Consider the following 60,948-nt stretch of genomic DNA (forward strand, 5'->3'; position numbering starts at 1 on the left):
TTTTTGGCACTAGGCTGCATCTAGTGCCCTTTATCCCTGCCTTTGACATTACTTTAGTCAGCATAAAAGATAACCGATACACTAACACCATTTGAATGACACTCAGACTATGAGCCCCCTACAAGCACCGAGCATTTTATAGCAGTGCTGTGCATAACAATACCCTTTGAAGGGTAATGATTCTTTTCCCTTTTAGAGAAAACAGTGCTGTGTAAGAGGCTCAGAGCCTGATCAGGAAAGGAGGCATCTAGCTCTTTAAAAGGCTAGCGTGGACTCTGTTTTCTAAGATACATTCATGTCCAAACTACAGCTGTTAGTTCAGACCCCCAACAGCCAAACCAAGAATATTTCAGAGCCTGCAAAATGGCGCAGTGAGCAAAGGGGCTAATGCTGGCGCCTTGAGTTCAAGTCATAGGATCCGCGTGGCAGGAGGAGGGAACTGACTCTTGCAAGATATCTCTGACTTCTGCACATATGCTGTAGTCTGTGTCTGGTTAGATGTGTGCACGTTTGTGCACAATAACACACACACATGCACTCACGCACGCACACACACATGCACACACTGAATGAAGGTGATTTAATTTAAAAAACGAAAAGAAATATTTCAGACACCTAGTTTTTCCCATCGCTTCTCTTATTTCATGCCTCCAGCTCTGCACTCCACCGTTATCAGCTCTTGGCTTTTTCTGTCCTGATGTTTGGTGGAATCACACGGCTTGAGCGCCTTCTCGTGTATTCCTATTGCTCCTGTGTTTGATACTGACGTCCAAAATAAGCCCTTCCCCTCACCCCCCATGTCCCCCACCTCACCCCCACTGGAGCAAGACAGTGAACAGAAGACATTAGAGACACCGGAAGTGCTGCTGTGGGATTGTGTCCACTTAAAGCCATGCAACATTCCCAGTTGCTAATCCGTTATTTGTGTGTGGCTTAGCATCCCAAACAATGGTGTCATGTTTAGAAAAAAATTAAGCAGCTAATGAGACCATAATTTTTGTCAAACTTTCAGTAGACAGCGCTTTTTAGTCAATCTTTTTCAAGACAGGGTTTCTCTGTGTAGCCCTGGCTATCCTGGAACTCTCTTTGTAGACCAGTCACAGCGATCCACCTGCCCCTGCCTCCCAAGTGCTTGGATTGAAGGCGTGTGCCACCATGCCCGGCTGGTTCATCTTAAATCAGAAACACTGTGATCCCGAAGTTTGATTGGTTAGGACTTCACTTGGAGAAAAATGTCCTGCAGGTTACTGATAATTTGTGGTTTGTACTGCTGACAGCAACTCTACCATTGCTCAAGCCTTGGAAAGGGTAGGCCACCTGCTGAGCCTTCCACTGTAAGACAGCAGCTTCCCCATCTCCTTTCTAGAGCGACGACTAATGACCAAACATTCCACCAACAAATTCATAGATATTTAAAGGTGTGTGTGTGTGTGTGTGTGTGTACACATGTGTGTCTATGTTCGAGTGCATGTTCTCCTGTGTGTACCTGTGTATGTTTCTGTGTAAGTGTGTGTGTGTGTGTGTGTGTGTGTGTGTGTGTGTGTGTGTATAAGTGTATTTGTGTCCCTGTGTGTTTATACTACAGTGTGCAAGTGGGAATCAACTTTTCAGGGTTGGTTCTCTCTTTCCTTGTTCTGAGGTAGGATTTCTTTGTTTCTGACATTGTGTTGCATATAGGAACTTCCAGCGGATTCTTTCTCTGCCTTTTTTTTTTTTTTTTTTTTTAATGCTAGGAGCACTGGGATTCAGGCACACACCACTACATCTCACTTTTCTTTTCCTAACATGGGTCAGGGCTCAAATCTATGTCATCAGGATTGTACAGCAAGCACTTTTTCTGCTGGGCATCTTCCCAGGCTCAAATTCATAGACATTTAAAAGCATCCACTATACCAGTGTGTAGAGGAATTTTAATCCAGCAACATGGTTGCTCTGATCACATCCAAAGACCGGCTAGGCTTGTGTGATCTGGCTGGAATACAGACACGCTCTTAATACACACCTTTAATCCCAATGACGTCTGATTGAGGGACAGATGAAGTGATGAATCAGAGAAAGATTTGGCAGAGTAGGATGCATCCAACTCTCAGGAGAAGAGCACAGGAAACAGAGGCTATTTAAGACAGCAGACGGGGGAGGCAGAGTTCAGGGGTTGAGTTGAGTTGAGTCCAGGTCAATGAGTTGGCAGTCAGCAGGGAGTCAGCTGAGAGGCAGTGCATCCAAAACCAGCAGCTCCCCTGATGGTAGGAAGCAAACACACACTGGACTCTGCAATGTGCTTATGAAACAGGTATAGGCTTGTGTACACTCAGGGAAAACATGAAAAAGTTCCAGTTCCTGATTTAGTGGAGCTTGAGCAAGGCCTGGGAAATTTAACTTTAAATAAACACTTCAGGCACATCCGGTGCTAATTTCTGGCCACATTTTTGAGCAATACTAATCTTTGGACACAGGGACACGTTGTGCCTAGTTGGTCTGAGGTTAAATTGAGATACTGAGATTCAAATATCCATTTATGATTCCTTACTATCTCCAATTAAAACACTCTTAGAACTAAGAAATAACTCCCTATTCTTCATAATTTACTGTCTCATATATGCATCATCACTAGCCCAAAGCAACTGGACCAACTAAGCATGTACTGAAGCCTCAGAAACAGTGAGCCGAAATCAACTTTTCCTCTTTATAAGCTGATTGACTCAGGTATTTTGTCACGGTGTCAAAAAGATAACACCTCCATCTTTTGAGACCAAGTGAATGTTTAACCTCCTTTGTGTAGGCTCTTCTATTTCCATGTGGTTTGCATTTATACACCTTTTTTAAAGGCAGGGAAACACTGCTAGCTGAATCATTTTCTGAATATATAACTTCAGGAAGGGTGCCCTTAGAGAAATAAGGAGATGTCACTCCAGCCAGCCAGATCAACAAGACCAAGTCAGCTGCTCCATATGGACCTGATATTGCAGCCAGACTCCTCCCACCCCTGGTTGCAAGAAAAATTATTTGTATCTTAGCATCATCCTAGTGTTTCACCCGTTAGCAGCCAGTCGTGTCTCCTGAATTGAAGTTTAGTGGATTTTTTTCTCCGTAGTCACAACTTCAAAAAAAATCTAATAATACATTTTTATATATTAGTGACGATAGGAAAAGTCATTTAGTCAAAAGATTAGGTGTGTGTAGGAGTGTACATGTATATGCAAGTACATGCACAATTATACATATATGTGGTGCCAGAGGTCACTGTTGGGTGTCTTTCTCAACACCTTAGTTTTTAAGACAGTAGCTCTCACCGAACCTGGAGCTAGCCTGGCTAGGCAGCAAGCCTCAGGAGCGCTGCTGTCTCTGTCTCCCACTGCCAGGATGCTGCAGTGCCTGGCTTAGCATGTGGGGCCTGGGGGTCTAAACTGCAGCTCCCGTGCTTGCTGGCAAACTCAGTTTAGCAACTGATCTATCTCCTCATTCCCAAAAGATGGATATGGGTGGAGCTGGAGAGACGGCTCAGCAGCGAAGAGCATTGGCTGTTCTTCCAGAGGACCCAGGTTCAATTCCCAGCACCCACATGGCAACTCACAACTGTAACTCCGGTTCACTGCGTGAACATGGTGAACAATCATATATACAGACAAAACCCACAAATAAATTAAAATAAATATTTTTTAAATGTAGGTGATCAAATTCACAAAAATTTAAAGCCTCTTATTATTTAGGATAAGAGTTCCTTTGTTCCTTCCAAACACATTGCGAGTCTGCTAACACGTAGCAGGAAAAAGATATGGCTGTCGCTTTCTCTTTTATACATAAACCCAACTCCTTCTGCAAGTGTTGTTGAACAGGTCAGCTCTCTTTTCGTCATATTCCACCAGACCCAGCCTCACCTTATCCCCCAACACACACCCTCATCAGCAAGTCAGGAAGATGGGAAAGGAGTGAGTGGAACGACACACAGTGTCAACATTACAGTACATTGATTTTTAAGGCTGTGGATTAGATGAATACAATACCTCAGGCATAGCTGTGTATGGTGGTGCAAGCCTGTGTCCCAGCGCACAGGAGGACAGCAAGCTTGAGGCCAGCAAATCCCTCTCTCTCTCTCCCTCTCCCTCTCCCCCTCTCCCTCTCCCTCTCTCTCTCCCTCTCTCTCTCTCTCTCCCTCTCCCTCTCTCTCTCTCTCTCCCTCTCTCTCTCTCTCTCCCTCTCTCTCTCTGTCTGTCTGTCTCTCTCTCTCTCTCTCTCTCTCTCTCTCTCTCTCTCTCTCTCTCTCTCTCACAGACACACACACACACAGCAAAACTAAATTGATAAACAAATAAATAAGGCCAGGGGGTACCTCGGTGGTGGAGTACTTTACTTGGCTATCATATGGAAGCGCCTGGATTCCATCCTCATCACCAAACAACTAAAGGCGCCGCTCGCTTCCTGTCTCACTTTATCCTTGTATCAGCTACGGAGGAAGGTGTTGTCCTCTTTTGCATTGTCACAAACCGGAAACTGGAAGCATATGGATCTGGAGAAGTATGTGTCCATTCCCTACTTGAAACCACTGTCTTGTGAAGTACTTTTGAGAACCGGTTGACAAGTGCTTCCAAAACAGCAACAATACTACCCCAAACAAGCATGGGAAAGGTAGGGGTGGAAGTCAGTTGGAGGAGACTATAAACAGTCCAAGCCCACCCCTAGTGACATACCTCCTTCAGTAAAGCTCCCCCCACCCCCTGCCAAAGGAACCCCAAACACAGTGCCAACTGGGAACCAAGTGTTCAGATATCCGAACCTCCAGAAAACATTCTCATGCCAACCTCCACAAGGTCCGGCCTGAATTTGTTTACTTCAGATGTGGATTATGCATTTCTATTCGTGAGTACTACGTTATATTGGGTTGCTGAGAGAGCACCATAGTCAGAGGCGCATGACGGTGGCTGTTCCCACAGCTGCGGTGGTACTCTTAATCACGTGAGTATGAGCCTGTTCCTTGCGTTTCTGTTTTTGTTTTCTGTAATTAATGTGTGGCATGAGGTGGGTTATGTTGAAAGACTGTGTGCTGCACCTCACCTCATGTCTGCCTTCTTTTCAGCATCTTTTCTGTGGTTCTGGTCTAATTGATTGTTTTGTTCGCTTAGTCACATTTAATAAAAGGCATTGCTTTTAAAGGGCATATTTCAGGGGCTGGAGAGATGGCTTAGAGGGTAAGAGCACTGGCTGCTCTTCGAGAAGACCTGAGTTTGGCTTCCAGCACCCATATTGGTCAGCTCACAACTGCCTAAACTCCAAATCTAGGAGATCTAACATCTTCTGGAATCTTCGAATACCCATATCCAGTGAGTAAAAACATATATACATAAATCAAAGACAAAATGAGCCAGGAGTGGTGGTACATGTCTTTAGGCCCAGCACTCGGGGAGGAAGAGGTAGGTGGGTCACTGTGAGTTCGAGGCCAGCCTGTTCTACAAAACTAGTCCAGGACAGCCAGGACTACAAAGAAAAACCCTATCTCGAGAAAGAAAAGCAAGATACATCTCTAAAGCACACAGTTTGGTGGTTTTAAATATTCTCACGAGGTTATGCACCCACCACCACTATTTAATCCAGTTAAAAATATTTTAGATTTAGTTCATGTGTATGAGTGCTTTGCTGGCATGTGTGTCTATGCACCAACCTGCCATGTGGGTGCTGGGAATGGACCACAATTCCTCCACAAGAACAAGTAGGCTGGGTGTGGTGGCGCACGCCTTTAATCTCAGCATTCAGGAGGCAGAGGCAGGTGGATCGCTGTGAGTTTGAGGCCAGCCTGGTCTACAAAGCGAGTCCAGGACAACCAAGTCTAACACAGAGAAACCCTGTCTCGAAAGAAAAAAAAAAAAAAAAAAGAACAAGTGCTGAGCCATAGCTCCATCCCCCAAATCTCATTTAAAATTTACATTTATTTGTCTGGGTATGTGTCAGTTCTCTCCTTTCATCTTATGGGTCAAGGAGATCAAAACTCAGATAGTCAAGTTTGGTAGGAAGTGTCTGTACTCACTAAGCCATCTTGCTGGCCCCTAATTTCACTTTCTCATCACCCACAAAAAGAAAGAATGTACTTGTTAACTGTCATCTTCCACATTTACCTTGTTCCCGGCTTCCAGCAACCACTAATCCATTCTGTTTCAGCTGATCAATGGTAAGCTGCCCAGTGTGGGTGCTGGGAACCAAACTTGGGTCCTCTGGAAGAGCAGCAAGTGCTGTAAGCGCTGGGCCATCTCTCTGGCTCCTGGCTCCATGGATTTGCTTATATGAGACATGTCATACGAAAGTTGCCATCTAGTATGTGACTCCTTGTGTTTTTATTTCATTAAGATGTTTTCAGGATTTAACTACTGTCATGTAGTTTGTTTGTTTGTTTTTGAGACAGGGTTTCTCTGTGTTATCTTGGCTGTCCTGAACTCGCTTTGTAGACCAGGCTGGCCTCGAACTCACACCAATCCGCCTGCCTCTGCCTCCTGAGTGCTGGGATTAAAGGCGTTCGACACCATGCCCAGCCTCTGCCTTGCAGTTTTTAAATAGCAATATTTTATTCCTTTTTATATGCTGAAATTATTACTATTTGTCTTGGTAACTGCTGAGCTAAATACAATTTTCCATCTAAACTTATAAAGGTAAAGTGGCTTTCATCATCGTTTGTCGAGTTGCTTTTCAAGAAAACTGTTCCAGTGTCATTCATTTTAACAAGAAAGGCTCCGTTACTCTTCTACTCTTCGGTAGTTTCCAATCAGACAAAAGGGACTATGAAGACCGCCTTTCTTGGGGTAGTTTCCGACTTTTTTTTTTAAAAAAGATTTTATTTATTTATTATTTATACAGTATTGTGTCTGCACGTGTGCTGGTACGCCAGAAGGAGGCACCAGATCCCAGAATAGTTGGTTTCCGATTTTAAAGAGCTACAAACGACCACTTTTCTGGAGACCCTCCTTTCCACTGAACACAGAGCAAGCTAGTTTCGATCATCCCACGAGCTCCTCCCTCTCCTTAGGCTCCCCCGCCCCGAGGAGGCAGGAGGAGGAAGTGACGCGCGGGAAGTGTCCTGGTCCCCTTACAGTGGAGGAAGGAATCAAACTCCCAAGATGGCGGCGGCGTCTGAGGAACGGATGGCTGAGGAAGGAGGCGGCGGCCACGGCGACGGCGGCTCCGGTTCGGCCGCCGGCTCCGCTCAGCGACAGGCCCCGCAGCCCCCGTCGCAGGCCCCGCAGCCGGGGTCCCAGGCCCCCGCCGCGCCCGCGCTGGCTCCGGACCACCTGCCTCAAAACAACACACTGGTGGCGCTGCCCATCGTAGCCATCGAGAACATACTCAGCTTTATGTCCTACGACGAAATTAGCCAGCTCCGCCTGGTGAGGCCCCCGCGGGACCCCGCCTCTGTGTCCTCCGGGCCGAGGTCTGGGGAGGGCCGGCGAGGGCGGCGCGGTCCTGGGGGAGGGAGCCCCCCGCGCGCCCCGGGCCACCGGGAAGTTGTCCCTGGCGACGGCCGGCGGGGGATGCTGCTGCACTGGCACCCCGACTCCCCGGGCGGGCGACGCTCCGCGCCTTGAGGGGGTGTCTCCTGGGGGACCCCCCAGCCTGGGACGCGCCCGCCAGCGAGAAGTGAAGGAGTTGGGCTTGGTGCCCGACGCCTGGCTGAGCCTAGATCCCTGAGGGTGCTGGAGGCTGCTTGCCTCGACTTACCTCCCTAGCCCCTCGCCCGGCTTTTGAGTCCCCCCTCAAACCGGCAGCTGATCCCAGCTAGGCTTGGGTTGTGTTCAAGAACGGTGCATTCATTGTTCCTCCAACCACCCCTCCACCCAGCTTCCTGGTTGAAAAGGATGAAGTAGGTTTGGTCTTGCTCGCCACCCCCCCCCCTTCCCCCTTGAGCCCCAGTTGAGGTTCCAACATTGCAATTGTGTTTTGGAGGCTTTAACCCGCAGAGCCTTAGTTGACCACTAAAGCAGAGCCCTGGGGAAATGATCTGTCCGGCTTTGCCTCCCTGACACTTCCTGACCATAGCAACTTGCCTCTTGACAAGCTGTTAACTCCCTCTTCCCCAGATCTTGCTATGATTTTTTAAAACTAGTGCTTCAAGCCCACCCTCCTGCAGTCGGAGTGGTTTAGTTACACCCTAAAAACAACATGGTCTATCGGAGATGTAAAAAGAGAGAAAAAAAAAATGCGTTTGGAATCTTACTGCATCCCAGAGGTTTGACTGAAGATTTGATGAATTCCTTGGTTCAGGAAGATATCTCACTTCCTTCCAGGGAATTTATCCTTAAGTGGTCAGGAAATTGGAGATGGTGGACATTTTGAGGTGATTGTGAGCTGGTTCTGTGTAGTCACTAACTGTGCTGGGGATTGTTTATAAAAGGACAAAGACATCTTTCTGAATGTGCTGCGTGTAGCATTTTCTTGTGAATCGATATTTTAGACCTATACCTTCAGCTCAAAATTGACCATAATTGCATTTCAAAGGAAATCATCCTTAAAAACAGCCTGCAATCATTCATTCAGACGCTGGGCAGGTTGTGTGTGTGTGTGTGTGTGTGTGTGTGTGTGTGTGTGTGTGTGTGTGTGTGTGTGTTGTTTCCCTTGGTCTGTAGCATGGAAAATTTCTTCAGTTGGAAGTAGGTATTTGGAAGTAAATGTTTCGGAATACAGTGCCCTCGATTTTCAAAACACCATCCTGGATTTCATGTAGAATCGTAAATATGTCTATATTTTATAAAGAATGGTGTTTGACCAAAATTTATGCTGTATTTACTTGGTGCTTGGTGATTGGGCATAACATTTGATTGAACTGAGCCAGTCGGCCAGACAGTGGCTTTGGAAAGCTTGGAATGTTCACAATCGTTTTGTTACATGTTGAGAAAAAAAATGGGTTTTATTTACTTGTTAGTCATTTTCCTTATTCTTTCTTCTTTCATTCATTTTTGGTTGTTTGTTTGTTGTGTTACTGCGTTTTCACTGTTCTGGAGTTCACACTCAGCCTTGCACCTGCTAGACAAATGCTCTATCGGCTCTAGCTCTCATTTCTTTCTCTCTCTCTCTCTCTCTCTCTCTCTCTCTCTCTCTCTCTCAAAACATGTTTAATACAGAGAAAATAGACTATGCTTGAAGACCTGAGATTAAAATGGATCCCACAATTTATTAATAACTGGCATCTCTTTCATGTGAAATGTAGTTTTTTTTTTTCTCCTGGCCTTTAGTGTTACAAATATGTAATTTAAAACATTTTTCTTAAGGACTCATTTTGGCACTCCCTTTCCCACTTCCAGCCAGTTTTATGCCTGCACCTGCACGTACGGCTTTAGGAACAGAGAGGCCTTGGTCCCCTCTTTGCCTAATGCTGCTGGGTCTTTATGGAAATTAGGATGCATCTTTCTTGATTTTAGATTCATTGGTTTCAGAAAATGCCACTTAAGTGGCATAATGTTCTTCCTTGTGACTAGGGGTCAGCATGAATTTATTTATGATCTTTTTGTAAGATTGCTGAAACAGACATTGCCTGGTCAGGCTCTCTGTACATATCTTTTCAATTTAAGTGGTTATTTTTATCCAAATTGTTTGCCAAGAAATAAAGAAACTTAAGTGCACATACTGACGTCTGCTGTGTACATTACCTAGGTTTATTGTGCTCTCTTGAATAAGAAGTAAGGCTAGCCAAGCTCGAAAGGGACCGATATTAAGAGCATAATTGACTTCCATTTAGCACAGTTGTGACCCATGGTCTAGTTTATACATATTGAAATAGATATCTTGCTTTTTTTTTTTCTTCCTTCTTTTTTTTCTTCCTTCACAATTTTCTTTTTTCTTTTTTTTTTTTAACTTTTTAAAATAATTTATTTAATTGTTTGTACATTGGTGTGAGGGTCTCAGATCCCTTGGAACAGGAATTACAGACAGTTGTGAGCTGCCATGTGGGTGCTGGGAATTGAACCCTGGTCCTTTGGAAGAGCAGACAGTGCTTTTAGCCAGTGAGCAATCTTTCCAGCCTCCCTTCCCAGTTTTTTAAAAATTTTATTTAAATAATTTATTCCAATTATATCTCAATTGTTATCCCCTCACTTGTATCTTCCCATTCCCCCCTCCCTTCCTCTTTCACCCTGTTCCCCTCCCCTAGACCTGTGACAGAAGGGGACCTCCTCCCCCACCATATGACCACAGCCTATCAGGTCTCATCCGGATAGCCTGTTTACCCTTCCTTTGCGTGCCACCAGGCCTCCCCTTGTAGGAGGCACCAGAGTTTATGTCAGGATCAGTCTCTGCTCTCCACACAACTGTGGAAAATGTACTATCCATTAACTAGATCTGAATAAGGGATCTAGGTTTACTGCATACATTGTTGGTTGGAACAGTAGTTTGAGCAGACCCCCACCCCTGGGTCCAGATCTGCCAGCCTTGATGGTCTTCTTGTAGGGTTCCTGGACTTCCCAGCTTTCTTTCTTTCCTCATCCTATAAAACGTCAGTGTTCCCTATTCCTAGCACCTAACTTAAAGGGCAGTTAGATAATTCAAGTACTTACTATTCTGTGTTTTTTGTAAAAGATCCCTAACCTGCAGTTGTTATAGTAACATTTCAGTTATTTGTCCAGGTTAGTCAGTAATAGCCTTGGCCTCCTGTAACCATCAATAATTGAAATCTGATTTTCCAGTCTGCTGATTTCTAAGGGTTGGTCTCAATACCTTATTAAATTGGCTATTTTTCTACCACTAAATTTTGTTCCCCATATGTGCAGCCTTGAAATCCTGGTTCCGCAGACAGTTTTAAATACTTCATTCCTACAATGTATTAAAATGTATTTAGCTGAATACAACTTTTCAAATGCCAAGATGTATACTTTGAGTTGATTGCTCTCCCTGTAAGATAGACAAATTAATACTTGGTGTGTCACACAGACTCCTTAATAAGTACCTGAGAGACTTTGAAATAAGTAGCCAAGGGTAAGAATTAAAATTCTACCCTTAGGGAACAGATCAAAGTTAACTTTGAACATGTTAGTTTGGTTCATGAGCCCAGTGTTCTGTATGGGAGGGTTTTCAAGATTGCAGAGACACTGTCATGGGTTTCCCCAGGAATTCAAGTGGTGCGCATGCAGATGGAGTGGAACTATTAGTGTTTCAGAACATAAATATGACTGCATCAAGAATTCTGGTTTATTATCTGGGATAGAAATTTGCAGTCAGTAACCAACACATAAAGCCATGCTCTGCCCTGAGATATTGTCTAGATCACTCTAGAGAGTTGAACCTGCGGCTTACAGTTCCCTTTGTGGTTTTTCCTAGAACATTAGAAAGCTGTAGTTAGAGATTGGGTTGTCAGTAGGATATGAAAGAAATGAAGAGGCCTTTGGCTTTGAGTTGGGCGTCTTGTCTGCCTTATTTCTCACTGCATGCCAGACGTTCTTGACCTTTTTGTCTCCGTGTACCTTTCTACTCTTTAGAAGTCATTGATGATCCGAGCTTATCTTAGAAAATTCTCTAAAACACAAGAATACAAAGCACATATCTATTAGTCGTCAGAATAACCGTGCATCACAGGATTACTGTATTGCTCTAGAAACCTCAACTGGATGCCTGTGAGTGAGTGAAAGAGTCACCTCTTTCCCATTCTGAGAATAGTTGGCCATGTCCAGGAGTCCCGCTGCAGACCTTGAGAGCTACCACCCTGTTTTACAGAGAATGTACTGTGTTGTGGATTTTGGTTTTCTTCCTTTTTTTCTTCAGACCGTTTATCTTTTGAGAACAGTTTCTCCCTTCTGCTACTTCTTCCTGATAACTCACAAATTCAATCAGCAAGCCTGTCACAGTGTCACTATAGAGACGTAATGGACATATCTTTCCCAGCACATGTACAAAGCACCAGAATCATAAAGGCACAAAGCATAAATGAGAGTGTTGAGTAAGAAACACTTCTTCAGGACCGTGGCTTTCTACCAGGTAGTACAAGTGGAACACTCCCCCCAGGAAAATCCTAAATAAAGCACTGAAGAAGCGGGGTGCTTGATGAAAGGGATTGGGATGAGCTTGGATCTGGAAGTAAAGTTTTAAATGTCTACGGGGTAGTTTCCGTCTGTACTTGAACTTTATTGCACAGAATAGTGAAGTATAAGAAAGTGATGCTCTCCAGGATTGACGTCTTTGATGAAGAGAAATGTTTAAAAACATTAGCAGAACAGGGGTTGGAGATGGGGTTCAGCAATCAGAAGAATTGGTTGATCCCCAAAACCCAGATATATGTCAAGTGGGTGTGACAGCCTACTCTTAAGTCTAGTGTGTAAAGTTAGAGATCCCTGAAACAAGCTAGCTATCAGGCCTAACTGGGGTTGGCAAGCTCTGGGTTTAAGAGACAGTGCTTCAGGCCGGGTGTGGTGGCGCACGCCTTTAATCGCAGCACTCGGGAGGCAGAGGCTGGTGGATCGCTGTGAGTTCAAGGCCAGCCTGGTCTACAAAGTGAGTCCAGGACAGCCAAGGCTACACAGAGAGACCCTGTCTTGAAAAAAAAAGAAAAAGAAAAAAGAGACAGTGCTTCAAAAGAATAAAGTGGCTGGGCACTGTGGTGCATACCCTTAATCCCAGCACTCAGGAGGCGGATGCACGTGAATCTCCAAGTTCGAAGCCAGCCTGGTCTAGAGAGCAAGTTCTAGAACAGCCAAGGCTACACAGAGAAACCATGTCTCAAAAAAACCAACAACAGCAAGAAGAAAGAATAAAATGCAAGAGGAATTGTAGAAATTTACCAACAATAACCTTATTTCTCAGCTGGACATAAGCCTGGACAGGTTAACACATATGCACACAAAACATGAAAAGAAGGGAGAGAACATTTTTAATTGTTTCATAGATGAAGTCAGATATATTTGTATCCCTTGTACCATCATTTGGGTCTGGAATGTCTCCTAAAGGTGCATAGTCTCCAGTTGGCACTGTTAGGAGCTGCCTAAAACTAAGAAGTGAGACCTTCTGTGGCGTCTCAGATCAGTGGAGCTGTACCCTGAAATGGGTACAGCAACCCTCTGGACGGATGCCCTTCTTCCCAGCAAACCCTTTGCCAAGTCTGATTTGTTTTTTATGACCCACGGAGTTTCGTTTGAGTTGCTTGCATAAGCATGGGCTTTTAAAGTGGGCGCTGGCCATCCTAGCTCAGCCTCTTGTGCTTGTGCACCAGGCCAGCTCCCCAGCTCGCCAAGGTCATTTTTTAAAAGTGAGAGATTCAGCAGAGTTTGTTTGTTGTTTTGGGGTGGGTGTTTTTATTTTTAAGTAGAGTCTCATGTAGCTCAGGCTAGCTTCAAACTTTCTTGAGCCTGGGGTCCTCTGCACCCCTCTACCCTCATGGAGCTTGAACTTATTGGAAAACAGGCCCTTTTAAAAGTAATTCTAATACAGTAAGTATAGTCAGTCAGAATACTGAAGTCCAAAGGAGAATCACAGAAGGCCTTGGTGAGGCGCCATCCCCTCACACATTGAAGACATGTTTTCTACAAGGGAAAAACAGGAGGAAATTGCCTGGTGAAGAGAATGGCTTGTTTTGTATCTTAGGATTGTAGTTCTTTTTTTTTTTTTTTTTTTTTTTTTTTTTTTTTGGTTTTCGAGACAGGGTTTCTCTGTGTAGCCTTGACTGTCCTGGACTTACTTTGTAGTCCAGGCTGGCCTCGAACTCACAGCGATCCGCCTGCCTCTGCCTCCCGAGTGCTGGGATTAAAGGTGTGCCCCACCACACCTGGCTGTTCATTTGTTGTTGTTGTTTTTGTTTTTGTTTTTGTTTTTTGAGACAGGGTTTCTTGGCTGTCCTGGACTCACTTTGTAGACCAGGCTGGCCTCGAACTTACAGTAATCCGCCTGCCTCTGCCTCCCGAGTGCTGGGATTAAAGGCATGCGCCACCACCACCACCATCTGGGTTGTAGTTCTTACTATGCAAAAAACCACTGGGGCTAGTACAGCAGTGTTCACCTTTAGTGGGCGAGGAGAAAAGCAGCTGGCCTTCCATAGCCCCCTTATAGCTTACAGCTCCAGCGATCTACCACACCTGCGTGGGCCCTCCTCTTCAAGGTCTGGGCAGTTCCTAACAGTGCCATGCTGGAAACCAAGTCTTTAACACTGGGGCCTTTAGGAGACATTGCCAGTCAAATGACAGCACAAGGTGTGTAGGTGCTTCTGAGTTCTTCTGCAAAGTGATTTCTTTTCCATGTTTCGTGTGCGTGTAGTTTACCTGTGTGGGAGCACATGCCTCGTGTGTGTTTACCTGTGTGGGAGCACATGCCTCGTGTATGTTTACCTGTGTGGGAGCACATGCCTCGTGTGTGTTTACCTGTGTGGGAGCACATGCCTCGTGTATGTTTACCTGTGTGGGAGCACATGCCTCGTGTATGTTTACCTGTGTGGGAGCACATGCCTCGTGTATGTTTACCTGTGTGGGAGCACATGCCTCGTGTATGTTTACCTGTGTGGGAGCACATGCCTCGTGTGTGTTTACCTGTGTGGGAGCACATGCCTCGTGTGTGTTTACCTGTGTGGGAGCACATGCCTCGTGTGTGTTTACCTGTGTGGGAGCACATGCCTCGTGTGTGTTTACCTGTGTGGGAGCACATGCCTCGTGTATGTTTACCTGTGTGGGAGCACATGCCTCGTGTATGTTTACCTGTGTGGGAGCACATGCCTCGTGTATGTTTACCTGTGTGGGAGCACATGCCTCGTGTGTGTTTACCTGTGTGGGAGCACATGCCTCGTGTATGTTTACCTGTGTGGGAGCACATGCCTCGTGTGTGTTTACCTGTGTGGGAGCACATGCCTCGTGTGTGTTTACCTGTGTGGGAGCACATGCCTCGTGTGTGTTTACCTGTGTGGGAGCACATGCCTCGTGTGTGTTTACCTGTGTGGGAGCACATGCCTCGTGTGTGTTTACCTGTGTGGGAGCACATGCCTCGTGTGTGTTTACCTGTGTGGGAGCACATGCCTCGTGTATGTTTACCTGTGTGGGAGCACATGCCTCGTGTATGTTTACCTGTGTGGGAGCACATGCCTCGTGTGTGTTTACCTGTGTGGGAGCACATGCCTCGTGTATGTTTACCTGTGTGGGAGCACATGCCTGCAGAGGTCAGCGTTGGTAACCCTCCCCATCCCTGCTTCGCCTTGTTCACTTTGAACGTCTGAGCCTTAGAGTCTGACACAGGGTACGCTTTCAGGGTTTTGAACAATGTAGTTCTTAAAACATTTCACCGTTGCGAGCAAACAGTAGAAAGTCACGTCATTGTGAAATAAAGGGGTTTTCTGAGTAACTTGCACCAGCTACTAAAAAAGTAGTGCTTTTTGCCTGAAACAGATAAGCTTTCTTTTTTAATTTAAGGTTTTTGATTTGCCCCAGCATGAAGTTAATATTTTACAAGACTTTAAATTTTTTTGTGAGCATGTGTGTGGGTGTGATGCTTGTATATGCCAGTGTATTCATGTGTGTGCATTTGAGTGTGAAGGCCAGAGGTTGACAGGTCTTGTGTAGCTCAGATTGGTTTCAAACTAGCGAAGGGTAACCTTGGACTCGGAGTCCTCTTGCCAGTACCTCCAAGTGCTGCGGTTACAGGCATGTACCACTACTCTTAGATCAAGGAAAAACATTTTAAGATTTATTTTGTGTGCGTGCGTTAACATACCCCTAAATTTACAGCTATACTTTAGCTGAGGCAGCTTGGCAATTGTGCTGTGCTGTGCCGCGCTGTGCTGAAGTTCCCTCTGCGCTCTGCCACTGTGCTTGTCCTCCTCCTTAGTGAGGTAATTAGAGTTGAAGTTAGCATACACTGGCAGCAGTGATCATTAAAATGTTTGCCATGGGGAAATTCAGTATAGTCCAGTTTTCCTAAGATGATTTGCCTCTTTTTGAATCCTAAACAAAAGATATGTGTGTCCTGCTGTATCTTTTTGTCTGTGCTGTCAGTGTTTATTGAACATTCATGAAAGGAGAAGGAGCAATAAAACACTGTGTGTCAGACGCTGTTGCCTAATGCTTCGCGTGGTTTTGATGTTGGCTTCTGTGGTGCTCTTCTCATTTGTCTTTGTGACGTGATTGTTTTTCTTTCTGTTTTGTTCTTTCTGCTAGCTTCCATCTACAGATGTCAGTGGAGACTTCATTTATAAGCAGTCGTTTTTGTTTTGTTTTTTAATCTTTCACTATTTTTCTGGGGTTTGTCCATATTGATTTTAGCTGTCTCCAGTGAGTTTCCAGAAGTACATATTTAACCCTAATATTACAGTATTTCTAGAAATAACCAGTCAACTGCCCCAGTATCTTTGAAAAGTTTGCAGACCCTCTTTTTAGAGTGACTTCTCATTATCTGATTTCCAAGCTCAAGACTCAGGAAATCTTCATACCCTCACCCCCACCCCTTTCCGTATGTACTGATCTGTCTTCAGAAATATTTGCTTGGTACTTTGCTCATTCCAAATCTTGTCCCTTTGCAAACACCATCACTTGTAGTGTTATATGCAGTCTTGTCATTTCTTCCTCAGAGCCTAATTCAATCTTTAGTCCTGTTCCTTTTCCCTTGGCTGACTTTTGTGTTTACTCAGGTTCTCATTGGTGACTCAATCTACTCAAATTAGTAAAACACTCTTATTGAACGTCTGCATGATTAAGGAAAGACCATGGAACCCTTAGAACCAGCTAGAGCCAGTGGAACAAAACTCATAGCAAATAATTTCAAGAACACCTTAAAATTGTTACAATAATAATCGATTACCTTGGGGATTTTGTAAACCTGTGGTTGTTCAAAAATTATTTAATCTTAGAATTTAGCAGTGTTGCAGTCTACAGAGACAAGTTACACCACTTTGAAATCTCTGACTACTCTATTTCACACATTCTCCTAATTTTCTACCATGAAAGATGAGAATTTGGCCCTCTGTTTCCATTTCACACATAAATATATTATCTTTCTCTTCCTCACATAACACACACACACTCACACCAGTACTCAGGTTTATTCCATCTTAGGTGGGCTAATGCCTAAAGTGTGTTCTGGAGAGCCCACCGAGATTCCCAAAATGGGCTCTGTAAGATGACAGATCCCTCATCCTGTGGGTTTGTCTCTGCTCTTTTATGTGTATGGGTGTTTTGTCTGCATGCGTATCTGTGTACCACATGTGCACTTGGTGCTCAGAGAGGCCAGAAGAGGATGTTAGACGCCCGGAACTGAGTTAGCGGGTTGTGAGCCACCATGTGGGTGCGGAGCCCTGCAGGTCCTTCTGTTACAGTGCTATGGTACTGTGCTGCTCACTCCTTCCTTCATAGCTGTGCCTCACAGGTTTCCAGTACTCATGTGGTCTGTGACCTTGTATATATGTTCCTAACTACTGAAATAGCTACTTGTATGTTCTTGTGGAATTCATTTTCTTTTATCTAAGAACTTTTTAAAATGTAAAATAATGCCTCTCACCAAACATAAGGTTTTAAAGGAAATTATTTTTCATTTGAAACATATTAAGGGCCAAGTGAGGTGTCACATGCCTTTAATTCCAGTGCTTGGGAAGTAGGAAGGTCTCTGGGTTTGGGGCTAGGCGAGGCTATGCAGTGAGTTCCAGGGCAGCCAGGGCCACATAGTGAGATCCTGTCTGACTGTGAGCAGGCATGCCCATATGTTGACAGTCAAGTGAGATGTACGTGCCTGAACTTCCAGCACTTGAGAGGTTGAAGCAGGAGGATCAGGAGGAGGTCAAAGCCATCTTCAGATACATAAGTTCAAGCACAGCCTGGGTTGTGTGAGACTTGTCTCTGTCTGTTTCTCTGCATGTGTGTAACACTGAACCATCCCTCCACCTACTTTCACCATTTATTTAAGGTATAAATGGTTTACTGGGCTTTTATTCAGAAGATGCTTTTGCATCTCACTGGAAAGTAAATCCCAATTACTCTTTTCCTTTGGATGAACAGACTCTTCACTGGGTTTAAAAAGCAGTGGTTTGGATTTTGGGGATAGGTTCTTGCTCCGTAGCCCTGGCAGGCCTGGAACTCCCCTGAAATAACCTTCCTGCCTCTTGTGTCTTGAGTGCTGGAATTACTAGTGCATGTCACTACACTCAGCTTATTTTTTACTTTTATTATACAGTTGAAAATAACTTTTCCTTAATATGTTTCATGTGTCATGCTGTGATTTAATGTTAAAACATGAAAGTCTTCATGAAGTTGAGCTTAGTGTGTAGGAATTTTTGTCTTCCTGTGTTCCCAGGAGAAATAAATTTAGGGATTTCATCAGCATTTCATCTTAACAAATGCATAGCAAGTACTTATGCACAGATGCTCTAATGGGATAGAACAGATAAAAACCACGAGACAGCCTCTGCTAATTGGCATGGCCTTGGGAGGCATCTAGCCCTATACAGTGAGAAGTAACCTTTAGGTTGATGACCAAAGCATTGCAACATTTTCAAGGTTGGGGGGACGACTAGGTTTCATGTGCTGGATTTAAAATACTTAAAGATAAGACAGATACTAGGATTGATTACTCAGAAATATAAAAATTAAATCTACAGAACAGAGGCTTCAAGTTCACTTTAGGAACATTAGCGTGTGTGACCTCATCTCGCTCTGTGTTTATCTCAGTTGGCCCTGGGTTATACACCGTCCACTCTGTACAGCTCAGACTTCCTGGCTTTCAAATGGCACACTGCTTCTTATGACAGGCCCCTGGCTGCAGCACCCCAGTGTACACTAAGATGCTTTGGAGAGTGTAACTGCAGTAGTCTGAAAGCCTTGGACATCATGAGACAAATCACTAGAAGAAATAAAAACTCTCATGTTGCTTATATTGTTGAGATTAGACTACGAGTTGGATTTGCCTTTTTTTTTTTTTTTTATAAAAAGGAACTTTTCAAGCTGTTAAAATATCCACTTGCGTCGTTTTACTGATCTTCCATACTAAAGACAGAGTACTCACATCCCATCTGAGTAAGTGGGAACTACTTGTCACAAACACTAATTTCCTGGTGAGACGCCGTAGTCATTCTACGGCACTTACGGCACTGGCAGTGCTCAGGTTAGATGTCGCTCTGGGAACAGAGGCCTTGCCATTTCCATCACCCCTCCAGAGCTCATCATTAATGACTTGCTTACTGGCTTGCTTTATTTATTTATTTATTTATTTATTTATTTATTTAATTAATTCTGTCTCCTTTCTGCTTATAGGTTTGTAAAAGAATGGACTTGGTCTGTCAGAGAATGTTGAATCAGGGGTTTCTGAAAGTGGAGAGGTACCATAATCTGTGTCAGAAGCAAGTTAAAGCACAACTCCCGAGGTACGTTCTAGCTAGCTTGGCCTGGTTTTACACTGGGGACAGGGTGGGCTTGCTTGTTGTTTTTTCCCACAGATTTCTCATATATAAGTTTCAACTCTTTATAGCAAAGGACATCCCATCACAATAAATGCTGTCACTTGTCATCTGTTCTTATTGCCAGTTTTGTTCAGCATTTTATTGGTTGTTCTAGCCAGGGCAGGAAGCAGAAATGAAGAGGACTATGTGTCCCTCAATGTAAAGATGACATGTTCTTAAATACAAGGAGTGTACTAATAGTGTGTTGTTAGAGGTAATAGATTCATCAAGGACGTTAGGTTATAGCACACAGAGAACAGCTTTATTTCTATGCACTAGAAATGAATAGTCTTGCTTGGGTGTGGTGGCCCACACACTCGGGAGGCAGAGCTGAGTGAATCTCTGAAACCAACCTTGTCTACAGAGTGAGTTCCAGAACAGCCAGGGCTACACAGAGAAACCCTGTCTCAAATTGTTAAAAAAAAAAAAAAAAAAAAAAAAAGAGAGAGAGAGAGAGAGCTGCAGAGGTGGCTCAGACATATTACAATAAAACAGTTTGCCCCAAGTGTGTATTTAAGAGATATTAAAAATGTGTGGTCCTATAAAAACTTGAGAGCAAGAGCTAGTTATAGCTCAGCGGATCTCTTGCCTAGCATGTACACTTGACATCCCTAGCACAGCAAAAACACATACTTGCACACAGATGTGCTTGGGATCTTTATTCATAATCAATATAGAAACAGCCAGGTATGCGATGTCATGACGTCTGACAGGTCAGTGCCAGCGCATCAGTGACCTCTGAAGCACAGCGACCATGAAAAGCCAGGGGCAACGAGCTACCCATCTTGATCCCATTTGTTCCAGTGTTCAGAGTAAAGAAAGCGTAGAAACAGAAAGTGGATGAGGAGTTGGCAGATGTGTACAGCTGAGGAGGGGTACAGGCTTCCCTCCTGTGGCGATGAAGGTGTGCCGACTTTAGGTAATGGTGATGGTTGTGCCCCTCTGTTTAGTACACAGAACCTACTCTGAATAAACTACATACTAAATAGGGTATGGCGTTGGGACAGTATGTATACAGTTGCCTTCTAAAGAAAGAAATATTGAACTTTACATGAGCTACTTCTGAATAAAGCTGATAGAAAAGATTGACGGAGGTAAATTGTATGGGGAAAACAGTCTTGTCTGTGTGTCCATGTTTAATTCCTTCACTTAACTGTTTCCTCTGATTTTAGTCACCATTGGGCTTGGTGTAACCAACAAAAGAAATGTAATGTTTGTGTGTAGGTGTATGGTGGGGAGGTCAGACAGAGCCTGGTGGATACGGGGCAAGGAATCTACCACTGAGCTACACTGCCAGCTGTCACCATGTCTTCAAACAAAGTGATTTTTAAAAAAACAGTTGTCTTGTTAGCAGTGGTTCTTGTTAAAGGTATCTGAGCATTATAGTTACAACCCAGTTGTAGATGTCTAAATTAGCATGTTAAAGTTCATCAGTTTGAGTAAAATGTTCTGATTGGTTGACATTTTATTCTATACTGCTGCTTTAATGGTTGCCCTGACTTGTATTGTTTAGGAGAGAGTCGGAGAGGAGAAACCATTCTCTAGCTCGTCATGCAGACATACTTGCTGCTGTGGAAACCAGGCTGTCACTGTTGAATATGACCTTCATGAAGTATGTGGATTCCAATCTCTGCTGCTTCATCCCAGGAAAGGTAACCAGTGCCACGTACCCAGGACACTGGGCTGCCCGTGTAGGCTGAGTCTTAACAAGCGTTGAAGCAGTTTTTGTGATGTCAGAATTATTACTACTCTGAATGAGTTTCTGTTAGTGGCTATATTTAGCATTTCTGTACAGTTATAAATATGTATCATTCATGTGATCCCAACATTTAAAATTCTAATTAAAAGATGCACAGAAGAGATGACAAGCTTGGTAAGGGTCCATAGTTAAGAAAACATTTTGACCTTTACAGTCAAAATTGTTGCACTGAACAAGCCGCCTTCAAAGTTGTTGCAGTCTGGGGGAGGTAGGACAGAGCGCGCTGGGTTTAGTTTGGTTTGAGAAGTGTTTTGTAATGAGGAACTTACAAGTTTTCAAATTCGGCCACAAGTATCTGTCGTGTAGCAAACACCAGAGCCAAGGAGTAGTCCTCTTTGCCATACTAGGTATGACACTTGGTTACTAACCCAGTCCCCTCCTCCACCACCCTGCATGACCAGAAGCTTCTGGGAGCATCCTCATCATTGATTATGTAGATTCACGTGAGATACAGAAGCGATGGAAATGGATTTAAAGATCACACTGGCAGAAGGGTCCGTTTAGTGGTGGGAATTTTTTAATACCTCCTGAGATGATTTCCATGAGCTGTTCCCATGGCGATTTCATATGTAGATACTATTCCCATTCTCAGTTGGTAATAACATCTGTTTTGATGGTTTAACAGTCTTATTTCAAGCCAGGTATGGGAGCACACGCCTTTAATCCCAGCACTTGGGAAGCAGAGGCAGGTGGATTGCTGTGAGTTCGAGGCCAGCCTGATCTACAAAACAAGTCTAGGACAGCCAAGCCTACACAGAGAAACCTTGTCTCAAAACAAACAAACAAAAAAAAAACCCACAACAACAACATACACACAAAAAAAAGATGGAAATTTTATTTCAAATCTTCCCTGTATCTTACTTCCCCATGTGACCTACAAATGCTTTTGTAAGATACTCTAAGAGCATGTCTACCTAGAAACTTGGAGTTCAGGTATTTGTACCAGATCTTATCCATTTATAGGCCTTAACTCTCTGTGTACTACTGAAAGGTCCTTTGGACTTGTATGTTTTGTCCTCTCCAGGAGATGGTTTCACTGCACATCTTGTTTTTAATAATAGGAGCAGCCAAGGCACAGCTTCCAGTTTTAACAGAAGGCTGTGGCTAGATTGAGCCCCCCACAAAGATGAGTGTTGTGCCGGGCATGGTGGCGCACGCCTGTAATCCCAGCACTCAGGAGGCAGAGGCAGGTGGCTCGCTGTGAGTTCGAGGCCAGCCTGGTCTACAAAAATGAGTCCAGGACAGCCAGGACTGTTACACAGAGAAACCCTGTCTCAAAAACCAAACCAAAACACAAGCAAAGATGAGTGTTGTGTCTGGCCTGTACAGTGGTGTTGCTAGTCTTTGTGTGGGTTCACACACCGAAACATAGATCTCTACCACCTGAGCAGCTGCAGCCATGCCCAGTCTCCTCTTCTTGGAAGCCACTTGTTGGCTTCTCACTTTCAATTCTATTACCAAACCAGTAGGCAGCAAAGGACATACCTTCAGGTTTCCAGATGCTGTGGGTCCTGGTGTTGCTAGGCAACTCCTTGACTCGACCTTCATTTGTCCACAGTAGAGCTCACCAGAGAGGAAATTTGTATGACCTTCACCTCAGTATACGGATTTCCTCCTGTCTGTCTGTCCGTCCTTCCTTCCTTCCTTCCTTCCTTCCTTCCTTTCTTTCTTTTATTTAAATAATTTATTCAGATTACATCTCAATTGTTATCCCCTCACTTGTATCTTCCCGTCCCCCACTTCACTTTATCCCCCTCCCCCAGGCCTTGACAGAAGGGGACCTCCCCCTCCATATGACCATAGCCTATCAGGTCTCATCCGGATAGCCTGCTCCCTTCCTCTGAGTGCCACTCTCTTGTCCCCTCTCTTGTCGTCACTGCACTGTGCATCTGTGAAGCACATCCTCATTGTCAGAGCACTTTCATTACACTTCCTTACTTGCATTTCCACAGCCATGAATGGAAGGTGGTACAAACTACTATCCTGACTCATGGGCAAGAAAACTGAGGCCTAGGGCTGGAGCAGAGCTGACTCCAGCATGTGGTTTCTCACACACCTACTGCTTCCTGCCAGCCTTCGTCACTGCGTGCCCACTGCCTTACGAGGATTTTTTTTTCTTCAGCAAACAAGTGCTTCACTGGAGACAACCAAAGAAAGTATAATTTTTATTTTTATTCAGATACATATTTTATCATGCTAGGGTTTTTGTTTTTCTTAAAATTACCTTCTTTAGTAGCTTATGTTTTGCCTAAAACGACAGCATGCATATACTCAATAATTGTCATTTTAAAAAATATTTTGCTGTTAATATTTGTATCTCTTAATTAAAATAGCTAATTAAAGCCAGGCATGGTGGTGCACATTTTTAACCCCAGCACTGGAGATGCAAAGGCAGGCAGATCCCTTGAGTTCTAGGACAGCCATGACTACTTAGAGAAGCCCTATCTCGAAAAATCAAAACAAAACTAAGTTTAACAAGACTAATAGTATTTAGATGGCTTCATAACCATTCTCTTTTTTAAAGATTTCTTACCCTTAAACTTAACCAGATACTATCTTCAAAATAACAGGATGTAGCATCTAATTTCCAGATGATGGACTAAGAACTTTGTGTTCGCTGTTATTGTTGTACCCTGTCCCTGAGATAAATGAACTTACAGAGAAGGGCTCATTGGAACTCACACATTTCAGTTTTCTGTGCATGCTGCCTGGCTGTGCTGTGCAGTACATCATGGGAGCACGGCAGTGGGCCGCAGTGTGCGGGGAGCACGGCAGTGGGGCCGCAGTGTGCAGGGAGCACGGCAGTGGGGCCGCAGTGTGCAGGGAAGAGGAGGAATGGCCTTTGAAGAGGAATGCAGTAGCCCCTCCGAGGATATGCCCCAATGACGTTGCTCGGCCTCTTGCAGGCTTTACTGTTTGTAAGCAGCACCTAACTGAGGGCCGAGCCTTTCATATGTGGCCTCTGGAAGTCACTCCACCAGATCGAAACATTAATAAACATTCTAACATTATCTCTTAATGTGTAGTTGGGTTAGTATATTGTTTATTGTACTTAAGATTACATGCCGTTAGACTGTTATAATATAAACAGTGAAGTGTATAATCAGCACTTTATTAAGTGAGAAAAAGAACAGTGCAGTTTAATTTGGGTTGCCAGATCCCACAATATTGAGACCTCTCCACTGTTTCCAAAATAAGGATCAGCGCGTGTTTTCCCATTTCCTGAATGGCTCTGTGGGGCAGGAGGGTTTTCCCAGCTGTTCAGTACTGAGAGACAGCTGGACATCATGGAGTACTTGAACGGATTTGCTTATATATAGACCAGGGCAATAGTTGGCTACCTCTTCTCCTCCACACTCAGTGCGCTCAGCTTCTCTCAGACCTAAGAATGCACCTCTCCTGGATGCATTTCTCAGATCTTTTTTTTTATTAATTAATTAATTAATTAATTTTTATTATGTACACAGTGTTCTATTTGCGTGTCCGAAGAGGGCACCGGATCTCATTATAGATGACTTTGAGCGACCATGTGGTTGCTGGGAATTGAACTCAGGACCTTTGGAAGAGCAGACAGTGCTCTTAACCTTCGAGCCATCTCTCCAGCCCATTTCTCAGATCTTTACTCTATATATATGGAAGCTGCACTTTGTATAAGCTTGTGTCTGCAGCAGCAGTTCCCAAGGCTGCTCTCTACCGCATGGTTAGTGGTGGCATTTGGTTTTTCAAAACATGGTTTCTCGGTGTAGTTCTGGAGCTTGCTTTGTACCCCAGGCTGGCTTCAAACTTAGATCCACCTGCCTTTGCCTCTTGAGTGCTGGAATTAATGGCATTCGCCACCACACCCAGCTATTGTCTTTCCTTATTTATTTATTTGTTTGTTTTTATTTTGAGGCAAGGTCTCCTAGCTGGCCTGGAACTCACAGAGATCCACCTGCCTGTCTCCCAAGTGCTGGTACTGAAGGTGTGAGCCACCATGCTAGGCAGTTGCTTGGCTATCGTAGGTCAGATAGGGTGAGGGATAACCACCCAAGTTTATCTAATATTTCATGGATTCATTTTTTTAAATTAGATTTCTTACAAAATGCTCTTAAACATAGGATTGCTTGGGAATGTTTCTTTATTTTACCAAGACTAGTCCAAATTAAAGGTATGAATGAGCCTTTAAATAAAGAAGAATTGTTCTTTTAAAAAACTAAACAAAGGTATATGTGGAGGAATATCAGCAGAGACCAGAGAAGAGTGTTGGGTGCGGAGCTGGAATTACTGGGAGCTGGGAGCCTAATTTGGTATTAAATAGACTAGACAGAGCTCTTAACGTCTGAGCCATCTCTCCTGTCCCTGTTTTGTATTGAATTTTTAGATTCCCTCCTTTCCTTCACCATCCTTCTTGAGTAAGTAGGAGACTCTGATTTGCCTTTTTTGTGTTCTAGTCTTAAATATCAGCAAATAACAAAAAATTCACAAGACTACAGGTAACTGAATAAAACAGGATGAAAAACTAAGGAATTCAGATTAGGACTAAAACCACAGGCTGCTGTTCTGAGTGAAATAAGAAAGGTGTTCAGACAAACCCACGCCATGGAAGGAATGGTCAAAACCATTGTAATTATGGAAAGCAGTTGGAAGGGGTAAGTTCATTTAAAGAAATCCCAGGTAAAAAGACAGAGGTGGATAGCATAAAATTGGGAGCGGGTAGAAGATTCTGATGGAGGCTAATCAATAGATCTTAAAAGGTAAAATCTTGCCCACAAATGCTTGAAGGCATAAATGGTCAATTTTATTACTTTACAATTTGAACATATGATAATGATTCGCATTAGGGGTACGGCATACTTTTCAAACACAAATATCTTTGATGACTTAGTGTGTTGCTTAAGGTAGGCCAGGTGGTATGTGGTATTACATGACTAGCATGCTTACAGTTAGATAGCCTGCTGTCTTCCTGCTACATCTCAAAGGAAATATTTGGGGCTTTTGTTTTTATTACTGTTGGTTGTTTCAAGCTAAGATCTCCAGGTTGATGTCCATTCATGATTAGCTTTTGGAGTGCTGGGATCACAGGTGGGCCCTACCAGACTTCAAAACAATTTATGAGAAATTTTTAAGATTTTTTTTTCCTAATACCAGACATGGGGACTCACGCCTTTAAATCCCAGCACTTGGGAGGCAGAGGCAGGTAGATCTTAGTGTGTTCAAGGTCAACCCGTCCTACGTAGTTCCAGGACAGTCAGGGCTAAGCAGTGAAACCCTCTCTCAAATAAATGAATAAATTATGTTTTTAAAGGGTTTAATTTGTGGGTCAGGAGAGACGGCTAATCAGTTAAGAGCACTGGCTGTTCTTCCAAAGGACCCAGGTTCAATTCCCAGCTCACAACTGTCTTAAATTTGGTGCCAGGGGACCTGACACCCTCCCACAGGCAAAACACTAATGCAGGCAAAACATTATACTTACACAAATTACCTTTTATTTTAAAAATCTTTTTTTATTTTATGTGCACTGGTGTTTTGCCTGCATGCAGTGCCCACACAGGACTGAAGAGGGCGTCAGAGCCCTGAGAACAGGAGCAGTAGTCAGACAGAAGCACTATATGGCTGCTGGGAACCAAACCTTGGTCTTCTATAGGAATAGAAGTGCTGTTAACCCTCGGCCTTTCTCCAGCCCTGAACCGTTTCAAATGTGCTCAGTGCTGTGCCCTCTCAGCTGTGCCGTTGCAGCCACTCATGGCTGACTGGGCAGAGCATGCAGTTCTGCCGCACAGTGTTGCCATTTGGGTTTTGCTTGTTTCTCATCATTTTTCTATTTCTCTATTTTTACTGTTGGACAGAGGAAAGAGGTCATTTCAGGTTTTACTGAAAACATGGATTATGCCATAGCACTAAAGCCTCTGTATAATAAGATTGGAAAATGTGAGCTTCCTAATGGAAGCTTACATGCAAAGAGATACGTCACTTTCACATTATATGTAGAGAATTGAATAGAATAAAAACAAATGTTTCATAGTCTAATTTACACATGCAACCTAATATCTGTCAAAAGTCCCCTTTGGTTTGTTATGAAAACCATTAACCATATATTTGTTTTGGTTGTTGGCTTTTGTTTTTTCATTTTGAGAACAGGGTCTCACTGTGTAGCTCTGGATGTCCTGAAGCTCACTGTGTAGCCCAGGCTAGCCTCAAACTCACAAAGATCTGCCTGTCTCTGCCTCCTGACTGCTGGGATTTAAGTTTTAGGCCCCCATGCCCAGCTGCTTGTTTATAAGAGCATACCCTAGAACCAATGCCTGGCCACAATGTCACATGTGTTGATTGCCCATCTTGCCACCTATCCATTTATGCCGTCCACTTGCCTCAGCTCCATTCTTTTCCTTGCTTTGCTGCATTCAGTCATTCATTTGTTCCTTTTCAAACAGGATCTCACTGTGCAACCTGGAGTGGGCCTAAACTCTCAGTCTTCTGCCTTAGTCTCTGAGCACTGGGGTTGCAGGCTTGGGCCACCACCCCTGACTCCATCTTTTCACACTTGCATAAAATAAACAGTCAGTCTAGGCCAAACACATTACAAATATTAGTCTACAATAGGTGTGTGTCTATACAGAATATCTAGAGATTTAGTCATAAAACAGAGGACACCTAATTAAACATAGAATAATTGTGTGTTTTGAGAAATCACTCTCAGTAATAATCTTGTTGACTGTTAAATTTTGTGTTCAAAGCAACCAGCCCTTTATAACCGATGTGCTTAATTGAACATAACCCTGAAGCTTGCCCTAAACAGATTCATCTGGATGTGTCAGTATTAAACAATACAAATATTTCAGTCTTGTTATCCCTTCTTGAGTTAATACTTAGAAGTAGCTGGCATGTGTCAGGCACTGTGGGGCTCTGTGTATCCAGTAGTGAAACTGGCCACAATCTCTTCTGTTAACTTTTATATTGTGGGAAAGACAGATTAACAGAAAGGTGTGCTTACAGTGTGTAGTGTTCTGAAGAAAAAATAAAAGGTTTGATGAGGCCAGGGAGTGGTGGCCCACGTCTTTAATTCCAGCACTCAGGAGGCAGAGACAAGCAGATCTCTGAGTTGGAGGACAGCCAGACAGCCAAGGCTACACAGAGAAACCTTCTTTCAAGAAAACCAAAGTTTGATCAGGATGTTAATGTGGTTTAAGCTGGAAGAGTGTTCGGAGATGAATATATTGTGGGGGAAATACTAGGAGAACAGTCTTTAAAAGGGATCGAAAGAGCCAAGTATACGAAAGCCAGGGGGCAGATTAAGGCAGCAGGCTTGATTTAGTTCACAGAGCTAGATACAATATGCTAGCCTTTGAGACAGCATAAAAACAAACCGAAAACGCAAGAATCAGTCAACTGTTGCAATGTTCTTATTTATAACCCACATGTAAGACTTGCACACAAACAAGAGAAGGTAACTCATTTCACCTAGCACAAGCATGTGAAACTGAACCAACCGCCTTTTAAAATGCTGGGCGCCTGCCTTAGATTCTGTACATTTTTACTGGCCACTTCTTATTACAAGTTTTTTGTTTGTTTGTTTATGGTTTTGGTTTTGTTTTGTTTTCCGAGACAGGGTTTCTCTATGTTAGCTTGGCTGTCCTGGACTTGCTTTGTAGACCAGGCTGGCCTCGAACTCACAGCATCCGCCTGCCTCTGCCTCCCAAGTGCTGGGATTAAAGGCTTGTGCCACCACGCCCGGCCAAGTTTTACATTTTTCTATACATACTACTTGAATGTATGTAAAATGTGCAGGCTCCATATGTATAGCCATCACTGGTAACTTTGCAGAAGTGTATTGGATCCTAACATGTCCTATGTGTGTTACATGAAATGCTCCATTTGTAGCCTTTAAACAGCTTTGATCCCCTCAGACTCCAGGTAACCAATCCACCATCCTCATTCCTTCTCAGAGCTGTCAAAGAAAGCTTCCTGACTCTTCTCTAACTTAGTCCTCCTCTTTTCCTTTGTGGTAGTATTTAGGTTTTTTTGTTTATTGTTTTGTTTTTTCCAAACCTCATAAAAATAAGCATTTTGTTGTTATTGTTATGGAAACAGACTCTTACTATGTGGCCCTCATTGAACTGGAACTTGTATGTAAGGCTGGCCTCAGACTGACAGAGATCCACCTGCTTCTGCCTCCCTGAGTGCTGGGATTAAAGGTGTGCGCCACGACGCCCGGCTAAAGAATAAGAGTCTTATCCTTATTCACTAGTTTTTACTCCAGTGCTTTGAAACATCACAAGCATTAAGAAGCATCTAAAACACATAAATGTTTCTTTTAAACTACACTTGCATAATTAGTTCAAGAAAAGGTACTCCATTGTACTATGTACTGGCTTTCTAGCATGATACTTGAATACGTTATTAGAAAAATTAATTTTCTTCAAACCTGAGTCCTGTATGTACTAGTAATGGCAGGAGAACATAGCTGTAGCCATTGGTTCGTTGTTTGCACCTTCAACTCCCTGGTCCTTGTCTTTCCCTCTGTGGCCAGCCTGTCTTGTGCTGCTCCCTGCTGGAGCCTGTCACACCTGCGTCTGCCTCCTGTGCTCCTGGCAGTATGTCTTACTGCTCTTTAAATGTGCCCGGTGCTCCACCTCAGCTCATGCAGTGCCTTTTCAGTCCGTGCCCACAACGCTGGCCACTTTGGTGGTGTCGCCTTATCTTTATACAAAGTCCATCACCTTGAACTTGAATCTAGAAAGAGTTAAGAGCTTGAACTTGTCCAGGTACTACTATGCTAGATTTTGTGTTTCCTTTTTACTAGTAAATGTTGTGTGTTTGTTCTATGGGTCAGGAAGAGAAGGCAGATTACAAGACTGACCCAGAGTTGGAATAAATGCAGCGAGAGCACTATATGATTCAAGGAAGTTTGAGGCTGACAGCAGAGTGGTTTGGCTTATAGCCCCAGTTCTCCAGAGATAAAGTCCCACTGCAATCACTGTGGTCTTCAAAGATGGGAACTTTTTTTTAAGTTGGAGAAGAGGGAGTTAGGAACCCATGCAGCAGGCATGTTTCTTCTCCATGGCCTCCGTTCTCCCTCTCCCCATTGCAGTTGTCAAACAGACCAGGACACGATGGGGATGGTGAGAAAGTGTGCTCCGAAAGCTCACTCCGGGCTGTGGCTCCTCTTAGAGAAACAAAGCTCTGAGGGATGGAGCGTGTGGTGGCAGAGCACAAGATAAAGGGACTCAGACTGAGTTTTGGGGACAGAAGCAGGGATGAGTGTGGCCTTGGTTAGTCACTCACCCTGCTCCATGCATAGTATATGCCTGCATTTAAGTCTGGTTCCTTTAGCAATACCTCTGTTCTGGTGTTGTATATATTCTTGCGTCTCTCCCGTTGCTCTGGTTTCCTTCAGGGCGGAGCTGTATTTTATTTGTTCTTTAGTTTTAGCCCAGTACCTTGGTACAGTAAAGATGCTTCCTAAGGCTAAGCATAAAAATACTGTCATAAGTGCTAAAGCCTGTGCTGTGGATTCTCCTTGACAAGTACATGAGCTAAGATGCTCTCTTAAGACTTCACAGCGGCCATAAGGTGGTAATGCCATCTTTACTATTTAGCGAATCTCTTCTGTTTTAACTTTACAAAGTACTAATGAGAATTCATATTGTAGGTGATTGATGAGATTTACCGTGTGCTGAGATATGTCAATTCTACCAGAGCCCCTCAGCGAGCTCACGAGGTGCTGCAGGAGTTGCGGGATATTTCCTCCATGGCAATGGAGTATTTCGACGAGAAGATTGTTCCTATTCTAAAGAGGAAATTGCCAGGGTCAGATGTGTCTGGAAGACTCATGGGCTCTCCTCCAGGTATCGATTTTGGTTTTTCTTTTGTAGTCTGTCTCCGTGTGTATCTATAGCCCAGACTGGCCTCGGACTCCCCGTGGAGCCAATGTTGGCCTCAAGCTTACAGTGTTCCTCATGCCTCAGCCTCCTGAGTGCTGAGAATGTGGCTGTCCTCCGCCGACACCATGTCTTCGGTGACTAATAACAATAGGGCATGATTACACAGCACCTTTAGTTTTCCATTAGACCATGCTTTGTTGCTTTGGTGCTAAGGATAGAACCCAAAGCTTTGCATGTGCTCTGCTGCCAGGGTACACCCCTAGCTCCCCTCTTCTGGGCTTTAGTTAAATTATGCTCTCTAGATCCATGTCATGCTAACTTTGCACGTGACCACAACTACTAACTTAAAGTGCATTTCAAACCAAGACCCCAAAGTAAGCCAGAGTGTTCCCACAGGAAACATGAATGATTGATCCTTTTAAATGCTTTCTCCACAGTTCCTGGGCCATCTGCAGCCCTGACAACAATGCAGCTCTTCTCCAAGCAAAACCCCTCAAGACAAGAGGTCACCAAACTGCAGCAGCAGGTTAAAACCAATGGTGCTGGCGTGACTGTCCTCAGGCGTGAGATTTCTGAGCTTCGCACCAAAGTGCAAGAACAGCAGAAACAGCTTCAAGACCAAGACCAGAAACTGCTAGAGCAGACCCAGATCATAGGTGAACAGAATGCACGCTTGGCAGAGCTGGAACGGAAGCTTCGAGAAGTCATGGAAAGTGCAGTAGGAACATCCTCAGGGTCTGGGCAGAGTGAGGAGTCTCCTCGGAAACGAAGGAAGGCAACAGAAGCCATAGACTCTCTTAGGAAATCCAAACGACTTCGGAATAGAAAGTAAGTCGGAACACGGCTCTGGCTGCAGAGGAAGACACCGTGGCTGGGAGCTGGAGCTGTCACTCCTGTCAGGGTACTGGAGCAACATGGTGTCCCTTAGGCTTCCAGGCGATCAGACACAACTTACACTTGGCTCTTGTGGTTGGCATCCTTCGCGCTTCTCTGGTGGAGCTGATGCACAGAACCTTCTTACTTTGCAATAGATTTGTACTAACCAGGCCGTTCTCTCATGTTTGGGGCTAACTTTTCCCCTGTGCAGATGATGTGTTAAGTTTATTTGTTTCTGCATATATGCACATTACATATGGACTTTAAACAAACCCGTTCTTTTCAGACTAAAAGTTAAGTTTAATACATAAAATGTCCTGTTCACTTGAAAGAAAAAAATCTACTTTTTAAATGGACACTATCTTGTTTTTTTAAAAAAAAAAGTTGACTTTTTGTTTGTTATAAGTGACCTTTGTCTGGAATGTCTGAGAAGCAGTTCATGCTTTGGTATTGAAGTGATGGGTAATGGAAGGACCGCAGAGTGGGGACTGTAGAGGGGCTCTACAGTGCTGACTATTTTTATAAACTACTGGCGGGGGATGTTTGCAGCCGTTAGATACATGCTTTCAGTTTTCTCTGGGCCATTCCCTACATCTGCATGGATGGATGCATGCGTTGCCTAGTCAGCTCCCTTCACAGCTCTTGCACTGGTGTTGATCTTGAACCTGTATCCTCTCCACATGATGGAGCTGCGCCTTCACTGATGTAAGCGCTTACCACCTTCCTCCTCGGTCCATTTGTCCTCCAGTTCTACAGGCACAAGAGACTGTAAAGTCCATTGACGTATCTCTTCTTTGTAGGGTTCAGGTACACTGGCTAAGACAGAACCCGAAATCCAAGGCTCTTCCTATAGTACTCAGACCTCGGGGAACTAGTTATGATCTTGATGTATGACTGTATTCATGGGTCACCATGACTGAATAGGGACCCAACTGAAGGAAAGTTCATTGAAGAAAAGTGTACCATGAAAAAAAGTTTGATCATTTCTGGGGGGTGAGCGGAGCAAAGCTTTTTAACACCACTTTCAAGCTCCTGTTAGAACTCTGAGCAGAAGCTTTAGTCTTCTTTGCACTCCCTGTCTTGAGCTTGTAACTGGAAAAGCAGGTCTTGCACTGCTCAACCTTCTGAGTGGTCACTTTTAACACCTTTCAAATTGTATAAAGTGGTTCTTTCCCCCAGCTGTATATTTTTGAAACATTCAACTATCACTGTCCTATTTTTATTTTAATGTGCTAAATTATGTAGTTTTGTTCTTTTAAAGATATGTTGCTTTGAACTTCAGTTATTTATAGTAAATTTAGATGTAAGGTAGTAAAAACTGTCCCTTTCCAGGTGAAAGTTGACACCTGTGTAAAACTAAAATTTTGGTAAATCCCACCATGGGAGAAAAGCGCAAGGTTGTCATCCGTCCAACATGACATGTTACGCATCCTTTAGATTACTTTTACCAAGTGACATTTTCCTACCCTTTCTTAGTATTGTCCCTTCATTATCCTGCCCTTAGGGTTTGTTCAAGTCTCTGTCTGATTTGAAAGTCCATCTACAGTGCAGTGTGTTTTCACTGAGAAACCATACCGTGGCATCCAAGTGTTTCATGGTTTGTTGGGAACATAATTTTAAAATAAACAGTTTCCTAAAAAGATTTGTCAGCCAAGGTCATCCATAAGGTCCCTGTCTGGAACTTGTTTTCTCAGCAGGTATCACTTTTACAGTCCTAGGATGTAGCCGTATCACCGTAGCCTTGGAGGAGGCCTCTCGCGTGCTCAAAGCTTGGCTTTGCCAGCTTGCTGCTCTGGTAGAGGAAGACTTTTTGAAGCATCAGAGTACAGGTTTTCAAAGTATAACCCTTCTGCATCAAAGAAATAAGCCCGATGTTATTTCTTCAATAATTATTAAAAATGTCTCGATTTTTTTCTTCAAACTACATCTAACTAGCCTAAGTGTAATCTCTAGTCTTCATTGGCTAGTGCAAGTACACGGCTCTCACAGTGAACCTGTGGTCCTCAGCCATCAGCTTGACGGTGCTTGTTTCATGAGTGTCTGTAGCTAAGAATAAACACTATGGCTTGCTTGTCTTTGACTTTACTCGGAGTAGCTGACACATGTTAGGAAGCTGCCTTCATGTATTAAGACAGTATTGGGGAGCTGTAATGCTAGCTTTGGGATAGCATAGTGGCATTTGAGTTCTCAAAATCATACATTATTTTAATAGCTAAAACTGACTCGCCACAGGAAAGTTTAACTAGCCTGCTGAGAGAGACCTCTTGCATTTCCTGGCAGAACCTTGTGTCGTAGGTGGTTTACAGCACATTTCATAAAGTATTTCCACCCAGAAGAGATTCCTCTGTTGGGGTCATTCCCACGCATAAGTTTACCCGTGGTACACACTACACACAGGCATACAAACATGAAAAGACATGGATGGGAGGTGAAGAGGACTGGCCCCTGCCCTGCAGAACCCTGCTCACCTCCCACACACACTTTGCTCACCTGGTTTCCACCCATCTTGGGTTACAGAAGCTCTTCAAACTTCTCTTCTGATGTAGAGAGCCTGGAGGTAATTTGAGGGGGGCATCAATTAACAGTAGTCCAACTGTTGTGAAGACTGCTGGGGTGCCCCAGGTCTAAAGCCACTGGTTGAGAATCAACCTTTTTTTTTTTTTTTTTTTTTTTTTTTTTTGGTAAAACATGTTTTTTGGAGTACTGAACTCGCAGGGGCTTGCCTTAAATTCAGTAGTTTCAAGATGTATGCGCTAATATTCTATGTTAAAATGGTAAAATATTCTATGTAGCCCAAGAGTGGGTAAAACAGAGTTTAATGCCTAAATAAATAAGCTAAAAGGTGTCACTACAGCTGGATTTTTTTTTTTTAATGGACATGTGAAAAATAGGCTATGCGTCATGAACAACAACAAAAACTGATGGCACCTTGGGATTGCACTATTTCATGCACTGTTTTATACGCCATTTCATAGCCTGCACTTTAACCTCCAAAGAAAGGCTGTGTGGTGCCTGTTCCTTGCTAGCTCACTCCTGGAGTGGCGCTCACTCCTTGTTCACTAGGCTGAGTTAGGCTCCTGGAGCTGGCTTCCTAATTTGGGTTCTCTGCCTCCTTAGCCATAGTACTTTCTAGGATCCGAGAACTCCTGTCTCGTCTATTTCCAACAACGTAGAATTTTAATTTATTGTAAATCTCATCCTTGGTAATCCACATCGTCATAGATCCTCTTCTAGTGGTGAGTACCTTGTTTGCTACATGCCCCAAACCCTCAGAAAGTAGGCGCTGTAAGATGTGAAAAGCGGTAATAAAAGCCCTGAAAGGGAACACACACAATAACAAAGCTGCTCGAAAATGGTTGATTCTAACAGGAAGCTGAAGTTAGTGTTCAACACTTAGGAGTGGGATCCTTAAGAGATCCTTTGTGGCAGGAGAGGTTCAGTTAAGACTACTTAAATGCCTACCATCTGAAGGAAGTGACTATTTTCAACAAACACTAAGTCCACAAAAACAACCACCGCTGCTGGAGTGTGGCCACCAACTGTTCTCACTCAGCAGTAAAGCAGTGTATCACACAGAAAGGAACTAGGGCAGCCTTGGGTGATGCTGGCCTTTCCCAGGTCCCTAAGGATCATGGTTACATTTTTGAAGCTCATGCATTAAATTCACCTTTTCCCGTTGTGTCTGAAGATTGCCACAAGCTTTAGAAGCCTAGGAGTCTGATCAGGCTGTTGCCAAAGTCTAGTGGTTCATCCTGCCAAAAGGTTAGATGTGTTCCCTTATGTGGTACCATATGTCTGTTTACCTTATGCTCATGAGCAACAATAAACCACTAGTTTACCTTCTGGAATTTTCATTGTTATGATCTAATCAATTATTGGAAGCACCTCCCAGTCACACAAAAGGGCACGGAAATAAATGTGTTGTCACCGGGTCTACTTGTTTCTTTATTTCATGTGCCAGAGTTTGGAGCTGCCAAAGACACACACCATCTCAGTAGCTACTGTCCTGAGCCACTGCACTGTCTTTACACACCAGTGTACTCAGAGCCACCATACATAGCTGGGTTGGCTCTGAATGGGGGTAGTTGAACCCTGGTGAGCAACATTTCCACAGTGTTAGACAAGAGATTTCAGTGGGATTGGATCCTGACCCACCTGCCTGACACTTTGTACTTCCTGCTGTGCCATAGTCCATCTCTAAAAAGGCAAGGAGTATTGAGATGCCACATGGGTGGTCGTTCTAGATAGTCAGAGCAAGCCGTGCAGAAAGGCCGGGAGTTCTGGAAAGAGCCTTCTACGGTAGAGATGCTTATTAGCATGTATTTACCAGGGACCAATCCCCAGCACTGGGGAAAGGGCTGGGCTTGGAGGCAGCTTGTAATAGAGAGTTCTGACAGTAGTTTCCCCGAGGTGTACAACGCAAGTAAAATAGTTGCTGACTTCTAGGTCCAAGGCCACTAACAGGTTTATACTCACTATCATATATGCCGCTGTGACCATCAGTTCTTAGGCTCTACTGGAGGGGAAGAGGAGTTCTCTTCAAATTTCTTTCCTGCTCGCAACACAAATAGGTTTTTTGGTGAGCTAAAATCATACAGATCATTTTTATGTATTTAGTATATAAGTGATTCAGAGGTTTCATATTGATGTTTCCATACAATATTACACATTGATGTATTCACCCCAGGTTAGCCTTCCCTTCCCTTCCACTTAATTAGCATCTCCCTTTTAATTCCATCCTTCGTTTCCCTGATAGAAGAGAAAACGGTTGTGAGGTTGGCTTATTTCACTTAGCATGATTTCCATTATCCTGCATAGAGCGTGACTGCATCCTTCATTGTTGAGTAAAGCTCCTTTGTGTTTATGTCCTTTTCCTTTATCTACCCACTGATAGATACCAGGATCATCCCATTCACTGGCTGTTGTGAAAGTGAGATAAACGTGATGTCTCTATACTGACCTGACTCAGTTATTTTTGTATGTGTGGTTATTGTTCCTGCATGTCTGTGCACCTTGTAGTGTCTTTGGCGGCCAGAAGAGGGCATCAGTTGCTCTGAAATGAGATACAGCAAGTTGTGCACCTCCCTAAGGTCTAAGAATCCAACCCAGGTCCTCTAGACCAGCAGTCAGTGCTCTTAATCACTGGCCACTTCTCTTGACGCTCCCTGCGGGTTCCCACGGGGGTTTAACTAATTACATCCTACCAACAGTGTGTTAGGGGTCCTTTCTCCCCACGTTCTTGCCAACATGTGTTTTCTCTTTTCTTGATGCCATTCTCATGGATAAGATGGAATCACAATGAAGGTTTGGGGGGGTTGGTTTGGTTTGGTTTTGGTTTTTTTGGAGACAGTTTCTGTGTGTAATAGTCCTTGCTGTCCTGGAACTCTCTTCGAAGACCAGGCTGGCCTCGAACTCACAGTGATCTGCCTTCTTCTGCCTCCTGAGTGCTGGGATTAAAGGTGTGTGCCAGCACGCCTGGCTGAAGTTTTTGTTTTATTTTGGCCACTTTTGTTTATTTTGAAGGTCTCTGTAACCCACATGACCTTGAAATGCACTAGATAGCCCATGCTAACCCTGAGCTCAGTTAACCCTGAGTTAGCTTTCTGGGAATATGGCATGAGTTTGAAGCCAGCCTGGAACAAGATCTTGTCTCAAAATGCCAAAACAGGCGTGTGGAGAGCCCATTCACGACAGGTAAAGGGGTTGACTTCTGGCTTCCATACCCCCCTCCAAGGAAAAAAAAAGCCCTACCTTACACAAGTTTCCCCATGTTAATTTCTGAAGCCATTTCTACAGGGTCTTTCTTAGATGACCAATTCACTGCAATATCCACCTCAACATCCTGGCCTCAGTGCCTCATCTCAGAACAATTCAGAAGGAAGTATAAGGAGACAAAGCCAAAGTTGTGGACGTCAGAGCTAGAAGTACAACTTACATTAAGAAGGAAGCATAAAGCAAGGATGAGCTTCAAGCCAGGCCTGGGGTAACACAGGTCTGTAATCCCAGCTCCTCGGCTGACTGAGGAGGTCATAAGGTCAAAGCCTGTCTCAGCTACAGAGTGAGTTCCAGGCCTGCCTGGGTGAGTAAGTGAGACTGTCTCTCAGAGTGCTGGAGAAAGAGCTCAGTGACATCACACTTACACACAAGGCCCCAGTTCAATCCCCAGCAGTCCAAAACAAAACACTTCTAGAAAGTCCATTCATATAAACATAGCTGAGTAGATTTCAGCTTTTTTTTTTTTTTTTTCTGAGACAGGGTCTCATATATCCCATCCTGGCCTCAAACTTTTAGGCAAGGGTGGTCATTGGTGTGGCAGTAAACGGCTTTATAGAGTCAGCACTCCAGCTTAAGTGGGATCTGGGGATTAAACTCAGGTCGCCAGGTATATACAGCAAGTGCCTGGACCTGCAGAAGCATCTCACTGGCCCTCGGCCTTTCCGTTGTTTGTTTCGTTGGTTGGTGTGCATGTGTGTGTGCATGCCTGCGCACACATGCGTATGTCTGTACTCTTGACCAAGCCAGTGCATAATGGGGGGACACTGCGTTTATGGAGGTCAGAGGACAAGTCATGGAGTAGTTCTCTCTCTGCCTTTACTCGGGCTCCAGGGATCAACTCAGGTTTTTCAGCTTTGTACAGCAAGCACCTTTACACACTGAGCCATCTCCTTGGCCCCTCTCCTCTGTGGTTTTAATTCCCTCTCTCCTTGCCAGTCTGTGAAGAAGCAATGTGGATGGTAAATGGCCCTGGGGATGGGAATCTGGGGTGCGCCTCCTGTGTTCAGAGAAAAGCAACACCCCTGCTCTCTTCAGACCAAGGAAGGGCAAGGTGGGTTCGCTCATCCTCTGCTGGGTTGCAGCAAGCTCAGAAGCCCTTGCTCTTCTTTTTGTCATGGAAAAATAGATTCTTTTCTCATATAATGCATCTCAAGTACAGTTTCCCTTCCCTCCACTTCTCTTTGTTGCCCCCTACCTCCCCTCTTCCCCAGATCTGGCACCCCTCCACTTCCTTTCAGAAAAGAGAAGACATCCCAGAGACAGCCACCAAACAGGACAAAATAAGGCAAAGCGAAAGCGCCTCCCCGCCCCCTCCCCCCACCCCCCCATCAAAGCTGGACAACCAACAGAATGCTAATTCTGCACTAAAACTGTCTGGTCCTGGGCTTTTTCTTTGTTGGGAGATGTTTAATGACTGCTTCTTAATGGGAGGTTTATATGGATCCTGCTTGAGGTTTAATTAAGACACGGAGACATCTATATAATCTAAAGCTGTTGGTGTTTTGCGGGGGCCGTTCCCTCAGCTAGCTCCCGACCTGACTAACTTCACCACTGCAGCCCTGCACATGGTTCTCAATGCCCGCTTTCCAGCTACTCCACATCTCTCTTCTGCCTCCTCCTGCCTCTGTCTGATTCTACCTGCATTTCTGCCTGCCCAGAAGTTCTGCCCCCACTTCCTGCCCCAGCTCAGGTACAAGCTCTTTATTATGCAAAAAGCCACGGTCCAGTCTGAACCAATCAGCAGCAGGACAGTGCCCATCCTCTCTTTGGGTGGTCCTTTGGTATTGAGGGCTGCATGACCTTTACCACAGCAGCTTTTTTTTTTTTTTTAATGATAACCTCAGACAATCATCTTCTGGGCAGGTGAGGAAGGACAACCATTTACATATAGAAAGCTTGAAATGGGCTATTGATAGGACAACACCAAATATTCTGCCAGGACTTAGCTCTGCCAGCATAGCAACCAGCAACTGAAAATACACGGACACACCTTCATACCGTGTGGGGGAAGGCCATTCCAGCTTCTCCTTTTAGTCCAAGAAATGGCTTTGTCTCTCACACCAGTAAACAATATACAATAAGAACAATTATGAAAACTAACAGGGTAAGAATTTATATTCACAGTGTCCCGTCCATTTGTAATTGGCAACTTTGGAGAAAGTCCTCCACTATCTATTGTGTATTGCTGAGTCCAAATTTCTATACCATAAATCATTTTATCTCCATCTACACTTTCACCCCGCCCCAGCCTTCACAACTTACATTAATCAACCTTAAAACATCCTTCTAGACCCTAAAACACTTTCTTAGATCCTTTACAACTTAAGTTTTTTAGGTATTTAGCCTTTAACAATAAAAACTGTAAAACTATAACTATCTCATCTTTAATCCCATCAGAGATCTGAGGATACATTTTTACCCGAATAAACAGAAGGTGCATAGTAAGTAGCTTCTGAATTTAAAAAAAAAAAAGACAAACACTTACTGGCTACTAGGATAGTCACCCGTCATTCCTCTGTGTTGGTGGGGCATCTATCTTCAGCCACCAGACCCAGAAGATTTGACAGACTTTCCTGGGAAGCAGGAACTCAGACAGACTGTCCAACCTTGTCTAGACAAAATGGGTCAGTCTACTTCCTGGTGTCTTCTTTGTCCACCTTTTGGACAGCATGCTGTCAGCAGCTGAGGTAAAGGGCAGTTCGTAGCCCCGTGGCCAGCTTTGTCACGTTGGAAGCAAGCTCCAGGGGGAGGCTCTTTGGTCCTCATCTTCTTCTTCAGAGGAGATTGGGGCTGCTGCCAGAAGCTGATATGTCTCTCTGTCAGCAAAGTCTTTTACTATTAAAACATCTTAAATGCCACATTCTGCAGATGTCTGAAGTGTGTGAGGACCGTTTATCTATCTAAAGTATATCTAATTAGACAAACAGGCTAAATAAAGATTACTCATGCAATCAACTGTATTAGTAAAGAATATGATTATTTATAAGTGACTGATGAGTAACTTGTATTTCATAATTGTTCTAAACAGTTTATGACAGTAGCTTTCATAAGACTGGGACTTTACATTACATTATAAAATGAGTTGCATATGTACATATACCTTAAGCAAGAATTAAACCATATATACAGTATGTTGTAGCAAATAAAACCTTAAATTTCTATTATCAGCCAGGCGTGATAGTGCACGCCTTTAATCCCAGCACTTGGAAGGCAGAGGCAGGCAAACTGCTGTGAGTTCAAGGCCATTCTGGTCTACAAAGTGAGTCTAGGACAGCCAATGCTACACAGAGAAACCCTGTCTCAACAAGTTTTTTCTATTATCTTACAATAATCCATATCAATCTAAAAATATTTGAGACGTGTTGTTGCCTTCTAGTCTAAAAGGAGATATAACAAATCTACCTTTTTACCCCTTTACCTCTTCACCCCTAACACTAGATAAGAAAGAAGGACAGAGGGGAGTGAGAGAAAAAAAGAGAAATCCTTGGATCTAAACCTTCTTTCCTTTGTTTCCTCCCTGACCAAGACCATTAATAATCTGTAAACAATACCCCTAAAATAACAACAAACATCTCCCACCAACCAAATGACCAATAACCACCCACCCCACCTCTCAGGAAGGAGGGTCTTGTGTTCTTTAGATTGCTTCCTGCTGTCTGGAGGTGACAGCATCTTTGGGAACCCCAAGAAAATTGGGATGCTGACTGAGTCCTGAGCTAGCTATTTTATTAGCTGCCCAGGAGTTGAAGGCCTAGCTGAGGCCGTCTGTGAGGCTGGACCCTCTGGGGCTGGCCACTTTGAAGCTGACCTGGATGCAAGTTTTTGAGGAAATACCAGGAGCTGGCAGAATGCTGAAACAGAGACGTTTCTCAGCAACTCGGTGTCCTTGAGGGTGACTTTTGTCAAGGCCACTTTAACTTCACTGGTGTTTGGTTCTTTTGCTCTGAAAGCACACAAACTTTAAAAGTAACGTTGTAGGGACATTTTTGCATTAACATATACATGGAACGCATGTGCACAAATCAGCTATGATGATCCTCTGCTCTATGTTTGAGTGGGTTTGAAAGGCATCTGCCAGTCTTTATAAATCTATTTGGACTGCATAACCAAACTGTAAAATGGTGTTAGAAATCCCGCCCATGCCATATGAAAGGTTGGCATGTAATATCAGGGATATGCACAGGGAGACACACACCTGAAAATGTTCTTGTCCCCAACGTAACTTAATATCTCTGAGGTTCAGTATTCTTATTTGTAAAAGAGAACTCAAGAGGCTAGGGAGATGGCTTAGTAGTTAACAGCACTGATTGCTCTTCTAAGGGACCAGGGTTCAATTCCCAGCACCCACATGGCAGCTCACAGCTGTCTGTACCTCCAGTCCAAGGGGTTTTCTTGACCCCTGGGCACCAGGCACATAAGAATTTGGTATACAGACATACATTCAAGCAAAACATCCATATGTATAAAAATAAATAAATAAAAATTTAAAAGACAGTGTGACCAAGATATATTGTGTATATGTATGAAATTGTCAATGAATAAATAAATAAAAATCGTGTTAAAATTTCTTAAGAAGACACAACTATACAATGGAAAAGAGAAAGCATCTTCAACAAATGGTACTGGTCTAACTGGATATCTGCATGTAAAACAATGCAAATAGATCTATATCTATCACCCTGCACAAAACTCAATTCCAAGAGGATCAAAGACCTCAACATAAAACCAGATACACAAAATCTGACAGAAGAAAAAGTATGGCAGAGCTTTGAACTTATTGGTACAGGAGATGAACTTCCTGAACAGAACACCAACGTTCAGGCTCTAAAATCAACAATTAATAAATGGGACCTCATGAAACTGAAAAGCTTCTGTAAGGCAAAAGGCACCATCAATAGGACAAAATGGCAGCCCACAGAATGGGAAAAGATCGTCACCCACTCTACATCTGAGGGCTGATACTCAAAATATATAAAGAACTCAAAAAACTAGACATCAACAAACCAAAGACCCCAATTTTAAAATGGGGTACAGCTCTAAACAGAGAAATCTCAACAGAGGACTCTCTAATAGCTGAGAAGCACTTAAAGAAATGTTCAGTATTGTTAGTCACCAGAGAAACACAAATCAAAATGACTCTGAGATTCCATCTACACATGTCAGAATGGCTAAGATCAAATATTCAAGTGACAGCACGTGCTGGTAAGGATGTGGAGAAAGGGGAATGCTTCTCCATTGCTGGAGGGAGTGTAAACTTGTGCAGCCACTTTGGAAGTCAATCTGGTACTTTCTCAGAAAATGTGGATTAGTTCTACCTCAAGACCCAGCTATACCTTCCTGGCCATATACGCAAAAGATGTTCTACCATACCACAAGGACACTTGTTCAGCTGTGTTTATAGAAGCTTTATTTGTAATAGCCAGAAACTGGAAACAACCTGGATATCCCTCAACTGGGAGGAATGAATAATGAAAATGAGGTAATTTTACACTACTCAGCTTTTAAAAACAATGAGATCATGAAATCTGCAGGCAAAATGGGTGGAACTGGAAAAGAACATCCTGATTGAGGTAACCCAGATTCACAAAGGCCAACATGGAATATACTCACTTATAAGTGGATATTAGCCATAAAGTTCAGGATAACCATGCTGCAATGCACAGACCCAAAGAGGCGAAGTCACAAGGAGGGGAAACTCTTGAATCTCACTGAGAAGGGGAAATGAAATAGACATTGAGGATGGAGGGAGAGAGTGAACTACATTGGAGGAAAGGTATGAAGGGGAGCAGGAGGGATAAAATCGGGGGAGGATGGAGGAAGAGAGAAGGGGAATGAGGGTGCTTCTCTGGGAGAAGGTAAGAAACCAGGACAAGGGAAACTTCTCAGGAATCTATGTGGGTGACTCTTTCTAAGACTCCTAGCAATGGGGGATACGGAGCCTGAACCAGAAAAGACTTCCTAATGGAGGAATGGGAAACCAACCCACCCATAAAACTTTTAACCCACAATTTGTTCTGCCTGAAAGATGTGCAGGGGTTAAGATGGAGCAGAAATTGAGGGAATGGCCAACCAATGACTGGCTAAACTTGAGACCTGTGTCACGAGAGAGAGCCCACCTGACACTATTAATGACATCCTACTATACTTACAGACAGGCACTTAGCATAACTGTCACCTGAGAGGCTTCATCAAGCAGCAGGAGAAAACAGATGCACAGACCCACAGCCGAACACTAGGTGGAGCTTAGGGAATCCTGCAGAAGCATTGAAGGTGCCAGAAAAGTCAAAGATACTACAAGAAAACCTGCAGAACCAACTAACCTGGGCCCATAGGTGCCCACTGAGACTGGACCATCAACCAGAGAGCATGCATGGGACGGAACTAGGCCTTTTGCACACATGTAACCGTTGTGCACCTCTGTCTTCATGTGGAACTCCTAACAACAGGAGCAGGGGCTGTCCTTGACATTACTGCCTGCCTTTATGTCCCTTTCCCCTAACTGGGCTGCCTTGTGTAGCCACAACAGAAGATGTGCTTAGTCCTACTGTAACTTGATACGGCAAGGCAGTTTGATATCTACAGGAGGCCTCTGAGGAGAAAAGGAGGGAGGGGGGATGGGCATGGTGTGAGGGAGGAACTGGGAAAAGAGGAGGGAAGGGAAGCTGCCTGCAATCAAGAGGTAAAGTAAATAAAACAACAAACAAACAAATAAATCTTTGAACATTTCTCAAGTGAAGCCGGGAGCAATGGCACTCACCTGCCCCAGCACCCGGGGAGGTAGATCTCTATAAGCTCAAGGCCAGCCTGGTCTACAAAGCAAGTACAGGACAGCCAAGGCTACGCAGAGAAACCCTGTCTTGAAAAACAAAAATTTTCAAGTGAAGCCAGCACCCAAGGCACCAGGCGCAGAGCCTGTAGAAGCATCCTAAGGCACCTTCTTTTTCACATCCAGACTTGTAGGCTCATCATGGTAGAGTTCCTTCCACTCCCCTCCTCCTGCCGCCCATACGGTTCTTCTCCTCCATGAGGAACAAGTTGATCCGGAAGCCGCCCTGTAGCAGTGGTCAGGAGGAACAGGAGAAAGACATTCCGGCAATGGGAGAAGTCCCCATTCACACCAAGACCTGGAGATAGCTTCAGGAAAAAGAAGATTAAAAGACCTCCCTTCCCCCGACCAAAAACAAAAACAAAAAACCTGTGGTGAAGGTTCTGATCCTCTGTGTCACTTTCAGAGGCGAATCCTGACATTACTGACTGGCAGACACTCTGAGGTTATTAAACACTTCCAGTTTTGAGTAAGGGACAGAGGATAAAGTCACCAACCAACACAGATGACTAACTCAACAGGTTAATAAACAGGTTTACCAACTTCGTCTTTTTTTCCCAGTGTTCTAACAAGCTGTTCTCATCAGGGACCGTGACGACACATGTTAACTTGCACAAAGCAGCTTGGTGAGTCATGTGGATGCTCCCTTCTTGTGAAAGCCCATCCAGATGCCCTGCAAGGCAATGCTTTCTCATCAGCAGCCTTTAGTTACTGATGGGCATCTCCAAAATCTACACTCTCAGACCACAACCTGGGGTGGAAATCTTTATTCTAACAAGATCTCCCGATGAACGCTGACTAAAAGCAGTAGGAAAGGACACCTTGGTGGCTGAGTTACGGTCGATGTTGCTGCGATGAAACACAGGGACTCGAGGAAGAAAGTGTTTATTTGGATAATGCTTTCCCATCACTGTTCAAAACTGAGGGAAGTCAAGACAGGAACTCAAACAGGCCAGGAACCTAGAGGCAGGAACTGGTACAGAGGCTATGGAGGGGTGCTGCTTGCCAGGCTTCTCGTGGCTTGCTCAGCCTTCTTTTTTATAGACCTCAGGACCTCCAGCCCAGGGATGACCTCACCACAATGGACTGGGCCCTCCCCCATCAATCAGTAACTCAGACACTGCCCTATGAGCTTGCCTACAGCCTGACCTTACCCAGGCATTTTCTCAGCTGAGGCTCTCTCCTATTTCAGCGACTCTAGCTTGTGTCAAGTAGAAAGAAAACAAAAACAAACAAAAACTAGCCAGCACAGTGACTCTGAAGCTAAAAGTCCCAAACTCCCTATCACTGTAGCTAACAACAAAAAGAATGGGGAGAGTGAAGGGAAGAAATAAGAAACCTGGCCTCAGGGATGAGGGCTGTAGCTCAGTTGGTAGAATAAATTGCCTGGCTCGCCCGAGGCCCTGGGTTTGATCCCTAGTAGACATCTGAGTGTGGTAGAACATGCCTGAAATGCTCAAACTCATCCTTGGCCAGAGTATGAGTTCAAGGCCAGCCTGGGACACTGTTAAAACAAAAAGTAAGCATAGGCCACATACAGCATTTACTGAGAGCCATTAGCCAACCAAACAAGAATTTCATCACTTCAGTGTCATAAATAGAAATTTCTATTAAAATTTCTACCATCAAGCCGGGCGTGGTGGTGCTTGCCTTTGATCCCAGCACTCAGGGAGGCAGAGGCAGGTGGATCACTGTGAGTTCAAGGCTAGCTTGGTCTACAAAGCAAGTCCTGGACAGGCAAGGCTACACAGAGAAACCCTGTCACCAAACAAACAAAATTCTTACCATCAAGGGCTAGAGAGATGGCTCAATGGGTAAGAGGACTTTCGGTTCTTCTAGATAACCTAAGTTCAATTCCTAGCACCCTCATGATGTCTTACAACCATGTAGAACTGCAGTGTCCGGTGATCTGATGCTCCACTCATGCACATGAAACACAGACATACGTGCAGGTAAAACACTAATACACATAAAATAAGTAAATCTAAAAACAAATATTGAGAACAAAAAAAACTGTAAAAAAAAAATCACATTGTCCATTAATGCGGAATTAGTTAAATAAACTGTGGTATATCCTTGTGACAAAAGTTTAGGCAGCTATAAAATGAGAAAGTTCTTCATGCACTGTGAACAAAAGGTTCCAAAACAAAACTATATTGAATCTCATATAAAGGCTGATTAGCAGATTAGAATTTCAGTGATTGTGAAGGCGTACAATTAGGAGCCTAATTACAATTTATCTTGGGTAACAATTAGGCCCCGGGAGCCATTTATTCCTACCTCTGTCTATGATATAACACCCTGTAACTGTTTGGTAGATTCTTTTGGAATGTATAAACAGATCCCTATCTCCCACTATCAAGGTCCAGCTTTGCCATCAACTGGGGAAAACTGACTCCTGTGGCTGGCTGGCTGGCTGGCTGGCTGGTGACTCTGTTTCTCTGAGGGCACCCTCCCAGGCTGCAACTGATAGTGGCCGGCAATAGCTTCCACTGATGGTGGCAAACTGGGACTAGGGCTGATGGCTCCTAGCGAGGGGCTTGCACTGATGGTGGCAAGCATCTAAAAAAGAAAGGGAATGAAGGAGAGAAAAGAAACACACACACACACACACACACACACACTTACACTAGACGACGAAGTAAGACAGACTCCAACAGGTAGGTTTCAACAAGATTATTCTTCTTCTCTTTTTATTATTATCTTCTTATTTTCATCCTTATCCTTATTCTTCTCCTTATTCTCACAGTTTATACACCCCAACAAAATCTTTCAAGCAGTATAAAAATCACAATGTGTTTACATTCTATTTCTCTATAGATAAATGATTACAATGCATATACATAAGAAAATCATGTTCACAATACCTTCACATGACCACGTGTTTTATATATTATGGGTAAGGAACAAACATGAATAACAAGTTATTTCTGAGAACTCACATACATTTGTACATAAGCAACTTGTTACATATTAACAGAGTATAAGCAAGCAAGGGAATTTCTCAGCCAGCTTTTCTTTACTGGCAAGGCTGCAATTTGCAGTTACAAAGAAGGAATCAATTATCTTAAGAAGTAATCATAAAGATCTTAAAAGAATCACAAATCTAAACTCATATGTAAAAGTAATCAGCCATTTCTACTTTAAGTCCTAAAAGTGCTCATCCACTTATTAATATGTTTTATTAAATCATATCAGAAAGTTGAGGGCAGAAAAATAAAATAAGGAAATCAATTGTCACCTCAGTCACCAGCCCACCTTGAAAGAGTCACGTCAGCCAATGCTGCTATGGACCATTGTCCTTGCTTTGCCAACCTCAAAAAGTCCCTAGCTTTACTAATAAGAGTGTACTTTCTCCTAATTTCAATTGAGCCCTAAGATTTCCTGCATCAGGGCCAACAGCAAAAACATTTTTACCTTACTTTGCTAAACAATCTATTTTTCCCTAAGACTTTCTACGTTAGAGAAACCAGCAAAAACATCTTTACCTAACCTTGTTGAACAATGTATTTTTCCAAATCCTTTCTAAGGGCAATGATCATTGCTAGCAATCTACATCTGCAGGTTGTTTTTAGAGATGGTGGTTGAATCACTCAAGAGATCAAGCATTGTTATTGTGTATGCCAATGATCCTGCCCAGTGAGTGTCTTGATTTGTGACTTTCTCTCTTCTGTTTCTATAAAACATCCCATAATCTCCACCACATTCACCTGGCTTCCCAGCCTCACCTCAGCCTCACATAATCATTGACCTTCTGTGCGTTACCGGTTCACCTTGCCTTTCAGTGTTTTCACAAGCAAGGGGCCAGAGAGCCTGCATTCCTTGGAGGAAGGCTTTGGTCCTATTTAGAGTTCTGTTGCTGTGGCTAGCACAAAGACCAGAAGCAACGTGAGGAGGGAAGGCTTTCTTGGCTTTCAAGTCGTAGTCCATCGCGGAGAGAAGCCAAGAACCTGGAGGAACGCTGCTACCAGCTGGTTTTCCCTGTCCCGCCCCGCCTGCTTTCCTATACAGCTCAAGCCCTCCTGCAGGGCCCCCCAACACCAACCACTCTGTTAGGGCTTCTATTGCTGTGATAAAACACCATGACCAGCCAGGTGTGGTGGCGCACGCCTTTAATCCCAGCACTGGGGGGGGGGGGGGGCAGAGGCAGGTGGATCTCTGTGAGTTCAAGGCCAACCTGGTCTAGACAGTGAGTCCAAGACAGCCAAGGCCACACAGAGAGACCCTGTCTAGAAAAACTAAAAAACAAACAAACAACAACGAACCATGACCCAAAAGCAACTTGGGGAGGAAAGGACTTGTTTCATCTTACAGCTTGTAGTCCATCAGTCAGGGACGTTAGAGGAGGAACCTGGAGGCGGAAGCTGATGCAGAGGCCACAGAGGAGTGCTGCTTACTGGCTTGCTTCCTGTAGCTTGCCTAGTCTACTTTCTTATACCCAGTGGGCGGCACCACTCACGGTGAGGGGGGGGGCTTCCCGCATCATTGATCAATCAAGAAATCACCCAAACAGGCCAATCTGCTGGGTGCCTTTTCTCAATTCCCTCTTCCAAAATGATTCTAACCTGTGTCAATTTGACATTAAAAATTAGCCAGCATGATCACCATTCAAGATAATGCCCCACAGACTTGCTTACAGGCCAGTCTGACGAAGGCATGTATTCAACTGAGGTGCCCGATGGATGAAGCAGCCTACCTTCGCCTTAGGCTTAACAACCATCTTCTAGTAAAGACAAACTAGGCTCGGTCCTATTTATGATCAAACCTCTGTTTCTCAGGACTGGGCTAAGCCCCACCTGTAAACTTAACTGCAAATGACTCTGGACTGTCTGTTTTAGGTCATGGCAACTACGCCTCTGTTTCAAAAGGTCTAATAAACCCTCTTGAAACCCTTTGTTTGTTTCAAAAGGTTACTTCGACTAGGTACCACACCTCATTACGACTGCCTTGTTATGCCCCCTGCAACCATCTCTTTGTTTTGGGAGATTGTTATGACTAACTTATTAATCTTACGTTCTTCTCCCATAACCTTGCTAATTTTGCCTTCCAAGTCGCCCATTTGGAAACTCCTACTTCTGAGCTATAGAAACCGTGTCTTCCTCATGTCCAATGATGATCTTTTAGACCCCACCTTAGAGAGAGACAGCTCATGTACAGAAAGTTTTTTAAGCTTCATTTAATTAATTGCCTGCTTTAGTTAATTTGGCCATGATGATTTTGAGTCAGTGGTCTTTCTCCTTGAATCCTTGGAATTAACGGTACTCTCTTCCCAGACAACTCTGGTTTGTGTTAAATTGAAGGGAGAAAAAAAAAAAAAAAAAAAAAGAACCTAGCCAGTACAGCTCCTTTATCCAGTGTAATTGGGGAAATTCTGACATGGGCACACCTTCTTGGTGGGTAGAACGTTATAGTACAGGTATACTGTAGCACAGTTTATCTATTCTGCCACCTGCTGTCAAGCAGACATCCACATGGCTGTCTTTTTAGCTGTGTATGAGACTATGTACGGTGGTGCTGGGAAAGTTGGCATAGTGGTTTCTCTGACCCCCCTTATATATCACCGAACCAACCCAAATGCTGTCCCAGAAGTACAGGTGCTGTGCTGTGCAGGAGTGTGTGAGGGGAAGCAATCCTGATCACAGGCAGTAAGTTTCTGACCATTATGGGATCTTGGACTTGGGAGGTTGTCTGGTTTTGGTTCTTGGTTTTGAGTGCTGGCAAGTTTACAGCAACATGACACAAGCTAGAGTTATCTGAAAGAAGGGACCCTCTATAATGAGAAAATGCCTCCATGAGATCCGGATGCAGGTCATTTTCTTAATTAACGGCCGATGGGGGAGGACCCAGCTCATTGTAGGTGCTGCCATCCCTGAGTGGCCCTGGGTTCTATAAGAAAGCAGGCTGAGCGAGCCGTGAGGAGCAAGCCAGTAAGCAGCATCCTTCCATGGCCTCTGCATCAGCGCCCGTGTAGTGGTTAAATTAAAAGTAGGGTCTAGTAATGTTTGCTATTAGTCCTATAATTATTATAGCAGTATTATCTAGCCTGATGTCACAATCAATAAAAGACACAGACTCCTGATAGATTTTAGCCTTATAGCACCTGGGGCTCGACAGGTGTTACCTCCTAAGCTATCTTTATCTGCTCGAGCCCCCACCCCATGCTCTAACAATCTCTGTATGGGCTACCTCCCATGCACAATCCCATAAACACTTGCTTATTCTCTCATCTGGGATGTTTCTCTCCGCCCCTGCCAGCCATGCTAACCCATCACCACCTCTCCCTCCTTTGTCCTCTGTACTTTTCTGCCCCTCCCCTTCCTGAGATCCTCTTCTCCTCAAAGCCTGTGAACTTCAGCCATGCCTACCTTCCTTTGGCCTGCGCGCACTGGTGTCAGCATTTTATTATTAACCACCCAGGAATAGCTTCTTAGGCAAGGTCTACAGAACAAGGACAGGTGTGCATGAGAATGTGCTCCTCTGGGCAGCGATCTGATCTTGAGGACCAGGAATTACCATTAGACTACGTAGCACCAGAGCAACCCCCCAGCACCCCAGGTTGCTGCCCTGTTTGAGCTCCTGTCCTGACTTCCTTCACTGATGAACAGCAAAGGGGAAGTGTAAGCCAAATAAACGCTTTCCTCCTCAAGTTGCGTTAGGTCAAGGTGTTTCATCACAGCAAGAGAAAGACTAGCTGAAACCGCGAATAAACCCAGGGCAGCCTTGCACATGTTGGCGAGGCATCTGAAGGTCTTTAGGAAACTATCTAATCTTATGCCCATTTCAGGGAATTGCCTCTTTTGCCATTCAAATCCTTTTTTAAGACTACAGTTCAGCATGGTGGTGCACGCCTTTCATCCCAGCAATCAGGAGGCAGAGTCAGGCAGATCTCCATGAGTTCGAGGCCAGCCTGGTCTGTGTATAATGGGTTCCCACACAGCAAGGGTTAAATAGAGAAATCCTCTCTCAGAATAAAATGGGGGGAGGAGGGGAAAGACTACAATTGGATGCTATTAAGGGCATTCACAACCTTGTGTACCAACCACTATTTCCAGAGAGATTTTACCATTCTGAACAGAAATTCTGTATTTATTAAAGCAAAACACCTCCCCCCCCCAAAAAAAAGAGCATACCTCCTCATTAGTTACAATTATTATTATTTACTTTTTCTGTCTCCAAATCTAGCCAATTTTGGGGCGGGGAGGGACAGGCCAAAGTAAAAGTTCTTTAATTTAAAAATCATATGACTGAGAAAATAGCTGCCTCTGTTTAGAAGCCGGGGAAAGAGAGGAAGTCATTGCTGGAGGTGAGGACTGCCACTCTCCCATTCTCATTAAAGGGATTAATGCCCCTATGAAAGAGGCCCCAGAACCAGTATGGTGGTCCTTGCCTGCAACCCCTGTAATTGGGAGGCTGAGGCCAGCCTGAGGCCAATTGGAAGGCCAATCTGTGCTATAAGGTAATAGCCCTTCCCCAAGGCAAACAAAAACAACAAGAAACTGTTGCAGGATATTTGATCATATTGTGAACCCGGAGACTGTGAACTGTAAAAACCTGTTTCTAATTGTGGCATGGCTTAGTCTTTCACCCTAGAACTCTCTGTTTATTATAAACAGGTGGTTATGGTGTGGTTCAGCCCTGCACACACCTTTTATCCAATAGCTTTCTGTACAGGATTAAGCAAAGTTAAACCTAGGTCAAGAGGCAGAGCAAGCAACCAAGTGACATAAGAAAAGGAGGAAGGAGGGACACTGAGTTGAAGGGTATTTAAGACAGTGTGGAAAAGCAGGAGAGGCCTTTTCCTTCTGAGATGTGAGCTGAGTAGGAAGGTCAGCTGCATGCTTTCTCTGCCTCTCTAGACTAGTAGGCATTTACCCCGCATCTGGCTCCTGACTCCGTATTGGGATGGGATTTTTTCTTTCTTTATAACAACAAACTCCAAGCACAGACAAATACAAAGGCAAAATAGACTCTAGAGGTCATGGAAAGCAAACCTTCACCAGGCCCTGACTGCCAGCTAGTCTTTCTACCTTCCAGAATCATGAGAAATAAATGTTGACTGTCTATGAACCACATCATTCACAACATTTTGCTGTGTCGCCCAAACAGACACCTAGAATAGCTTACTACGCAGTTTCTGATGTACATAACCTGGGAAGCCTGTGATTAAAAAACAAACGAAAAAAGAAAGCCCAAAGCTCTTTCCATTATAGACTATAGTTAGACTTACAAGTGTGAGCTTGCGGCCTGGCAACGTTCTCGCAGGCTCCATCAGGAATTCCACGGCACGGCTGAATTCCTCTACTCTGCCAGCCCTTGTGCAAATGAGAACATAAGGCCAGCACAAATGTTGTGTCATGCATATGCTGAAAGTGCATGGGAGGTTATGTGTAAGAGCAGAGCAACAGGAAAAGGAATCTGGCTACTCTCCGCAAAAGGAAGTCGCCGGCCACACTCTCTACATTGTTTACTAGAGTAGGAGGCAACACTGTACCTCTAGAACCTTCTTAGAAGTGTGTGTGTGTGTGTGTGTGTGTGTGTGTGTGTGTCTGGCTCCCAGCCCTATAGGAGTAACAGGAAGGAGTGCATGTGGAAATACAATGGTCTTTTTCTACACTCTGTTCTCTCAGTAATTTTCCACACAAACACTTTCTTCTCTATAAAAGATACCTAACTTTTGTTTTCCAGATAGAGATAGGTGGGGAAAAGATGCCCAAAATTGAGTTGCCTATGCCGTGCGTGAGCCCATCCTGAGAAGCATTTCTTACTCACTGTGATGTCACTTAAAGGTTCACCTGATGTGCTGGCTGGTTTTGTGAGTCAACTTGACACAAGCTGGAATGATCAGAGAGGAAGGAGTCTCAGTTGTGGAAACACCTCCCTAAGATCTGTCTGTAAGGCATTTTCTCAATTAGTGACCAATCGGGAAAGGCCCAGCCCCTTGTGGGTGGTGCCATCCCTGGGTTCTATGAGAAAGCTGACTGAGCAAGCCGCGAGGAGCAAGCCAATGAGCAGCACCCCTCCATGGCTTCTCCGCGGTTCCTGCCCTGTTTGAGTTTCTATCCTGACTTCCTTTGGTGATGAACAGAGATGTGGAAGTGTAAGCCAAATAAACCCTTTCCGCCCCCCCAAACTTGTTGTTTGTTGGTCATGGTGTTTTGTTACAGTGATAGAAATCCGAACTAAGACACCTGACTTGGCTACATCTTTTTCTCATTTGAAAAGGCGTGTTTACTGCTGAATTATTATGAAACCCTACTGATAGGTTCGAATTCTGCCATGGCTGGAAAGCCCCGAGCTTATTGTGAAATGGAGAACTCCCTTTGTCATACAGATTTCCTGTTCTCTGGGCAGAGGTCCCAGACTCACACACCCTCTACCTGAAGAAAGTCACACAATCCTCAGGGAAAATACAGGTTCAACTCCCTTTTTTCTGATAAGAGCCCATTCAGCAAGGACCTGGGATTCCTGGAAAGCTTCCTCCATGTAAATGAGGCATCTCAGTACCTTAGCCCTTCAGCCAATGACCTTTGCCCACCCTGGATATCCCTACCCCATCCCCAAACTTCTATATAACCCCCATTCACTCGGAATAAAGTTGATCTGCCTCCCTGAAGCTCGTCCTGGAATGTCGTTTCTGTTCCTGCTTACAGGGCACTACATCCGCAGTTCATCACTTCTGCTCCCTTGTTCCTGAATCCTGGTGGCCAGAGACCCCAGGAACAAGAGAGAGCTATAGCCAATATAAAGTCTTGGAGGCTGGAGATGTTATGGCCAGACTGCGAGCTCCCCAAAGGCCACCCAGGAGCCACTCCTGAAACAAGTGCATGACGGGGTCGTTTATTCAAACCCTGGCAGGGACTCCCTCCTCTCCCCAACATAGCATATCGGGAATGAGAGCCCTGATCTTAGAAAATGTGTGGTTTTTATAGGCTTTAGACAAAGAAATGGGTTTTACAGTATATATGACTGGATGGCATTTGAACAGACAGACATGTCTGTCCCTAAGTGGCTGTTTACTGTGCCAGACCATTTGCAGTCAGTTTGACCAGCAGAAAGTATATTTGGACTCTGAATATTTTCCCAGAGTAAGTTAATTGTCTGTTGCTGGGGACTTATATAAGGAATGCAAGGCTGAGGTACATGTTATGATTTTCTTCTAGACCTGATGTATAGCTCCTGGTCAGGCTTAGCATGAATGGAGTCTCTTTTTCAAAATGAAGTAAATCAAGTTCCACATTCCTTCCTTCCTTCCTTCCTTCCTTCCTTCTTCTTCTTCCTATTTTCCTTTTTTAAATCTTTATTAAATATTTTACATGTGCATTTATATTATTTATATTATTACACTTCTATACAATAAACTACCTACAGCAAGAAGGACCACAAAACAATCAGGAATTATATATGTTACATTCTTACTGTTTTGGCTATTTGTATTTGGCAGCCTTAAAGAAAACATCTTTCCTATCTTGGTGAGTCTGAAATTCTGAATGTAAAGCCTCCTTCTTTAAATCCTAGAGACACCCAATCATGGGTCTTCAGTAAGTTCCATCATGTCAGCAGATATAAGTTTATATTGTGATCTAAGAACCATGAGCTGAACTGTACTAATTTTATCCCTGACAAAAGTAACTACTCTATTAACAATGCAAGGTCCAAACGTTAATAATAAGAACAGCAGGAAGAAAGGGCCTGCTAAGGCAGATATTAAGGTGGTCAACCAAGGGGACTGGCTGAATAAAGATTCACACCATCCCTGGGGGGTTTTCGTTCCAGTTTTCTCTTAGCCGGTCCTCTGACCAAAGCCATAGATTCTTTGACTACCCCTGAATGGGCGACATAGGAACAGCATTCTTCTCCCAGCTCAGCGGCACATAATCCGCCTTGTTGGAGAAACAATAGATCAAGCCCCCGCCTGTTTTGCAACTCAACATCTGAAAGTGATTTAAGGAATTCTTGGAAAGCCCATATGGATTGCTCTGTTCTTTCAATATCTGTGTCAATCAATGGCTGTTCTTAAGGCCCCAGGATTTTTGTCTTGTGGAACTAATGCTGAGACCCCTGTTCTGGCTCCCACCAGCTCGAGCCCTAGTACCACCGCTAGGGTGAGGGCAGTAATGGGTTCTTGTTGTAGCTATTTTATCAGTAATGCCGTATTAATGTTTATTATTAGGCCTATAATTATCGTTATGGTGGTATTTTTTTTTAACCCGCTAGCAATCAATCAAGACACAGACACTTGTTATACTTTAAAACAGTCTTAGTTAACCTGGGGCAGGGCAGATATTAATCCCCTAAACTACTTCCCATGCCATCTGCTTCTAATAATTTCTATCAAGCTACCTCCCATCCATAATCCCAAATACTTGCTAATTATCATCATCTGGGCCAAGGCTCCATCCATGCCAGTCATGTGCTTCTCCTCCACCTAACCCATGACTCAGCCTCCTTCTTTCCTTCTTCCTCTCCTCCCCTCTCTCTCTCCCAAGATTTTCTCTCTTTCCCCAAGCCCCGGAACCTTAGCCACGCCTCTCCCATTTGCCCTGCCCAGGTGTGATGGCCTTTTATTGGTCAAACAGGTTAGGCTCCTAGGGAAAGTACAGGTCGGGCAGAGATAGCAAGAGGGAATTCGCCTCAAAACACATCAGACCGACCTCCAACAGCTTCTCTCTTAAATCTGTAACCATGATTGTCTAGTCTTTGATAAACGTCTTCTTCTGAATGGTAGCTATATGAACTTTGGTATCAGTCGAACTAAAATGCAAAAGTCTTGGGATCGATTAGGTACCTTGGTGTGTACGCATGAGGTGAGGCCTGTTGAACACGCCCACCAGCGGTTTTCATGGGGAACTATATATCCTTCAGGGTCAGGGAGCACCTCAGTATGGTCGCAGAGATGTCTGTATTCTCCGCCAGTCGCTGAGGTCAATTTAGTTAAGGTCTCTCTTAAAGTTCTGCTTTTCCTCTCTACCTGTCCTGAGCGCTGGGGCCCGAAAGTGCAGTGTAACTTCCAATCTGCCCCAAGTACTCCTGCTAAACCCTGGCTTACCTTGGACACAAAAGCAGGCCCGTTGTCACCTGGCTCACCACCCGAGCCGTTTCCTGTTTGGTGGGAAAAGCTCTCATCCATCCTGAAAACCTAGAAAAACCAGCAAACTAGCCATACTTCTGGGTTTTCCTCAGTGAAGCCAACTTCCTGGAATGTTCCAGGTCTATCTCCTAGCTCCCTGGGTTGTCCTGATTGTGGGTAGCATTGATGAGCCGGCAGGCCTTGCATTCAGAAACAATCTTTTCAATTTTTGATCCTGCTTCCTTGATTAAGATCTTTACATGCCTAACCGGATCCTGCATTTTTCTGGTCCCCATATGAGTGCACCTACCCATTTTGAGTCACAATTTGTCCTCTAGTTTTTCTGGGAGAATTACAGGACAGACAGCCGAACGCCACGGCCATTACAAACACTGCGTTCTTGGCAGTTGTTTTATCCATTTTAAATCTTCCTTGGAGTATTTTGGTTCTTCTGGCAGGCTATGGCTGCCTGGGTCTAGTAGGGTCATGGATAAAATCTGTCCTGGTGTCAGAGCAACATCTCTAGCTGCCTTGACGGCCAGGTTACTTCCCCTGGCTGTAGGGGCATCATCTTTTTGATGCCCTGGGGAATGAATGATGGCAAGCCTTTGAGGTGGCCACAAGGCAGCCAACAGGGCCTGGATTTCATCCTTGTTCATCACAGTTTTGCCCTCAGCAGGAGGCCACACTCTCTATAAAGTGCTCCATGTATATGGGCCAATGCAAACTCATAGCAGCTATCAGTAACCACGTCTAGTTTTTCATTTTTGTCCATAGTCAAGGCTTTTGTTAGAGCAGTTAGTTAGTTCAGCCTTTTTGGGCTGAGGTGCCAGCCGGCAAGGGCTCAGCCCAAACGACCTCCATCTCAGTCACCACCTCTGCTGCCCCAGTGTGCCTCTGTCCATTATGAACGAAACTACCGCCATCGGCGTACCATGTGATCTCAGCATCCAGTGGTTGATCTTTTAACTTGAGCCAGTATCCCAGCACAGTCATGAGGCGGGGCTTCTGGGTCTGGGTCTGGCAGGAGCGTGGCTGGATTTAGGGTAGCTAGAATCGGAAAAATAATTCTGAGGGAGTTAAGCAGGAGACTTTGATAGGTGAGCTGGTCATTGCTGAGGCAGCGGTCCGGCGGTTGTTTTAGGACACCCTCTATGGCATGGGGTGTGGTCACATACAGTTCTTGTCCTAAAGTTAGTTTATTAGCATCTTTTACCAGTAAGGCTGTAGCTGCTATCATTTGCAGGCAGGGAGGCCATCCAGCTGCCACCAGGTCCGGTTTCTTAGAGAGATAAGACACTGCCTGTTTCCAGGGCCCTCGATATTGGGCTAACACTCCCTTGGTTATTCCCTCTGCCCTCATTGACATATAGGTGAAAGGGCTTGGTGATGTCTGCGCGCCAACAGCAGGGCAGTCTTAATCAGCTCAAAAGACCTATCCATATCCTCAGCCCAATGGAAGGGCTACCCTTCCTTGGTGGCCTCATAGAGGGCCTTCTCTAGCTCTGCAAACCCTGGTAGCCATAATCTGCAGACTACGGCTGATCCTGGAAAATCCCCAAACCTTGTGGGGGTGGCGGTTTGGTATCTGGTCTGGAGATTTCAAGCAGTTTCCTTCCTGGCCTTGCTGAGCCACCTCCGTCCTTCCTTAAGTAAATAGCCCAGGTAGCTCACCTTGGGTTGGCAGATTTGGGCCTTTTTTGCAGAGATGCGGTACCCTAGCTCCCCCCAGGGCTCGGAGTGGATCTTCTGTTCCTCCTAAGCAACTCACGTAATTTACAGCTAAGACGAGGAGGTCACCCACATATTGCAACCACGTGGTACCTCGGTGGCAAGAGCGGTACTCACACAGGTCTTCACGAGGGCGTCCCATCAAAAATGGTTGACGAGTTCTTGAATCCTTGTGGTAGCCTGGTCCATGTTAGCTGCTGCCTGTTTATGCCTTTTCCAAGATCAGTCCATTCAAGAGCAAACAATTCCTGGCCTTTTGAGGGGCTAGAGGCAGGCTAAAGAAAGCATCCTTTAAGTCCAGGCTGGTGTACCATTGATGATGAAGGGGGCAGGGGAATAAGCAAGGTGTACGGGGTGGAGATCACAGGGTGAATGTGCATCACTTGCCTACTTACGTCTCATGTCCTGGACCAGCCTACAATCATTAGAGTGAGGCTTTTTGACTGGTAGCAAAGGAGTGTTCCAGGCCAATTGACAGGGCCTCAGTATCCCTAGATCTAGCAGACATCTGATGTGGGGTATAATTCTGATTTTGGCTTCTGGAGACACCGGTAGTGTCGGAACCTAATTGAGTCAACCTCTGGTTTGAACTCTATGAAGACTGGGGTTTGGTGTTTGGCTAGTCCCATGTCCCCTACCTCCCACCCCCCGTTTAAGCCCAGACCTGAGGGAAAGTCTGGAGCCATTGGTCCATGTTGGGTGTGGGGGCTGAGGGAGTCTGGTACAGCTGTACTCGTCTTCAAGCTGGAGGGCTAATATGTAGATAGGTCTCCCCACCCTATTAGAGAAGGAAGCTCCTTTTGGGCGGAATTGAATCTGGGCTCCAATTTTAGTAAAAAAATATCTCTCCCCAGTAAGGGGTGGCGGCTATGAGGGATGATCAGGAATGAGTAGGGTACCCGACCCATACCTGGGTCCACTGCTCTTCCGGTAGCCCATGAATAACATTTCATCCCAGCTGTCCCTTGTGTCCAGGCCTTTCTTTTGGACAATGGCCCATTGAATTCGGGTAGAACTGAATGTTCAGCCCCTGTATCTACCAAGAACTAACTAAGGGTTACCTTGGGCTTGGGGAAGAGATTCAAACCCTGTCCCCTTTATTCACTGAGTTCATCTGCAGCTAGAATCAGGGCTTCAGGCCAGGGGCTCTTCCTGTCGGGGCAATCCTTTCTCCAGTGCTCCTCTTCCTTACAGTGTGCACGCTGATTTCTCCCTGGGTTTGGGTGCCCGGTTGGAAGACTCTCCTTACCTTGGCCTCCAGCAATGCGCTGTCATCTCTTCTGTTTTTCATCTTCGTCTTTGATGTGTGTGGCGAGGAGACTCTGCCAGGTTTGAGGTCTGCCTGTCATTCGCCATTTCTAACCTTTCCTCTGGGGATTCCCTGTTATTATAAACTTTCTGCCATTGCTATCAAATCCGGGATCGACTTGTCATTCATCCCCTCAACCCTCTGCAATTTACATTTACTATCTGGAGAGGCCTGACTAACAGAAGCCATGACCACCTTGGCCTTGTTCTCTGGGCCCCCGGGGGCCATGGGTGTGTATTGTCTGAAGGCTTCCATAATTCTTTCTAGGAAAGCCACTGGGCTTTCTTCCCTTCCTTTTTGGACATCCCCTATCCTGGCCAGACTGGTCAAATTGATTCTGGAGTGCAGGCAGTCCTTAGTTGACTAACAAGCATCAAGTGTTTTGGATTGCTGAGCCGTATCTCCAGCTACCTGTTCCTGATTTCCCCCCATAGATTAATCTACTACAGACTAAGTGTTTGTGCCTACCACCCAAATTCATGGCTTGAAATCTAACTACCATATAACGATACAGATATATATTTTAATTTTTATTTATACCTATGTATATATGTGTGCATCTATATGTGTACATGCATGCAGGCACCCATGGAGGCCAGAAGAAGGCATCAGATCTCCTGGAGACGAAGTTACAGGAAGTTGTCAGCTACTCAGTTTGTGTTCTGGGAACCTAATTAGAGTCCTCTGCAAGAGCAGCAAGCACTCTCACTCGGTGCAGCCTCTCTCCGGTAGTATTTTGAGGTGGAGTCTTTGAGAACCAAACAAATCACAAGAGCTGGGGGCCTCATGAAAGCCGTTGTGGGGATGTGACAGCTGGCCCGCACCTAATGCCACTGTGCTATTGCTTGTCTATCTCAACTGATTAGTGACATTTCCCCAGGGTGCTGAGACCTGTGTAATAATTTACACATCACTTCCTGTGATGGCTAAAGAAACGTGAGATGGTGCCAGGCGTCTTTACCCTGGCTTGCCTGTGAGATGCTAGTGACCTGCAGGTGAGATGCTAGTGACCTGCAGGTGAGATGCTAGTGACCTGCTGGTGAGATGCTAGTGACCTGCAGGTGAGATGCTAGTGACCTGCAGGTGAGATGCTAGTGACCTGCAGGTGAGATGCTAGTGACCTGCAGGTGAGATGCTAGCAGCCTGCAGGTGAGATGCTAGTGACCTGCTGGTGAGATGCTAGTGACCTGCAGGTGAGATGCTAGTGACCTGCAGGTGAGATGCTAGTGACCTGCAGGTGAGATGCTAGTGACCTGCTGGTGAGATGCTAGTGACCTGCAGGTGAGATGCTAGTGACCTGCAGGTGAGATGCTAGTGACCTGCAGGTGAGATGCTAGTGACCTGCTGGTGAGATGCTAGTGACCTGCTGGTGAGATGCTAGTGACCTGCTGGTG

General features: G+C 44.5%; 1 protein-coding gene and 1 long non-coding RNA gene across 9 annotated transcripts; one reads left to right on the forward strand and one right to left on the reverse strand.

The window, feature by feature from the left end:
* The first annotated feature begins 7,046 nt into the window (after positions 1 to 7,046).
* Positions 7,047 to 34,694, forward strand: FBXO28 (F-box protein 28). Its single transcript, XM_084776512.1, has 5 exons — positions 7,047 to 7,364; positions 19,167 to 19,276; positions 20,865 to 21,003; positions 30,739 to 30,934; positions 31,408 to 34,694. Exons 1-5 carry the CDS (start codon positions 7,098 to 7,100, stop codon positions 31,800 to 31,802), a joined length of 1,107 nt encoding a protein of 368 aa, XP_084632638.1. The 5' UTR covers positions 7,047 to 7,097; the 3' UTR covers positions 31,803 to 34,694.
* On the reverse strand, positions 32,225 to 47,039 carry LOC311594638. Of its 8 annotated transcripts, none has more exons than XR_014778162.1 (4): positions 46,233 to 47,039; positions 44,379 to 44,673; positions 40,107 to 43,874; positions 32,225 to 36,398 (listed from the first exon to the last, which is right to left on the reverse strand). It is a non-coding gene; the product is annotated as an uncharacterized lncRNA (long non-coding RNA). The 8 variants fall into 8 exon arrangements; XR_014778163.1 differs by lacking the exon at positions 46,233 to 47,039 and adding an exon at positions 44,817 to 44,962; XR_014778164.1 differs by lacking the exon at positions 46,233 to 47,039 and having other exon boundaries at positions 40,107 to 41,564; positions 44,379 to 44,473; positions 44,556 to 44,962.
* Positions 47,040 to 60,948: the final 13,909 nt, after the last annotated feature.

The sequence above is a fragment of the Acomys minous genome, assembly GCF_964271855.1.
Source record: "Acomys minous genome assembly, chromosome: 1".
Lineage (NCBI taxonomy): Eukaryota > Metazoa > Chordata > Mammalia > Rodentia > Muridae > Acomys > Acomys minous.

What these genes read in the sequence shown, in the direction of transcription:
- FBXO28 (XM_084776512.1), top strand. Translation starts at nt 7,098, where the DNA reads ATGGCGGCGGCGTCTGAGGAACGGATGGCTGAGGAAGGAGGCGGCGGC. An exon ending in GCTGCTTCATCCCAGGAAAG is followed by an intron (nt 21,004 to 30,738) that starts GTAACCAGTGCC and finishes TTCATATTGTAG; the next exon opens with GTGATTGATGAGATTTACCG. An exon ending in ACTCATGGGCTCTCCTCCAG is followed by an intron (nt 30,935 to 31,407) that starts GTATCGATTTTG and finishes CTTTCTCCACAG; the next exon opens with TTCCTGGGCCATCTGCAGCC.